The sequence below is a fragment of the Cinclus cinclus genome, chromosome 3, assembly GCF_963662255.1.
Source record: "Cinclus cinclus chromosome 3, bCinCin1.1, whole genome shotgun sequence".
Classification (NCBI taxonomy): Eukaryota; Metazoa; Chordata; class Aves; order Passeriformes; family Cinclidae; genus Cinclus; species Cinclus cinclus.
Window position 1 is genome coordinate 96780465 of NC_085048.1, and position 72089 is coordinate 96852553.

A 72089-nucleotide genomic window follows, 5' to 3' on the forward strand; every position below is an offset into this window, starting at 1 on the left:
TACGCAGCTGGGCCCAGCACTGCGTAGCACCTGTCTTTCAGTCACTCATATTAATCTGTGTCACAGAAACAAGACTGCAAAGTCCCCAAACCATCTTCTCCTGTCATCTCCTCCACACAACTCAAGATTCAGACACCTTGGCTGACAAACCTACCTATGAAATGGATGAAAGCTTCTTTCCTGAAATTCCTATGATTTCCCTTGGCTAATAAACCCAGGTCGGCTCTGAACTGCGTCTGCCTGGGGAACTTGTGGAAATGGGAAAGGCTGAGATGGTGAGGCTGGTTTAAGGCATTGCTTTAGGGAGTTCCAGGGACTGATCCAACACTGCCCTGTTGGCATGAGTGCTGTAGCACTTGGTGATGTGGTGCATCAGTAAATTCTTGGGTTAACTGCAGAAATATCGTATGGATGTGGAGGACGTGGATAACAGAATCACAAAGCAGCTCTGGGCAGGGCCTCCTGTCCAGCTCCTGCTTGGATCCAAGCTGATCTGCAAAGTTGAGTAAGGTAGCCAAGGCCTGGTCCAGGTGAGCTATAAAGTGTTTCCCAGAGCAGAGATCCCACCACCTCCCCAGGTAACAGGTCCAGGGCCCCACTATCCCCATGATGAACATTTTTCTTTCTCTCCAACCAGAACTTCCCTCTGTAATTTGTGCCTGTTGCCTCTTGCTATGTGCCTCCAAGAAGGGTCTGGCCCCACCTTCTCACCAGCCCCCCACAGGAGGTGGATGACAGCTGCCAGAACCCCCCTTTGCTTATTTATCTCCAGATGGGACAAACCCCCCTCCAAAACAATGTCCTCATAGCAATAATACCCATCCAGCTGGTCTCAAGTACAGGAGCTTCAGCAGTGTCCTACATCTATAATTTCTGAAGGATGGCTTTGATCACTTATTTCCCCAGATAACTGAAGAACATTTGTCTTTTCATAGAGGCAAACGGCCTCTTGAGCTCCAGCCCCAATTTGTGTGTACCCACAAATGAAACCATGACTGAGCAGCGCAGCCCCGCGTGTAACAGCAGAGCCTTCAGGAGAAAAGCATGCACTACTTCTATCACATCTTCCCATACAGTCTCCAGGCCACCCCACAAACATACCTGCCTTGTTGACAAAGCCAGGGGGTGCTGGGTCTGGGCATGGTCCCCACCACTGCAGAAATCCTTGAGGAGGAGAGAGAACAGGCCCAGCACACACCCAGCTGGAGATGCTGCAGCTGCTGGGCACTGGCAACATGGCCATCTCCAGCCTGAAAGGACACAGCTCTTCAGAGTGGGGACGGGGCAGCCTGCTGCAGGGTGGAGGGCTGAGCATGATGGCCACAGTGTGGGCAGGAGGGCAGGCAGGGAGCTGGGGCAGCCTGGTCCCCCTGCCTGCCCCTGCCGTGCACAGGAAACCACCAGGCAGCTGCTTGACTCCAAGGAACTGGGGATGTAATGAGCAGTTTCAGGAACGCGCTCAGCTTTGCTGTCTCTGGCACTAATTACTAGATGTTTCCAAAGCTGCTGTCGGTGTGAAACAAGGCCCTTCGTTACATCAGTGCTGCTGTGGGCAGCAGGGCAATACTGCAAGGGTGTCTGCTCAGTCTGGAGGGGGTGTGCATGTCATTCCTACCCTTCTCTCACAGGGAAAGAAAGGATAAGGCCTCCCTCTCATCACTGTATGAGAGGTGTTGTCACTTGCTGTGCCAGGCACCGGGGTGTCCTGCCTCTGCTCTGGGAGGGTGTAAGGCTCTCAGGTGTGGGGAGCAAGGGAATGGGACCTGACTGGCAAAAAAAGAAAGCTGTGGAGTTAGGACAGGGCTGGGTACACATGGGGGCAGCTGTGGAAGAGAAGCTTGGATAGTGCTGGTTGTTCTTATAAAAGAGAAGAGTTGCCATGGGGAATGGCCACCCAAAGGTCAGCCTTTCCCCCTGCCAGCACTCGTCCCCAGCAAAGGCATGGCACATGGGGATGCAGCTGTACCCCCTCTCTGCCAAATGGCCAGCTAGGTTCCCATCCCTTGTCCATTTCCCTGCCTGTAAGAGACAGGGAGAAGTGCTTAACAGCATCCAGGGTGGTGTGAAGCCCTGCTGTGCAGGACCTGTTTTTTCTAAGTGAGACTCCCCAAATCACAGCCCCCTCTAAGCTGCTGGATGGCCACAAGCTCCTGACAATGCGCAGGCAGCCTGGCAGGGTCTCGCTCCCCAGCTGCATACCTTGCTCTCAGGTACAGAAAGGTAAAATCTTTTCCATTGCTCTGGGCTCCTGGAAGGTTTAGCCCTGGTTAAGGAAAGCTCACAAACAAGCAGTTTTACAAGTTGTGCTACCAGTGCAGAGACCCGTGGCTGCATCTGGGCATGAGTGGGGGCCGAGCGCATCCCTGCTGCTGGGCTGCTGCTGGCTGCACTTAAGCAGGGAGGGATTTAGCCCTAAGAGTCTTAGTGACGCATCTTGGGAGACTTAGTCTGAGCCTGGTTTGCAGAGACGTGACCCGTGCTGCATTTCCCGTGGTCACCTGCCAGTCTGCATTATGTGAACTGTCGCCCACTCCCAGACACAACACGTGAGCGCCATGGCACAAGGGCTTGGGAGACAAGGAGGGGGGAAACTGGGCTGATTCCTTACTTGGCCCAGCCTTGCCCCTGCACCAAGGCTGCTGAAACACAATGTGGGGCTGCTCCCAAAGGACAAAACTCAATACTTAAAGCTGCCAGGGAACCAGCAACCAGCAATTCAGTTTGCTGTTGCTTTAACTGGAAGGAGGAGATGCTGAGGGACCTCATGTCTCTGGGTCATCCACAGGAGAGTCCTTCCCACTGCCTTGAGGGGTCAGCATTTAGGATGGGGAAGAGCCAGGATTCTGGTTGCTGAATTCTGAGTCCTGTTTGACCTGTATTCACAAGAATTGCAGTATGAGTCACTGCAAATGAAGCAGCAAAGACCAAGGCACAATTTAATGACATTGTGGTTTATGATAATTCTATCCACAGGTGTATTTTTATAGTTGGAGAAAACGGGGAGAGAAAGTAAAGGTCTTACTTTGACTTGCAGAAAGGCAATTCCAGGGCCAGGACCTGCACTGGGAGAAAGGAGCAACGTGCTGGTTTTCACTGTGAGGACTGGCTTGCATAGAGACCACCCATTCCAAGAACTGACCTGACTTTGATGATCACATTCAGCTGAGATGAAAGTTGAAACAAGGCCAGCTGTAATCCCCAAGAAACCAGGCCACTCTCAGGACTCAGGACAATCAGGTCCCATTAAAAAGCATCTGCCAGACTGATGTCCTGCGGGTTTCATTACCTTCCTGAGCTAGACGTCATTGGTGAAGACTGATCTCCTGTGGCCTGGGGAAGGAGTGCAAAAGCTGCAGGTCAGTTTCAGGTGCAGCAATGTCTCTTTTCAGAATTTCTTGTCTCCCAAAGGCAATGGGAGGGTGCCTTTGGCAAGTAATGTACTCAGCTTCCTCCCTGTTAGACATGGAAACGTAGGAAGAGAAATGTGACAGTCTTGGAAGTGACAGGTGAAATGCTCCAAGTACTCAGTAGTGACAGGGCACAGCTAATAAGCAGCAAAGAGGACACCATGGAAGTGCCTGCTGTTGTTTGCTTTCTTCCTCACCATCCGTTTGTCTTTTGACTATTGCAAAGTCTCCAAGCCACAGTTCAGAGTGAACTTGTTGCAAGAGTTGCCAGATTTAACTGAGCTCCGTTGAAATGAAACCATTTATAACGACATTTTGCAAGGACAAAACATGATGTACTCAGCTCTGGTACAGCCAGGAATATGCTGTCCGGGGAGCTGGGGAGCCCCGCTGCAGCACATAGGGACAAACTCCAATCCCACAGAAATCAGTAGGAATTTTTAAGATCCCTGAAGCAGGAGTCATGGTATGCAGAACTCGGATCTGGCTGAAGGAAATATATTTAGTAGAGAGGAACAAGAGCAAGCTGGTAGGAAAATGATTTTTTAATTTCATGTATCTCATCTTCCAAAGGTAGTGAGATCCCTGTCCCAGTCCCTAACTGGAGTGCATCTAACAGGACCTTGATTTGACTTTTTTAATCAATGAGGAACATTATCTGCCCTGCCTCTTGGCAGGACAGACAAAAATGCTCACATTACAGTAGTGGAAGCATAGAAGGGCAGATCCAGACCTTGGCTCATGTTCTGGACCTCTTGCTCATCCCTGCTCCTGAACAGCTAGACCTGGGTGGCAGCTGGCAGAGGATTTCTTCATGTATTTTTGGAAGAGAAGCCTCCTAGCTGTCTAGAAATCATACACTTGTGTTTCTGCCTGTCTGAGGCAAGAGCACATGATGCCAAAATCACGAGCTGACCCTGGGTGACACTTGGGCATCTCTGGCTGGTATAGGAATAGAGCTTGGGGTCATGGCAAGATCAATCATTTACTCACTAAAAAAAGGTTGGTTTGGACTAAAGGAGAATGTTTGCAAATGTCACCCCAAGTCAGCAGACAGTCACACCAGTGCTTCAGACATTACGGTTAAATCCAAGTTCAAGGAAGCCCTGGCTGGCTTCAGACTTCTTTCAGAGAAGTTCTTTCATTTTGCTGAGCAAACCAAACCACCAGAAATGTTCGCTTCTGACTGATCTAAAATGAGCTCACGTTGACCTTCTTTCTTATCTGATTAACAGGAGGAAAAATTTTGTATTTGTACAGTTTTAATAACAAGCCATCAAGGAGAAGCTGTGAACTGTGGGTGAGCCATGTTGGGAGCCCCCTGGAGAAGGGAAAATTGTCCCAGCCTGACCTGCAGCAGCTGTAGCGCCATGAGCTCAGTGGAGCTCCTCAAGACTCACTAAGGTGCCATCTCCCAGGCCCTGAATGATGCAGCTGGAAGACACCCCTCATGGCTTAGGGGTGCTGCCAAGAATGGCTGCATTTTCAAAAAAGTCCTCGTTGCAGCAGGTTTTACAAGAAAAAGCAGAGTCAGGATGGGGCACTTGTAGTGGGGATAAAAAGAAGAAAGACTTGCAGCATTCTTTTACAAATAAAGTTATTTTAAAATGTTGAAATGTAGCTAAAATAAAAAAGGCCACTATGCAGAACTGGCTCAAGCCAACATGACAATAAAACAGGAACCCCTCTGCCTTGTTTTACGGCCTCCTGCCCTTCACACCTAGCAAACAAAGCCCAGAACCAGAGGACCAGCCTTGTATCTGAAGAAGTTATTACTTGTGAGAACAAATTTGGCAGAAGCTACGTTGCAGAGTAACTTTGAAGAGAAGCAGCTTGCTTGTTCTGTGGACAGGTAGGAAGGGATATTACTAAGGAAAAACTGCCACAACTTTTATCCGTGTGTGTCTAAACCCAAACCTGACTTTACCTGAGGGCTCCAGGTATTGTGTGCCAAGAGCAGACGCTGCTGATGGTTGCTGGCCGTCTCTGACACGCTCTTGTTTTATCCTTCAGCTGGATGGATGGATGGATGGATGGATGGATGGATGGATGGATGGATGGATGAACCCAGCCGGCCGGGGGCGACCCGCGGGGGTTCTTGCAGGGCAGCGATGGCAGCAGCGGTGCGGGGAGCCCGTGCGGCGGTGTTTGCCGACAGCAGAGGGGGATGTTGGGCCGCTTTTCCTGCGCATCCCGTGCCGAGCCCGCCGGCCGAGCCGGAGCTCCGCGGCGCCCCCGAGCCCAGCGCTCCCGCATCCCGGAGGGGCAGCCTCCCATCCCGGAGGGCACCGAGGGGTGCGCGGTGAAACGGAGCTATGGGCGGTCCGCAAGGGCTTCTCGCCCCCTCCTCATCTCCAGGCTCGGGCTGGGAGAGGAGGGGTAGTGTCCTGACTGCCCCTCCCTGGGCAGCGCTCAGGAGCGCAGCTCACGCCCGCAAAGCGGCGCCCGGTGGGAATTCATTCCCACCAGAGAGCTGGGAGTGCTCAGCTCTGTGGGGCGCAGCCTCTGACAGTCACAGGCCCGAGGTAAATTCGTAGAACCGCAGAATGGTTTGGCTGGAGGGAGCCTTGAAGGTCACTTAGTCCCAAACTCCTGCCATGCACAGGGACACCTCCCGCTAGGCTAGGTAGCTGAAAGCTGCATCCAACCTGGCCTTGAACACTTCCAGGGAAGGGACATCCACAGCTTCTCTGGGCATCCTGTGCCAGTGCCTCACCACCCTCTAAACACAGAACTCCTTCCTGACACCTAATCTAAATCACTCCTCTTTTAGTTTACAACCATCACCCCCATGTCCTATCCGAATCTGCCCATTTAAAAAGTCACTCTCCCTTTTAAAATAGGTCCCCTTTAAGTACTTGAAGGTCCTTTAGGGTGTCTTCAGAGACTTCTCTTCTCCAGGCTGAACAGCCCCAGCTCTCTGTATCATCCTCTCTGCATCATCCCCAGCCCCAGCATCTTTCTGGCCTTCCACTGGACCGTGTCTCAGAGGTCTGTGTCTCTCTTCTGTTGGACCCCAGAGGTGGGCACAGAACCCCACGTGGGCTCTCACAAGGGCAGAGTAGAGGGGCAGGATCCTCTCCCTCAACCTATTGACAGTGCTGCTTCTGATGCATGCATGAGAACCCTAAAGTCCTCATCGGGGCTGCTTTCATGGAGTACTTCTCCCTATCTCTGCTGATGTCTGGGATTGTCCTAACCCAGGTGTTGTGGATGGCCTCACTCCGAGCACATCCTGGAGCAGGACAACAGGACCAAGCCCCTCTCTGCTGCCTCGTGCTGGCCAGTCGTGTAGCTGGTCCCCCTGAAATGGTGTATTTCATGGTTAAAGAAGGCCCTGCAGGGGAAGAGTACACCTTTTATACATTGGTTTAGCTCCTGGGGACAAAAGGTATTCTATGAAGTTAAATATTAAAGCAACCCTGGATTATTCATTAAGCATCAATTATCATCATCACATTTACTGTCAAATGTTTCAATGCTGCTATTCTGCTCTGGGAGGGAACATATTTTTAGGCTGGTTTCCGAAGGAAGGATGTTCTTGGGGTCTATTGTGCAGTGTGCTTGTCTGTCTGTCCTCACCGATTCAGTGAGGACATTTCAGCCAAAGTTTTTGTCAGGCTGGAAGTCTCCACACACTGTGTTGCTGCAGGTTAATTAGCCAAGGGGATGGTGGGGAGCCCCCCAGATCCAGCTTGTGATGTGGGTGGAGGAAGAGCAAGCACCTGAGGGGTGCAAGAGAAGCTCCAGGCAGGGCAGCTTTGCCACCAGCACTGGGGAGCTCAGCCATAGGACACAACACTGTGAGAGACTCAGCTTCCCTAACTGCTGCCCACTGAATAATTTACACAAATACCTGCCAGCTTTAAATTAGCTCCTTATTCCAATTCTTTCTGCTACTTCTGCCTCCCCTTGTTTGTGCTTCTATAGCATTACAAAGTTGGAACAAGCTTTGGTTTAACAATAAAGGCAGCCTCATCTGCAAAACAGGATGTTCCAAAATAAGATCTAATTTTCCTCTGTGACAACCTAAGGCAAAAATAAATTGATATCCACTTTAAAGGCAAACACAAACAAGGACATATTACTTATCATTAAAACATCTTAAAAAGGCTCCAGAGCCCTAAAACCAAAAGTTTGATGCTATATAAAAGAATTATGTTTCTGAGATGTATCAGTTCAATAATTAAAACAGCATCTATGAAATATAAATGTGAGATATTAATAAATTAAATTAAATTAAAGCCACTGAAAGCCAATTATCTTGTAAAAGATCTCTGATAGCTAAACTAATGAGATGTAGAAAGATTAATTTAGATCCCCATTTTGGGAGGTGATTATAAATTGCTATAATGCCACATCCAGTTACTAGGTTGTTATTAAAACCTGTGAAATACTTTTGGAAAGGTTTTTAAATATTCAGGATGAAGTCAAAATAAGAAAGGAGTTACAAATAATTAAAAATTAGCTGTCTTGTCATATTGCAGCTTTAATCCTATTATCTCTTCTAGTTTACAAAGCTTCAGATGTCTCTCAAAGCATTAATCTGTGGGGACGGTGGGGTTTATGAGCAGGGATTTATGTGTTTTAATAACTGCTGAACTTCAAATATTTCTCTGGTTTTGCTTATTTGAGGGATTGTTTCTGCACAGAATTATCGCCCTTGCTGCCAGCACTGCCTGATGGATTTATTTGGCCATAGGGCAGGACAGGCCATCACCCATGGTCCCATTGAGCCCCCAGAGGCCCACTGCTTTCCTTGCAGCTCTTGGTCAGAATGCTGAGGACCATCAGTGATGGTCTTTTTTGGTCAGGGTGAAGCACAAGACCTTTGTGCCTCTATTTCTGTGGCTGCTGTAGCAAAACACAGAGCTCTTGGGGAATACAGTAGGGTGATGGTGGTGCAATGCATGCTCATGACCCACAAACTATGCTAGAGGTTGGCTACGAGGTTGGCCATGAGGTTGGCCAACCTTGTTTTGGTCGGGATTTGCCATGCAAGGAGCTTTTGGAGAGCTTTGTCTAAGGACTCAGGGACTCACCCATCAGCGCTCAGTTTTGCTTCCCCTGGTCCAAGGGGTGCCAAAAGGCCTCCAGCAGCATGTCTTGGCTGTATTTTTGCAGAGCAGCAGTAGCACAGCAATCTCTCCCTGAGTCAGGAGGAAAATTGGGTAGGGGAGGGCAGTGGGACCTTGAAACCTTTGGCACAGGGTGATAGTGACAGCCCGGTGCTGTGAGCTACTCCCCCAGGGACAGCTGCTGCAGCCACAGGAACACGGCCTTGGGGCTGGCAAACCCCACTCACGGGCAGCAGGGAGGGCGAGGAGCAGCTCTGCCAGGTGTGCGCAGCTGTGCCTGGAGGATCAGTGCCCGCCAACATCAGCAGATCTCGGGGCAGAGGAGCAGGGCCAGGGGAGCCTTAGGGGTGGCACAGGCAGCCCCGGGTGGGCTCCAGAAGAGGAGGAGGAACAATCCCACCACCAGCAGCACCCTGGAGAGGCAGACAGAGGGGTTCCATCATCAGCACTGCGCTCCTTGGAGGTGAAGGAGTTGTGCCAGGACGCCTGCAGCCATCCTCAGGCAGTGGAGGGGTGAGCACAAACTGGGGAAAGGCATAGCAGTCAAGGGAGGGTGTGGGTTTGATACTGGTAAGGGATTGCTTTTCCCTTTTATATACTTTTTCTCTAATAATCTAGATAATATTATCCAGCACTGTTGGTGGATTGATTAGCACTCTTTGATCAGGCTTTGGAGTTCTAACTCCAAAGCAGTCAAACAGCAGATTCTCCTGTGTCAGGTGTGTTTCTCCAGCCCACGTAAAGGCACAAGCTGTGGTGCACAGAACCGGCGGAGAAGGCAGCAGCCCTCCTCCCTCTGGGGAGCCCTTATGGCATTTTTGTGAGCAGCCCTTCTGAGAGAGCCTTTTTTTGGGTGACATCCTGTGGCAGTCAGAGACTACCAGCAACAAGGCTACCCTGTGTTCACATAACCTCAAGTGTCTTGCTGAAAGCACAGCACTCAGTTTTGGGGGCAACACAGACTAGTTGAAAATATTGAAGTGGGGAATCCAGCAGGTTTGAAAGCCTTCTTCCTTCTGCCTAGGGAAGAGAAATGTTCAAGGGATGCCTCTAACCCTCCTTGGGCAGAGGGATGAAAGCTCTCTGCCTTGCCTGTGAGAAAAGATAAATTAGAAATCCCTGCTTAGGAGATTCCTTGGTTGAGAAAACCTTCTGGAGGGAAGAAGTACACTAGAAAAACAACAGAGAAGCAAGCCCAGATTTGGGTGAGGCTCTGCCATCTTCTCTTAACTTGTTTGAGCTGAAGTTTGTAAACAGATCTTTCTGTAAAGTCTGTAAATACCTTCAGAGAAGACAAAAAGATGTCAGAGCTGGCAAATTGGGTTATTCAGTGGGGAGCAAACCCTTGGGGTCCAAACTCTTGCAGAAGTATGCAGCAGGCTGACCGAGAGTTTGCCAAATTAAAAGAGATGACCAAGTGTAAACTCTTCTCCCAAAAATCCTTAAAATGTGCAGGAGCATGGGCTGTGTGGTTAGTTGCCAAAAGCTTAGCTGAAGAAAAACAGGCAGCCCAGGTAGAAATACAGAGCCTAAGGGAGGAAAACAAGAAACTGAAAGAAGAAATAAAGGCTCAGCAGCTTAAACTAGAGGAGGGAAAAACTCGTGAAGGAGCTGTGGTTGTGGAACAAGTGCAAAGTGTTCTCCAGTATCAAGAGGTGTGTGAAGAAAAAAAGGCCATTTTGAATGAAAATCAGGCATTGAAGGAAAAAGTAGCCATCAGTACAAAAGCTGTAGAGGAAGCACAAGGAACAATCCAATTACTGGTGCAAAAATTACAGACCCTAAAAGAGAGGGGCGCAGACCACCGGGCCTGTGAGGTCGAGATAGAAAAGTTAAAAGCTGCATTAGAGGTGAAGCATGGGACTGTCACAGCCCCTACAAAAACACCCCATCAAAGGGATGATGAGCACTGGGATGGGAAGGAGTGGGTTAATCCAGATGGCAGTCCTTCCACAGAGGAGGGTAAACCTTCGAGCCCACCGCAGGTGGTTTTTGAGAGGCCAGAAAGACTTAAAGCAAATCGTGTTTCACTTACCAGCGCTCCAGTGGCTGGGAAAAGGGAGAGGGGAGTAGCGGAGCCGGGAGGTGCAGGGAGCTGCCAGGTGCAGCCGCAGGCAGAAGGAATTACCACAGAGGGAGCGAGCTCCGCCGGCACAGCTCCTCGCCACTCCAAACCCAGGAGCACCCAGGGAAGGAGAGAGGAACCGGCAGGGAGCGTCTGGGCAAGGGAGGGCAGAGAGGGATCCGGGAGAGGAAGGGGCGGCAGGGGAAGGGAAAACTGCGGGGATGTGCGGGACCCAGAGGCGCCGCAGAGCGCTGCCGTGACCCCCCAGAACCCCTTCGTGGGAACAGGGAGGAAGGGAAGGTGGCAGGGCAAGAGGCAGTGGCAGTACAGTGCAGCCCCCCGGTTTGTGGTACAAAATACCTTGGCCAGGAGGGAGTTAAGCACGATGCGAGTGGACATATGGAGGGAGCTGCGGAGGCGGGGGGAGAACATGGCCCGCTGGGATAACGCTCCCATCAGGGTTTTGTTGGACCGCCTGCTGGAGATGTGCGGGAGAGCAGGGGGAAGCGAGCCCGGGGCTCCTGCCCTCCCTGTCGTAGCCTAGGGCAGACAATCCCCCTCTTCCCCGGGCTCGTGGTCACACCAGAAGCAGACCATTGGGGAAGGCTCCCACATTGGGAGCACTGGGAGATGGGAAGCAGAGCCCTCGAGTATCATCGATGTCACATGTAAAGCTGGGGCACCAGACCGTGTCTGGGACAAATTGAGAAGGCTCCTCCGGTGAGAGAAATGCAGGAGGAGTCAAAGTGTTAAGGAGTTTTGGGTTTGCTTATTTTTACAGGAGAAACACAGAAGGAAAAGTTGGCTTTTCCAGCAGGAGCAAGTCAGAGGCTGCTTGAGCTCTGCCCCAGCCATCCTGGCGCCCACTTTGCTGCACTGATTCTGGGCAGGGGTATCAAATGCTGCTCAGGCCAAGTTAGAAGAAGCAGTTTTGGGGGAAAAAAAAAAAAGAAAGGCTGTTAGGATTGATAAAATACTGGAGCTGTGATATCAGCTGGGCTGCAGCGTTTGTGAGCAGTGATGTGCAGCAGTAGGACTGGGAATGAGCTCCAGGTGTGAAGGGCTGTGCAAGAAAGGTTACAGGAGTCCCAAGCATGGAATAAATGCTTCTTCATCTGAGGGTGGAGCAAGGAGGAAAGAATACCATCTTCTTTCTGGGTCTTCTGTAGGCAATCCAAAAGGGTTTGGATTTACAAAAAGAAAAAAAGCCCACCATTAAAAAAAAAATTAATACCTGCCTGTTGTCAGAGGCAAAGCAGAGAAATCAAGACGTACTAGCAGAGCAAATTCAAGAGGTACCAACCAAATGAAGCAGCTCATGTTTAGCATTAGTATTGTTAAATTCAGTAGTGTGTTCTCACATAAGTGGGTGGATGTACGTGCAGCAAAGAAATTTAGGAGTGGTATAAAAAAAAAGGGGGAAAAGGATGGAAACAGAGGAATATGAACTAATTGCTACCAATGCTTAAAAAGTTACAAGCTGGAACAGTGGCAGATTATGTATGTACCTATAAAGTTTTGAGGGGATGGTTATTAACAATAAAATATTCTAATTGACTTGGGACAGAATTCATTCTGAAAGCAAAAAGTTAAATCTGTGATGTATGGTTGGTGGGTCCACACCAGCATTTTTTTCTTAGAGTGGAGAAAAAGAGAAGTAAAAAAAAATTAAAAAATACCTATCATGGTAAAGTTTACACATTAATATAATATTTTAAAATTAAAATATAAAGTTCTTCTGTTACAGGGATAAGGTGGAACCAGCTGGAGCAATTATGATGGAGGATTGGTAAACAACTGTTTAAAAAGTTAAGCTAGTAAATTGTATAAAAATATGTGAATATGCAGTTTATTTGATCCTTGATATCATCAGAAGTTCTATGGGTGTAAATATTTTCTACCTTGTTTAACTGAGATAATTATTCATAACAATCTTTGCCATTTTGTCTTTCATAGGTAGCACAGAAAAATAATTAATGATTCCAAATTATGAATATTATTAATTGCATGATGCTTAGTGCTTGCTTTCTTGCTTTTATTTTGCTTTATTATCATACGTGCATAGATGTGTGGAAAATAATCCTTATTTTAAAACAGTTGCTATTACTGAAGCTCAAATAAGAAAAAAGAATTAACAAACTGTGGTGACAAGGAAAAAGTTGATCCATTTTAAAGGGGTCACCATCTCCAAATAAGAGAAATCTAGTTTCCCTTGATGAGTATGGACATACCTCCTTTTATTGATAGTGATCCTGATTGATAGAGCACCTGTATAAATAAAGCAGGAAACACATAGCTGAAAAACATAGTATTTTGAAATACTATGAGAAGCAAAGATGAATAAATGAAGTTTAGAAATTTTTAGATGTGTGAGTTATATTTCAAAAATATATACACTTAGTGTAGCTTTGCACAATTTTTAGTTTGATTTAGAGCACAAATGTATAAATTGATGGTGCTGGGATAGGTAGAAAGCTAAAGGTCCCCAGTAATGGGGATATCAAATCACTACATACATGGATGATACATGTAGTGTGTTTGATGAAAAAATTAATTTTGTTATGGAGGGGATGAGGAGGTGACTTTAGACACTGACAGCTGGAGGTTTCCTGAGATGAGGACTGCACAGTGGCCATGTCAAGCAGCCCAGCAAGGTGGAATGCTCCCAGCTGCCTCTCTGGAGGGACACCAGCAAGCAAGAAGTACTTACATGTGCAAATTGCTTACAAGAAGATAATCAGTTTAGAACTGGGTCTAGCCAGAGGTGAACATGAAATATACCCTTTGGTTTCCAGTGGGAATGTAATCACTTATATGGGTTCCAGCTGTGTTTGTGTGTATGTCCAGAATCCAGAAATCATTTCTGCATGTCTAACTTTTCTGGTAATGCATGACTGTTTAATGTAACTTTGATTTAAATGTATGGTTTTAATGACACAATATTTTTAGAAGGGACACTAAAATTGCTAGAAACTTTTAAACTGCATACTGAAGAAAGAAACTTTCAAACTGTGTACATTTGGGCTAGGTTTTGATCAGTTGTTGCAGATTACAGCATCTACCTATAATTTTTGTAGTCTCACAGATACCAAAGCAAGGTTTGCAGTATGTCACAAAAAAAAGAGCACAAAAACTGTTGCTCTTACCACAACAGCAATGAAATATGCTGGCCATCATACTAGGAGTAAATCCTTCCTTTTGGCACTCCCATCACCTACTGAAATTTTTAACTAGGTTGTCAACTCTGGAAGTATAATCCTGGGAATTGCAAGAATTCACCTAGTTGTGTAAACTATTAAACTGGCTATGAAATAAAATATTATGTAAATCCAAGTGGCAGCCATGCACCAAAGTCAAGAGCTACAGGCCACCCTCAGATCCACACGAGGCAAGACCAGGTAGGAAAGAGCAAATGCCTCCAAGAAGATCAACAGCTCGGTCCTGGTGAGGAGCCTTGAGCCACAGGAGGGTTTGCAATGTCCTTGCTGGACTCGTGTGACAGCTCATGCCCAAGGGGTGGCAGAAGGGGTCTGTTTGCCTATAGCCCATGGAACACAGCCTGGCCACTGCCAGAAACATGCCACAGGCCATCTACTAAGGTTGCAAAACCCAAGAGAGAGGTTTGTGAACCTTGCTTTGGTTGGGACATGCAGGGACCCAGCAGTCTCAGCTCTATGAGTTGCTCCCCCCCAGGCAGCCGCTGCATCAGCAGAGGAGCAGACCTTGGGGCTGGGAAACATCACTCACACAGCCAGGAGGGCCAGGATCAGCTCTGCAAGGTGTGCACAACTCTGCCTGGATCAGGGCAATGTGCCCAGCTCTGAGGACCGAGGATCACTGCAAGGAGAACCTTGAAGATGGGGTAAAAGCAGCCCCGGGTGGACACTGGCAGAGGAGGAGGAGGCAGAATCACCATGACCATCCTCGCACTGCAGTCACTGTGCTGCTGGAGCAAAGGACTTGCTGGACCCATTACACTGCAGCCCTGCCCTGTCTCCTGGGGGACAGACAGTGACTCTGAATCTGGTACCCTGGGAGTGGAGGGCTGAACAAAGCCCGGGGAAAGCTGCAGCACCTAAAGTGCTCTTATGTGTTAGTTTTGACCTTTTCTCTCTAATAGTCTAGATAATATTGTTTATCATTTTTAGCATCATTGTAATGGATGTAATTGAGTACTATCTAAGCACACTGGCAAAACTTTTAAGTAAACTAACAACAAATTAAATGTCTTCTCAGCTGTGTTTCTCTAGCCAACATAAATGGCAAAAGTAGTGGTAAAGCAACATTGGCTTCCACAAGGGAAGTATTTTCTAAGCTGAAATAATGATGGAGAGAAAGATGAGCATCCAAAGGTAACTTCAGAGAATTGGGTCTAGTGAAATGCCACACTTCGTTGTCTTTCCAGGCTACACCACCAAGCCCAGGCCTTCCTTGGCTTTTCTCTGCAGTGCTGCCAGTTGCTCAACAAATGATTAAATGATTTCTCTGCTCACAGTGCAGGTAATTCATTGAAATGCCCAATTTCCAAAGCACAGCATCACAGATACTGAAAACCAGTGTGCACAAGCCCCTTCTGTGACACTAGCAGCCTGTGTACAGAGCATAATATCTCAGGTATTTTAGGATGTGTACAATGTTGTTCAAACACAGAGCAAGCTGCTGATTCCTTCATCCCACCAGGGAATAACTGGAGTACAAATCTGGGTCAGGTCAGAAGAGCAGCCATTGATTTACAAAAGCTACGGGAGGGAAACAGGTTCTGCTGCTGTGAGCACTGTTTGCAGAGTGGATAGAAGTTTTACACTCCCTCAGAGATGCTGTGTGAAAAACAAATAGTGAGGTATGAATTATACATATCTGTCATACACACAGGGCTGCCAGACCTCTCATGGCCAGGCTGGATTCTTTCCTCAGCACAGGACCTGGTTTATCACAGAGGTTACACAGTGATTACTGCTGCAGGAGACAGGGTGAAGGTTCAGTCAGGGAGCTACTTACACCCGACTATTTCTACTTCTACAGTCCTCCAGAAGCTCTTCATGGCAATCAACAGTGCAGGGACACTGCCCATTAAATGGAAACACAGAGCTGCTGGCAGCTATGATGGGGGGTTATCCCTCAGGAAGATGGGTGATACAGACTTCACTCTGTGAGACAGCTGCAGCACCACATATCTGACACTCACCTGCATAAATACTTTCAAACAAAATTCCTGACTCCCCACTGTGAGCCAGCTTAGTCCCTGCTGTTGCCACCAGCCCTCAGGAGAGTCACCCTGGAGCACTGCATGGTGCAGCCTGTACAGCACTGAGAGCCACAGCCCACCAGCCATGCCCAGAGACTGTTCATGTCCATCGGGCTACTACTCAGACTCTTGCCTGTCAAGAAGGGGATTTGAAAGGATTTGCTTTACCTTGGCATTGACTTTTACATGTCTTCTCATTCAGGGTCCACAACACAGTTTCCCTGAGCTCTGCATCAGTGGAGTTTCATCACAGGTTAATGTCCCAGGGGTGATGAAGAGGTGAGCCACCAGCCAAGGCTACATACCCTCCTTATGGACACAACAGAATACATTTTGGGGGAAGGGAAGCCAGGAGATTTTAATTCAAAAAATTGCAAAAACAAGAAGAAATTTCCTTCTCACAGGAGCATCTACAAGCACTGCTGTACCTGGACAAGGAACCAAAACTGGCAAGGTCAGTATTTACAAAATCAACTAGTCTGAGAACAGCAAAACCTGATTTTAAGAGCAAGCATGTACCCATACAACTCATTTGTCTCTGTGCTCACTGCACCCCTGCAAACCTGTCCCTAGACTGCACAAGTCAAGCTCTGGAACAGCAGCAGCTAGTTCATGTGACTGTGTGAGCACTGAGTCCAGAGAGCCTGGCACAGTCACACTTGTGCTCAGGAACCACAGTGATGCCCCATCCTCCTTCAAGGCTGCACACAAACCTCTCCTCCTTCTTCTGGGCACTGCATCCCTCAGACAGTGATCTCCTACCAACACTGTAGGCCCTTAATTTCTTTTAAAGGGGGCTTTAAAACTCCTCCTAATTACATCAGTCATCAATTTGTTTAATCATCCAAAACCTTCTGTGTGCCAGGTTGCCTTCCTGGCCTTGGGATTCAGCTTTCTGGCACATCTTAAAAGCACCCCTGCACACCTGACCCTTAAAACATTAACTCTCTTCCTGTCTTCTTGTTCATTATTTAAGGTGGCCTTTGACTACATAATCTGAAGTAATATTGTCCAAATTTCAAATCAACATCAAAGCAATCTGTTAAAGTAATGGTACAATTACAGCATTTTCAGTTAGGTCTGAAATGTAAACCATTTCAGTACTTTCTGCCTAATAACAGTGAAACACATATTGTCCCTTGGGTCTGACATATAAATCGTTTCAGTACCATATGCCTAATTACACTGAACTGGTGACAGTGTGTCTAGAATGAGCAAGGGGAAAAAAGATTATTTACATGCAATGGCAATTCTCCTTTTCTTTGGCAAAAATGATAGATAAAAATATTTTGTATATGCCTCAGCCTTTCCCTTTGTCTTCTTTTTCTTACCCTTTTGACATGTGAATAAAAAGGGAGTAAGGAAAGTTTACATTCATAAAAATAAATGCTGTGAAATTCACAGAACAGATTCTGTGTTGATTGTTCCCCAGCATCTCCCAAGCCTATTAAAGTACTCAGAGGTATTAAAGGGAAAACATTGGAGAAATGTTTTTCTTTAGTAAAAAACAGTTTACCCATCCAAATAACTGTGATGTGTCCAAGGGCAGCTACTGTAGTACAGGCAGGCCTCAAACTGGCCTGTTTTGTTTGTCACATTGCAAAGTTATTCCAAAATATTAGCTGCTAGATCTCAGCTCTTTCAGATATCTCAACTCTTTCTCATAGAGAAGCAATTTTGTCCTTCTAGGACATATTTTTGCAGGTAAAATATCTACTTGTTATTGTGCTCTCACATTTTCAGTCTCCAGATAGTCTCCTCCTCATTCCTAGAATGAGGAGGAATGCAGGGAGGATAGACGTTAGCATAACATAGGACAAAGGCAAAATAGCAACTGGTACACATCTGGAAAAACCCTCAGGTACAGCTCCTACAACTTCCCAGTCCCTACAGAAGTAAGCAGTGGTATAACTCCCCAGCTGCAGGTAATTCCTAGCAGGAGCATCATTATTATTAAGAATCTTAGCAACGAGAGTCTCAACAGTGGTTCCACTTGCTAGGTCACCATTCAACATATCCTGTAAACTCGTCAGTCTAGCTGAAAAAGAGTAGCACCAATAAAAGCAGGGAAACTTTGAGGCATTTGTTGCACTCCTTTGTTCCCGAGCCCCTCCACCCCCAACCCCCTTCATGTGGTAATCCTCTTTTCCTCACCCTATTTTTGTGACTCCTTCAATGTCCTTCAATTCTGGTAGAAAAGTCTACTTTTAGCCTGCACCACAGATGTTTCAAAGGCAGTGACTGACTCAAGTTAGTCTTGTGATGGAAACCGTGCTGTAGCTTTACGTTGCCATGGCTTCTTTAGTTGACAAAATAGTACTTTTGACAGACAACTTCTACATCTTTCACAGCCCTCTAATTTCACACAGAGTGGTGGTAACTTGAAAGACAGAAAGTGAAATGACCATGTAGGGAAAAGGGGGTATAGGGCAAAGCTGGTGGCAGCAGTGGACATAGGCTGGGCCTCTTCATTCCCAAGGCTGTACCACCACCCTCTAGATGCCAGTAGGATTTCTCAGCAAAAAAAATATAGCCCAGCATTAGTAACTGCTGATTCACCCAGGCCATCTGTGAGAGTGTCCTGGATTCAATGAAGATTGACCGTATGTTTTCCTGTGCTCCTCCTCCTTGCTGGTGGGATGACACACAGAGCATCTCCCTCTCCCCACAGTGTAATGCTTATGGTCTGCAAAGATCAGAGAATATGCTGAGTTGGGAGGGACTTGCAAGGATCATCAGCTCCTGACTCTGCATGGGACTCCTAAAAAATCATGTGCCTGAGAATGTTGTCCAAATGTTTCTGGAGCCCTGGCAGGCTTGCTGCTGGATACCAGAACATATCCACACTTCAGTTCAGTGCTTCTGCCTCTACAGTGAAGGTGTTGGCCACCAGCTGTTAACTTCTGCTTGTTCCTCCTCTCCTCCTTTGGGACAGGGGGAGGGGGATCTAGGGAGGCACCAGTGCTTGATGCACCAGTGCTTGATACCGCAGTGCAGCCCCCTGCAGGGTGGGAGGAAATGTCTAGATCAGTTCCTGTCAGATGTAGGCTTTTGGCCACATTCACCCTCTGTGCAGGCTGTACATCCCAACTTCTCCAGCCAGAAGCTGGCCCCCATCTTCCTCTATTCTTCCCCATAAAATCTATTATTAAGGAAAGGGGGTAGAAAGAGACACACAGAGAGAGAGATGTCAAGAAAAAAAGGCAAAAAACCAGTCAAAACATACCAGCTACTGCTTCCCTGTGCATTTGCACCTCAGCCTCATTATGTCACCTGAACAATAGGAATTCTCACGGTCTATTTTAAGGTGGCAGCTTCTTTGGAAAGCTCCAAATCTGACATTCTCTGTGTGGAATCCTCGGGAAGTAAAGTTGCTTCAGATTTCCTATAACTACTTCTTCAACCAACATGAGACAAACAATGTCGGTCCCCAAGTTTGATGTTGCAATAAACAGTGCTGAAACACAGCTTTGGGAAGGACCTGACCCAGGCTTTATTCCAGAAGGAACATGCAAACTTGGGATCTGGCCTGAGAACTTGAAGTGATGCAGACATGTTTTATCCTAAAGATTACAGTCAGGTTACCATATATCCTTCAAGTCATTCACAAACAGTGCTTCCCTTTCAAATCCCACAGATGTTCTAGTTCAGACAGACCAGGATGAGCTAGAATCATAAATCACTTCAATCACAAATTGCAACAGCAGCCTCCTTGGGAAGGTTGACTGAAGTTATTCCATGAGGACAAATCAAAGTGTCTTTGTTAGCAGTTTTCACCGATAAGGAAAATAAAATGAGAATTTTGCAGGAAAAGCTTTTAAGGCCCAGGTACACTCCCCAGAGAAAGGCTCTCCCCACAAAGGACCGGGGGTCCCAACCCTCTCTAGGCAGAGGGGGTCTGGCAAAGGCCAAGGAAGCAGGCAGGACTTTATCTCCAGGCCACAGTGATTCAATGGAAGTCCAGCCTACACTTCTTTGGCTCCTAGGTAATAAATAATTTGCAGGCTGCCAAGTTCTGCTTCAGGTTTCACTCCCCAACATTCCTAGATATTGAAACTCCCACAGTCTCTCTTGTGCTGTCAGAAAATAGCTGTTCATTAAAATACAGGCTTGCTAAAGTACAGTATGTGGTATATCCCCAGCCATTAATGTTTCTGAAACACAGACCTTGACTGTTAGAATGGGCACATCTCACTGCAGAGCTGGTGATGGGAGAAGGGACATGCAGATGTCCCCAGGAGGTGAGCTGGCACTGAACTGGATTCATACCATGCCATGAGGGTCAGCTCCCAGATGCTTTTGGAAGGGAGTGCAACAAGGTTTTTTTAACAGCAGAAATATTTAAAATAAAATACTGCTGATGTGTGGAACACCGATGCTTTGCAGAGAAGCTGGATTTATCCACACACACATGAAGCAAGATGTGTAGTAGACATTTGACTGCCAGAGTGGCTGGCATTCATCTCTGAGGTCTAGTCACAAGAAATATCAGAGGAGCACAAAATACCCCTCTGTAAAAAGAAATATTGAAAGGAGTATGCAAGGCAATATCCACTGTCTATGGATACACACTGCAGTGCCCAGCTGCAGCATTCTCTTTTGTTTCCTTGGCTGAGGGAGGGAAATAATGGTATCACTATTCAGGGGTCCCTGTCGCTGCTTGCTTCACCTCTGTGGAAATTAGTTTTGTCACCTCTATCACATTCTGCCAGCTGCAGCCAGGGCAGCTTGGGATTTCACTGAAGGTGAGCTGGGGATGGTTATCAGATATAATCAAAGCAGCCTAGTCAGAAGTACTGCATTTGTTGAGGGAACCATGAAAAGGACCCTACATTAATCTTAAAAACTTCCAGGATCAGTTTCGAAATAGAATGTCTGTAGAGGACTCTTGTTTGAGTCTCTAGAAAAACAAGGAGTCAGCAAGGGCTCTGAACCCTACTTGATCTAGCAAGAAATAACATTAATTTGGTAAGGTAGGAAGAGGATACAGAGAACAGCCAAAGCCAAGAAAATTCACCAACAGATAACAGCCAAAGCGAAGAAAATAAAGTATGTTATGGGTTTGGTGAAGGTCAGAAAGGGTGGCAAAACAGTGAGCAAAAGTTCCTCAAGAAAAATGATGGTAGTTTGAAAGGATGTCAAAGTAAGAAGTGTTCAGCTTGTGATGAACAGATGGAGACAAAAGACAGAAGCAAAGTCATGGAAGAAATTAAGATGGCAGACCACCAAATTCATTTATCTAAGAGGACTTAAAAGGAATCCTTTGGAAAGGTGACTGAAAAATTATACCATTTCATTGCTTTTTAATTCAGCACCAGTCTAAGCCTTGTTATGAAGCTCAACTGAGTTAATATTTGGAACTGTACTGCCTAAAAAACTGAAATAAAATATTTAATTTTTTTTATAACGAGTTTTTTGTTCTGATCTTCTCTCTGATGGAGACAGCAAAATTTACAACAGCAAAGTCACACAGCACTCTAAAGAATATTTGCAGGTGTAAAGAAGGTATTATTTAGGGAATAGGTGCTTACAAGTATACTTCAGGAGACTGGTAATCTCAGCACATGTACACAAGATCAATTGAAACCAAAACCCACCAGGTACTAGGATTTCATTCCTATTCTACATAATTCCACTCTATAGATATATACATATTCATATATATATATATATATATGTGTATGAATATATATATATTTCTACTCATAGCAAACCTTCAGGGAGTTAGCTGCTTCATTAGCTCCAGTGAAATAAGCTGATGTCAAGAGAAAAAAAGTGTAAAGGAGAAAAGAATCAGGTACAGAGTCTTTCAAACACGGATTGTTTGGCAGCTAATCAGTGCTTGAAAAGATCACTGAACTAAGGCGATTCTAAGGCAATACTGCGAACAACTTTACAATGTTAAAAGATGGACAAAAGTATATGCCTCTGACAGATTTTATAAAACTACCTATTGAAGACAAGAAAAACCAGATGTATGTATGCATCCTGAAAGGACATCTCAAAGTATAGTAAATGAAAGAAAAAATGTTTTCCACTCCCTTGTCCAAACCAATACACTTGTTGGCAGTTGGACTCCCTTTTCTGTTGAGCTGAATGTCTGTGCAAAAAATGATTCCTAAATTAAGGCTCCTTGGCATTTGCCAGCACACAGCTCTTTTCAGCTGGCTATGATTTTGCTTACAAAGCATTATACAGTTGAAATTTTCCATGCTGGAGGTCTTTGTCAGGATAGGTTACTATATTCTAAAATAGTTCCTGCAGAAGCAGGCATTTCGGAAAACCAGGCTCAGGGGATTTACATGATTCTGGCCTTTTAAAACAAAGTGTTTAACAAATTACTTTGCTAAAACGTTGTGACACAACACTTTGGAGCTGAGCCTTGAAATTAGGTAGGGTTGTCACTACAGTAGATGCCTTTTGCCATTACCTGTGTGTCTGCAGAGGGGTGTGCAGTGTTCATCTCACTCCTTGGACACCCTGGGTGCTAGCCCCATGCAGCAGAGATGAGCAGAGCCTTCTGCAGAGCTGTCTGTCTGTCTGTGCGAAGCATCAGTGCCAGCAGGGCAGGAGCAGAGAGCAGCAGGACCATTTCACATGTGTGTGTGTCTGTGTGTGTGTTTATGTGCGTGTTTGTGCATTTGTGTGTGTGTGTTTGTGCATTTGTGTGTTTGTGTGTGTGTGTGTGAATTTGTGTGTTTGTGTGTGTATGTGTGTGTTTATGTGTATATGTGTTTGTGTGTGTGTTTATGTGTATGTGTGTTTGTGTGTGTGTGTTTGTGTGTTTGTGTGTGTGTATGTATGTGTTTGTGTGTGTTTGTGTGTGTGTGTTTGTGTGTTTGTGTGTGTGTATGTATGTGTTTGTGTGTGTTTATGTGTATGTGTGTTTGTGTGTGTGTGTGTGTTTCTGTTTGTGTGTGTTTATGTGTGTGCATGTGTGTGCACACACATTGTGTGTGTGGGGGTGTTTAGGTGTGTGTATGTGTGTGTTTGTGTGCGTTTGTGTGTTTAGGTGTGTGTATGTGTTTGTGTGTGTGTGCGTGTTTGTGTGCATTTGTGTGTTTGTTCTTCACGCCTCCCTGGCAGCACACAGCAGCAGGGATGAAAGCCTGCTCTCTGCTGCATTGCCACTTTGTCTCAGCCCCAGCAGTGTGCTGAAAATCCAGCAGGGATGTAAGGAGCAGGGCAGGAAGGAGAGAGTGGAGCCAGTGGCAGTGTGGGGAGGTGACAAGTGGCAAAAGCACAGACTGCAGGAGGAATCAAAGCACACTGGGGCTGCAGAGAGCAAGGAGAGAAGGGATCAAAAAGGAGACAGGTAAAGGAGCCAGTGATGAGCATCACCCTCCCCAAGGCACCTGGAGCCAATATCTAAGCACCAACATTGTGAGCAAGTAGCAGCAGAACCTCTGGCAGAGCATCCTTCTCTACTTTTGCTTCCCCCTCACTTCCTGGGGCAATCATCCCCCTCCATCTCCTTCAACCAACCTTTGTGACATAAAAACACCAATGCTGCTGAGGTAAGTTTTATGGGGGGATAGGCTTTGTGTCTTTTTTTTTTAGGAATAACACTAGAATTTTACACCCTAAAATTGCACTGGACTGAGTGTTGAAAGCTGTTGTTTTTCTGTGCCTCTGGTTTGTTTTGACAGACAGCCAAAGCTTCCAGAAGCCCTGAGGTTACCTGCAGCTTGATAGAGCAAATGAAGCAGGGTGAGATACAAAGCTGCCTCCCACCTCTCCTCCCTTTCCCAGGAATGCAACACTTGAATCATGGTGCTGCTCTCTCCTTGACAGGGAGCATGCATGTAGCAGGAGCCTTCCCAAGCTCAGGAAGCAAGAGTCAGTTCAGCAGCCTGGATAGGAAATACAGCATAATTTTCATCTTCCCATTTCTTCCTGCTAAGTCCTATACGGAGCAGGAAGTTCACCAACACCATATATGAGAAGGGGAAAAATACAAACCCCAACCTAAACCAAAAAACTCCAACTGCCTCAACCAAAGTAGAACTAGCATACAAACTGAAAATAAAATCCCTTGTCCCATACTGAAACTCGACATCAATAGTCATCTGTCATCTTCAGCTTTTTTCACAGAAAAGCTTCCTCCACCTGTTGGTTAAGCAGCAGTCAGCCCTGGAGCTTTTAAGTAGTGGTGATTACTGCACCAAAGGTGGTTCCCAGTTCAAATCCCAGTCATGAAGAAGCCAGCAATTACAAATACTTAATCTCATTTTCTTTTAGTTTTTTTTTTCTTTTAGTTTTGCCACTTAAATGCACATCAGAAAGTTCACTTTCAAATTGCCTTTAGAAACAAAATTAATAAGAAGTCTAGCAGTCCATAGTTAGGAATGGTGGGATGGAGGCTGTAGCTCCCAGTTCAACGCACACCATATAAAAGGGTGATGATGGTGCCATCCTTGCTCTTGTGATCACATGCCACTTTCATCCCCAAGCTGTATATATGCAGGGACAGGACAAGCATGTGCTACCCAATCCATTGGAAATCTGGCATTTTTCAGGTGTTCTACTTCTGTGACCTAAATCGTATCTCTCTGATGTACTTTGGGTTACAATAAGAAATCCTGCTGAGGAACTTCATCCCAGGAATGCACTCTCATTGAGTACATCACTAAGCTAATCCCCCCTCAGCAGGGAGATATTGAATAGACAATTCATGGATCCCTCTGAGCTGCAACAATTAATCCGTTGTACTGATATAGTACAGGATAGTACAAGTGACCATCTAATAGTTCCAAAGTAGGCACTTCCCCAAGCCCTTAACCTGCACTAATTCTACCAGGAAGGTGCAACAATCACTAAAGGCCAGACTAAAGACAATAAAAAATTGGTAGAACCAGGGAAAAGATCTGCTGGCCAAATACCAACAGGAGCATAACCACAGAGACTCTCTCTGCACTCTGTCCATGGGATGTACTTGAGTTCTCACTACCAAATTCAGAGCATCCCTCCTTTTTGACCATGTGCCAAGATCTACCCCTGAAAATAAAATATGTCCTCTTCATTTTATACTCACCGTATACCTGTGCCTGGAATATTAGTTTTCAAACTCTTCCAGGGACAGAGGATTGTTGTCTCTAAAGACAGCTGAAAGCCTCCAGGCAGTTCTTTGGTTAAGCAGTCTCGTATGAGCCATTCTGCTTTGTGTTCCCCTCGTAGAAAAGGGATCTCCCTACTGCACTAACTACATCTATTGCAACATCTGCCATTAGTGTGCAAACAACCATGGTGTGCAGTCTGTTCCAGTAAACTTACTGTTTCAAACACCTGTAAATGTTTACAGAAGTCAAATCAAATGCTTTCAAAAGGACAAAGCAAAATCCCATATCTAAACATCCCCAAGTCCCAGAGAGAAACAGCACTGGATCTTGATGTCAGGCAAACACACATTTCTCTCCTGGGCAGAGTCAAAATACAAGATCTGAACATCCTTTTCTCTCCCATTTATCTCTCATGCTTTAGAAAACCCAAATTATTACCATAGCCTTGTGTTCTTTCTCCTACTTTCACTTCTACACAAATCCAAGTTCCTGACAGTAATAAATGCTTCAGTTAATGAAAACAAAAACAGTCTACTTCAAAGGACAAATACCTTCCAGCTGCCTTCATCCAAACACAATACAGAGCCTGTACCAAAGTTAACCCTGGTGCTGCACTCCCCACTCCTCTGCTCATCAGGGGACCTTAGATCCTTGGCAATGTCCAAGTGATTAACACTTTCCCTGAATTCACAGAAGGCAAAAAGAAAAGGTGCAAGCTTACCTCTAGAATTTCTTCCACCTCTGGCTGCTTTGAGTGACCAGTTTATTTGACATGAATAACACACACACACACACACACACACATACACAGACACTTTCACCTGTGTTTCTCCTTCATATCCGAACTCACATTGCAGGGAGATTTTTGCCATATCTTAGACAAGCACTGGAGTTCATTTTTGCAGGAAAAATTCACACAGGAACACAGCCACCCCTTCCGACTGAGCAGCACACAGAGATCTCTGTACCAAATTATAAGTATTTAAAGTCCTTCAGAAGGAAATGCTGTATTTAAGAGGCACAGACTGCTGTCTTAGTCACCTCCTTTTTAAAAAGAGGACTTGCAAGGCAAACTTAAGCAAATCACACTTAAAATAGCATGAGAAGGAAAGGGATGCAGCACAGCAATGGAAGTATCCCATGAATTCAGGTCTTCCTTCAAATCACCTCTACCCAGAGCACTATGTTCAGTCAAGCATCACTCCCAAACAACTTCTGCCTAGACTTGGGGATGAGAGATGATAAAGTCACTAATATTCAGTCAGAAGGGCCTTTAAGTAAAAATGCAGCAGCAGCCGGGCAGCAGTTTTACTGAGATCATAGAAATCCATTCAAGTAAGAGCAACACTATCAGTAAACAAAAGGCTATAAGGCAAATATGAGATTTCTCTCCTTACACTTTCCTATATGTACCGGAAATTCTTACATGAGAGAGAGGTAGGGAAGGAAGTAACTACGAGACCAGGAAGAGCTCCACACTTGCAGAAACCAGGTTCCTCAGCAGCTGTTGAAGGCCTTTGCCACACAACACGTTAACAAGACAGACAGGAGCTCACTTTCTTTGGCTATATTTCAGATTTCCTACAGGAAGAAAAAAAGCTTGCACAGGAACATTATCAACCAGGTCATACTCCTCCTCACCTCTCAAAACAATCTTTTGAAGTTTTTGGGTAATTTTAACTCCAGGTTATGAAGAAAGGAGCCTCAAAATTGCTTAGTTCAAGTCCTGCAAAACCAGGATTTGACAGTAATTCTTATCAGTGCCCCAAGCAAAATAAAAAGATAGAAGTATTTCATCTTTGTCAGGCATCAGGGAGTCTGCAAAGCCCTTGAGATCCACAGGAAAGCAAGCTTCACTGGATTTTTAGAATTTATTCTTGTTCTAAGTCAAGGCAGGCCCAAGAGGAAACACAATACACTCTTTCTGGCTTCTGCAGAATGATACTGCAGGATCATAGCTTGTGTTTCTTGTCCAACATAGGGCTGATCAATCAGCTAACCTCTTCCCACATCACTGTCAGAGCCTTCCCACCCACCTCATCCTTGCACCTGGCAATTGTGTCCTCAACTGCAGCTTCACCTGTTCCTTACCTGCTCATCTACTGATGATCTGCTGCCTTTTTGCCTAAAGCTCTGACCCAAATCTGCAGAGGCAAGCTTGCCCCATAAGAACAAGGCTGTGACAGTGACCACAGCCAACCCCGGAGACCCACGTAAGGCCACTTTTTCTAACAGGGCCACGAGACACGTATGTCATTTCAGAGGTTCTTCTAGCATCCCTGGAGAACAGAAGTAAAACGCTTTTACATTCCACAAACACACCGTCCAACCTTTTACACTTCCCAAAGCTATGTTTTGCTGAAACAGTAGCAAGGAAGTATTTCATTTAGGAGTACACCCACAGGATGAGATCACAGCATGGGTGACGCGAACTCTAAGCCAGCTCATGTCATGCAAATGTCACAGCACCACTGCTGGCCCAAGCTGCAGACTATGAGCACAGATTCTGAGGTCTCCAGGAATGCACAGTGCAATCTGTTGTGCACTGCAATTTCCTTGCTCCCTTCTTCACCTCAGGCCCCACCACAGGCCAGGCAAATGATCACTGTAGTGGCACATTTTCCTGTGCCAGCCAGCCCTTGTTTGAGAATCCCAGGCTACTGCACTACTACAAAACTGCAGCTGATGCCAAATAGAAATGTCTCCTCTGTCTCTAGATGTGCTGTAACCAATGGCCTTGTTCCCCACAGATAAGTTATCTGTGTTCACACACCAAGTGTCTCAAGGAGGAGCAGCCAAAATATAAGAAGCTAAACTCTCTCAGAGCCATCAAAAATGATACAGGAGGGAACAGCACGCAAGCTAAAATAGCTAGCCAAAGTCTACTGTTTGAAAGCTGCAGAAGACTTGCTTAAGTCTCATGGAATTTTTAAGAATTCACCTCATACGTGTTTTTCAAATTAAAGGCTTTGTGAAAAGTAATTTTTAGCATCTCACACCAACATTTACCAAATGGTAGTAATGGAAGTTAGAATAAGAGCCCCAATCTTCATCACACCAACCAAATGATCCTCTCATCTCAGTTCTTCAGCTACAGCTTTAGAAGTTGACCAGCTGCTAGCAGTTTTCTGCCTAACATTTGAACACAAAAGTCACAAAGTCCAGAAATATAATAGCCAATTCATTAATTCCCAAGGCATTTCAGAAGCCAAAATCTCAAGTTTCTTGCAGAAGGTGGATTTTTGCTTAGCTTGCTGTCTTTTCAAAGTCATGGAAAGACATTTGGCACCCAGAATTCCATTAAATGAGACATTTCTCATTTTCTCTTTAACAGGAGGCTTAACTGAAGGCTTTCAAGTGTCCAAGTAGTATGCACGAAGCTCTAATTAGCATCTTCCAAAATCAACAGATCTCTTTTGCCACCTATACAGAGAGAGATGCTCGTCAACAGCTTGTCACTGTGCTGCAGAAACTTAACACAAGGAATGAAAGATGGGTGACGCGATTTGGCTGACAGACTCTGTGACAATAACTCTAAAAGGACAGCAAAAATCAGTTCAGGACAAAACATACTTTATTGTACTGTATTGTCAGAAGTACAAGAAAAGTACTGCAGAGAACCATGCTAACGGCGCTTCCAGGCTGGGCTCTGTGAAGGACAGAAGTACAAGATAATGGGGTACTACTGTACTCAGTGCAAAAACTGATTCATTTGAGGCACAAGTACACTATTGTTTAAGCAGCTTGATTCAAGCACAGCTCTGGTATGTGATCTACTCTGTTTTCTTTTTATTTGACATTTCTAGAACAAAGCTACCTTTACATGAAAGAGGCAGTAGATTCAAGTCAGGGGTGTCCAACTTGCCACTTGGCAACCAAAAAAAATTAAGAAAAATACTCTGCATAGTCACCTTCCATATCTTAGTTTCACATATGGAGCTGTGGCTAGAGAAGTTATTCTGAAAGGTCAGAAGCCAGATCTGTTTGGCTGGATGGGGTTCCCCCCCTTTTCCTACATCTGCGGGTTAACTTACTTCACACTGACCACAATTTATCCAATAAGAAAAAAAAACCCACAACCAACTCATATCTTAGGTAAGAAATCATACATATCTAACATTCAAATAAATTTCAGCCCTTGAGATCCTAATTTATGGCTTAAGACACAATGAAAATGTTTGGGCACCCTTGAGTTAAGTTAATGAAGAGCATTTTAGCTAAAAAAGGCAAGCAAGATCACTGTTTTAAACAGAGCTGACCTCCACAAGAACAAAGCAGGAATCCAAGTCACTAGTTACTACTAGGCTGACATGTACTGCTGCCCAGAAAGATAAAACGTAACATCACAATGAAAAGGTTCAACAAAGTTGAAAGACAAAGGTTTCAAACCAGAAGCAGCATTTGAAAACAAGCTGTTTAAGTTCATTTTTTCAAGAGATGCAGATTGCATAACTCTATGCATGAACAAACATGCTGGCAATCTTCTCCTTTTACAAAGCAGCTGTGTTTAACATAGGAAGTTCTGGGTTTAAAGAAAGCTACTTGAAGAAGAATTAAGATTTGCAATTCCCTGTCTAACTTAATGAGATTAGTAGAGAAACGAAAAAAATAAGACTACTGAAACTGTAGTTTCTCAGTGGATCCCTATCATTACAAACACAGCTGGATTTGTAAGCAATGCAAGACTAAACAGACAGCTATTACTTTATATTATTACTATGCTCATAAGTTACATCTGTTAAAGTTTAAAAAAGCCAAGCAGTTTTGCCCTATTTCAAGGATAGTTTCCAATCAACACCAGTTTATGGGTGAATGGGACTTCATGAATAAACAAGGAATGGTGACATCTTTGGGTCAAAAATGACAAGAAATAATGGGCTCTGTGCTACCAATCAACCTCAACAAGAATATGGCACATGGGCCAGCCCAAGCTGTACCAACACTGAACCTTTAGCACTCAGCACAAATTCGGATCACTTCACTTTAGCTAGCAAACCAGGTGAAAAGGCTGGGTTAAAAAAGCCCAAAAAACCTAACTAAAAACTTAAGTCCAAAGTTGGAATATACTTTAAAAAAAAATCTGTAGTTCTAAAATAACTTGATACTGACATCAGTTTGTGCAAACTAAAAAAAAAAACAGAAAAAAACAAAAAAAAAGCAAAAAAACCCCACCTCATTGAATTTCTCTCCAACAAAAGACAAATCCTGCAAATATTTTCCTTTTAGCCCACTGTACCTGAAGATACAATCCCAAATCTAACAGATGTAAATGAAAGAGACAAAAAGTTACAGCATCTGCACAATATTCTTCCTACAAACAGCTGCTGGAGGGAAAGTAAAATATAAAAGGAATAAAGAAAGGAAGGTTCCATCTGAAATATTGTCACAATCTTTCCCACTTTGTAGTCCATGAATCCGACTCTGATGCTAAGGTGACAGTGTATGTAAGCAGATTTTTTTGTTGATTTTATTATGTTTGAGTTTCAATTGAAGAGAACCTGAGAAGAGACTGGAGCCTCTTCAGGAATTGTCGGATGGAACATGCTCCTCGAAGCCTTCGCTCTCCCGGACCAAGGCTCTCTCCAGGATAACTCGGCCTTCCTTGTAGCGCTGGCTGTCTTCAGTGGCAAACTCATAGATCCAGCCCAGTTTGCTGTTGCAGTTCTTGCAGCTCACATCCCGGACCATGTGGCGGCCAGTGAGCATGACCCGGTCCTGAACTTCACTGTACTGCAGATTTACCACCTGGGACAAACACACAGCACACAGGGAACACAAAGGATTAGTCTGCCTAAGGAAACCTGGTAAAAGACTGTCAGCATGTTAGAAGGAAAGGGATTGTGGCACTGCACACGAACTGAAAACTGCAGTGCAAAAAATCTCCTTCATGAAAAACACCTGAAAGATGTGCTTCACAATGGTGTAAAACCCTCACATTCTGAGAGACATGGATTGCTATCACAAAATATGTAAAAGTGCCGTGTTCAACTCTGGGTGAGAAACTCCCAGTGAATGGCTTGTAAATTTATATTAATCCAGTTGTAATGTCTGTAACCCATTTCTAGCAGCTGACAGGCTCATCAAGTCCCAGAACTCACAAACAAAATATTAAGAGTACTTCTTTAAAAATCTTGTGGTGGTTTTGAAATAATTACCTAAGAAAAAGCCAGGGTCAGTGGCTGAGAACATAGATATGAAACATGTATCTTTTTGTGTGCTATACCACCAGTTTAAAATATACTTTTAACTTCTTTTGCAGCAGCACCACCACAAAACTAGAACGCTTAATTCTTTGGAAAGTTGATGTCAGAACTGTACCCAAACTGTTGATATTCAGATTCTAAAAGATGGGACTGCAGTACTTTCTCAGCTTTGCACCTGACTGCTTCAAATGTACAGCTTCTGACTGCAGAAATGCAAAAACTCAAACTGCTGTAATTAAACTCCATTACTGAACATTAAAAAAATCTGAACTCCAGGATCCGGAGCTTATTGGATGAGGAAGAAACCTCTTGCTACTGGCAAGATTCAGGATAGCAGAAATCCCAGAGAAAAACATGGTTAAGACACTATTGAAGCCTCTATCAACTCTGTCCATGGCCAAATGGCTTCTAAGAAAAACAAAACTAAAATACAAAAGGCATTATATGACCAGGAACTTTGCAAGAAAACTAGAGACAATCACAATAGTTTCAAATTAATCTAATGGACAAGTTTTTATGCAAGGTTAATAAATAATCCTACAATTCACTCAAAAATCATGACTTCTGTATTTCAATCTATTGAATCTGATCAATTAAAAACCCTTAAACTAAATTAGAGTATTATTGTACATAAAAATGATTGTGATTGATTGTGGCAGCTTAAATTGCCAGACTACTGATAACTTAAATGCATTTCAGGAATTAAACAAAATATTATCTAGACTTTTTTTTTTTAACTGCATAAAAGTGAAAACACCTTTGGTTCACCTTTGACAGACACCAGATACTCCCAGAGTGAACCTGAGGTTCATACTACAGAAGTCTCTGAAGTTAAAACTACATAAATTTTGGCCTGATGCCTCTATATATAGTCTTCTTTATAGTCTTTCAGTATTGCAGACAAAATTACTTCCCATCAATATTAAAAGTCAAATTTGACTTCAAAGATGGCAGAACGAAATAAAAATAAAAGTTAAAATAGTAATTATGCAACACTTTAGCCAAGTTTTTTTTATCTCATAACAGATTCATATCCCACAAACTCATTTTCCAAAAGGAAATAGCAGTTCCTCCACCAGCTTCTTACCAACCTTGTTAAAAAGAAAGGCCCTTCCTGTGGCCCCTGTAAAGCGAGTGGAGATGAGCTCGGAGCGGTTGGTCAGGATTGTGTCACAGTTTGCACAGGAGAACAGGCGAGTGCCACCAATATGATCCAAAAAAATTCTTCCCATTTTTAGAACTTAGGTAGGTTTATACTCAAGACCTGAAAACAGAAATAAACATCATGTAAAAAAACCCAAAACATTATAGCAAAAAAATTTAAGCCCCCCCCCAGACATCCCATATGTATGGCAGAATATTCTTCAAACCAATTCAGCTAATGATTGCTCAAAGTTATTCCTCTGTTGGTGAATTACTGAACTTACAGTCTGCTTTCACCCTCTCAAGACAAGTTCTTTCCCAAGGTGACCATTTTACCAGTAAGATGACTTCAATGCAAACTAATTTCATTAAATGAGAAAAACAAAACCCAAAACCTTAAAAATACAGTTCAGACTTTTGCAAACCCCCTACTGGCCCCTACAGTTAAACTCAGAAGCTTCCACTTCCTTCAACATAATACTGAAATTCTATTTCAGTACATTCCCAACAACTCACTCATCTTAGTCAGCACTAAGAAATGAAGCACTGAGAATTACACTGAGTCACAAAGACAATTATAGCTTAATTTTCCCAGGTCACCCCCACTTTTTATAATACATATTTATAATGTCACTTCCCCATAGCTTTGCACAATTTATGACACATGATCACACACCACCACCACCAAGTATGTTGGTATAGCACCCTGGCTGCTGTATTTGACTTGACACTTCTTTGTTTCATATACACACCAGCACAGGAAAAGTTTGGATGCTATTTCACATAATAAACAATCCACCCAGTCTGTACACCAGACAGTTTTATATACGAATGTTTTAAGTTGTCTAATCCAAATACAAAATAGTGTGTTATTTATCCAAGATATCACCAAAGCCTCATCACTAAAATACCTCAGCAACTCCAATGAGAAAAAAACCCAGAGCTTAAAAACTTTATAGCAGATGACCTGTGTGCCTGATAAATCAGCCTCTTCACTGCTTAGGAAAATTAAAGTGTCTCACCAACTTCACACCAACTAACATAAATTACTCAAAGTTAACTAGTGAGTAGGCACAGAACGTACAGCCAAAAACTTAAATCACGAAGGATGATATAACATGACAAAGAAATTGAATTATAATGTTATTTCCCATTCAACTGCATAAGTTTTACTACTAAACTTCTATAGTTAAACAAGTTAAATGTACATCTATTTATGCTTCAGATGTGGAATCATAAAAATGTATTGTCTCTGCTTTTGTCATGCAGAGCAATACAAAGTAAATCTGACACACTGCAATATTAGAATTGTGTGGGTTTTACTTTTCAGAATAGGAAACTGTGCTGTTCATAGAGAAGTCAATCAAATGTTGTGCACATCTAATTGAATATTCTAAGTCAAACACCATTAAGAAACACAAATATCTAATTTAAACTCATTTCAAGTTTTAGGGGATCAGTTTTTTAAGCCTACTCTTGACACACACAAATCAAATGGAATAAAACTTGCACCTGCACACACAGAGCTTAACACACCATTTTTACATCTAAAAATCAGAAGTCACTGACATAATGATTTTTTTCCAACTGCTTTATTTCACACTTTATTTTCTTACAATGTGAGGCAACAAAAAGGGTGCCTAATATTGAACAGAGTGATTTTAGCTCAGATTCCTTACCTTCAGATTTTTCAAATCACTATTAATCTTCTGTATCCCATCTGAAGGATATATAAAAATTAAAAACAATGTCATGACTCTTCCTTTTACAGGTGATACAGTACTCATTTCTCTTCTTCAAAGGATAAATAAAGCAAGTCTGAGTACTAGAGGTGTGACTCCACTCAAAATACAGAAGGCATTTTCATTTAGATTTCTCTAAGCTTTATACCTTTCTAATATGCCTTATCTTTCCCAGCAAGCAAAAGCAAAATAAAAAAAAAAAGTGAATAGTGACAGAATTAAGGAAAGCCAACAGCAAATAAGTGTGAATAAATAAGTATCAGTAAAGTCTCCAGCCAGAAGAAGCCACAAATACAAACAATTAAGGGAACTGTAACAGATATGCCCATAAGGCACTTGGCCTAGGTCCATGTGCCCTCCTTCCTAATTTTGGGTGTTATATTTGTGCTGATTGCATTGTAGATTCAAAACAATTAACTGATCGTAAGTTACAGTAAATGTGGAATCAGCATCCAAAGGGGTATTTCTTTCAGAGTAAACACAATGCCCACTGTCAGTATTTTTAGAACATAACATAAATCCAAACCCATCCCTGTCTCACCAACAGCAACACAAACACAGAGCTTGGTGTCCAGAACAGATCCTTTACACAGACTGACCCTGCACAGCATGGCATTTTGGAAAATGCACCTGAACACTTCAAGTGCAAGTATATCACCTGCCTAAAATCATAACTCATGTCAGTGCCCTCAGAAAAGCAGCAGCCGAGAGATTCTAAAAATGGAAATTAAACACTTCACAAGGGAGCACAAGCACAATTCAAACAAGCACGTTAGAAGTCACAACAACATACATACTTATTACTTCTGGATATGGCATTATGGCATGGACTGAAGTCCTGAGTCCAAAAGACCTCAAACATTAAAATAAATGCATAAATAAATATAATCAAAGACGTAAGGCTGAAAAATCTGCCTACTAACACAAGGACTAAAATCCTACTTATTTATGTCACCTTACAGAGCTGAAAGTAACCTAAAGTCACAGCAGAATCTAACATATCAACTGGTAACAGAAAACATTTTTTCAGAATACAAAGCGTAAGGAAATGTATATTCTTGCAATGATACACATTAAAAAATTTAGAAAATTAAATTCTACAGTCAGTACTGTAACAGTCAAAACAATGTAGATTTTGTGTATGCTTTCTTAAGAAACTACTAAGATACTGTAAGGTTACTAGAGTGTCTAACACTTTCAAAGTAACCACTACACTTAACTACCACCTGGTAGACTTCGGCCAAAATACCTAGCAGGCTACAGCTACCTCTGACCTCAGTTTTGATTGCTGAATTCAATGAATTTGTAAGGGCCTATCTGAAGCATTACAAAACTAGTCACCTTGCATTAAACTTTATGTTACTGTTCACAGTAGTAAAAGCTAGGAAAAAAATTACAAAATGACTGCTAGCAAGACAGACTTAAAATGCCACACATTATCATGAATTTTCTAAAAATCCTAACACAAAAATTTTGCTTTTTCCTATCCTGCAAAACAGATAAACTAATTTCAACTTGGAATCATTTCATGCTCTCCCTTTCCTTTTTCTTCCTCCAAGCTAAAAACATAACATTTACTTACAAGACCAAATCAGAAGGTACTTGCTGTGGATAAAGACTCTTCTCTCCTTATTGTAGGGACTCTGAATCCTGTAGGGTATACTTACTGCACACAGGAAAAAAACAGAAGCACAACAGAACAATGGGAAAGCAATTTTCCATTGCTCTTAGGCTCCTGCCCCTTACAAACAGTGGTGTGTACAAAGTCACCCAAGTTAACAGTGAAGATTTTTTTTCCTATGGTTCCACTATCAATCTAAAAGGTGTGGCTGTCTGTTTATATTCACACATGCATAAATTATCTGAAAAAGCCACTTATAGGCAGCTTTGGTAGGCAGTGGGTGGGCTCTCTTAAATGAGGAGAAGCCAAAGAATTGTAAAACATAAAAGCATTTCTAAAGCTTAAGATCCTCCAAATAAAGGGAAGAAAATACAGTAAGTGCACTTGGTCATTCATTCACTATTTACACTTAAAAACACAGAAAATAACTTCCACCGGTCCAGAGAACCAGTCAGGATCCTTAGTGCTACTTACAGCTCCAGAAAGTGACACTACTGAATCCCACCAATTCCATCATGCTACCCGCAGAATTTTCAGAAGTAGTAGACAGGGATCTTGGTTATTCACAAAACCAAATGCTGAGGAAAGAACAAACTTTTTTGGCCCATGATTTCACTTTTAAAATCAGCAAAGCATTCTCTACTGGGTATGTATCAGTGATACATATCAGTGAAATTCGATTGTTCCTGCCTTCATGCAAATTAGCAAACACAAGTCATTATTAAATGAATGGCTGCAATATAAGAAAGGCAGAATTATTTACTTTCCTTAATGGGCTATAAAGCATCCGTTGCATGTCAAATCCCCCCAGTTCCTAGAGAGGGGCACTTTCATGAATTGAGAGATGATGACACCGACATTACTCAGCAGCAGGCCACCTTCCTGAGAGAACCTTTAGGAGAGCAATCAATGATAGCTCCTATTACCTAGTAGGTCAGGCTTGCTGACAGCGCATGATTTTGACAGTACATTATTCTAGCATAAACCTTGTTACCACTTCTCAATCATACTTCCTCCCTGCATGCTTCTCCAAGTGAGTACATGGACAGACAGGAAACACAAGCACTGTGGCTGAGTGCTATAGTGTGTATTCCCAGAGCAGTAGCTCCCAGATTTCCCAAACACTTTCAAGTGTTGATTTCAGCAACACTGAGCAACAACCATATCAAAGGGCTGACATTCAATAGCTTAAATTTGACCACTGTCTGCGCACACACACCCTGAAGCACCACTTGGCTGGTATTTGTACTACCTCACCTGCCCACCTTCACCATCAATAAAGAATGAAAAAGTAACACAAAGAATTATTTATTAACATATTTAAAACTAACAGTCACTGTTTTCTTGTCCTGGAATGCATCACTTGAAGACACAGGACCATCAACACTTGGGAGAGCCAGCAAGCACTTTCTCTATACACACTGGACTGTGGGTATTTCACAGGAGGAGCCTCAGTGTTGCTTCAGCACCATCTACTGCATTCACATCTACAACAGAGAACAGCTGCTAGTTAAAGGACAAAAAACTGTGACCGCCTCTCTTTCACCATTTTATCACCCAAAAACATTTTCCTTTGTGAGCAAATAAGCATTCTCTACCATCTGAGAAAGGGCTATGCATTCCCCTAAGCACACTGAAACACTCTCAAGATGTACTTACCCTGGAACCAGGCTGAAACTTCATCATGGCATCTAAGGAACTGGGCTTCAACTTCCTCTTCTCGTCTTAGAGATGGACCAAAAGAGGAAAAAGAATTCTTAGCACAGCTGCACAAGACCACACGTTACAGAATCATAAAGGAAAAAATAAAACTTGCTCCTCACCTTCTCAGTTTCCCTGCCCACAGGAGAGGGCGCATCCGAAGATAAATACGAGGTCACTCTCTTAGGAGGTCAGAAATTCAACGTCTGCCACCAACTTCTGCAACTGTCCAAGTAAACAGGGCCTGGCCTCTGCCTACATGCAGAATTGAAACCACCACATGTAGCCAAGTGTGGAGAGAAACTGAACTCGAACAGCATACTGTGCTCTTCAGAACCATCTAGCTACTGTAGTGAACTGTGAAAGGAACTTAATACAGTCCAATGACAGAAGAGGTTTTGGCAAAGCAATGGAAGCTGCGCCCAGATGCAGGGGACAGCACGCACCAACAAGAGGCTGCCTTGCAGGACGAAAACACCCTTGTGCAAGTTGCAGCTGTGTAATTTTGTATTGCAGGTTGCAGTAGTATCATTTCCTATTGCAAACTGGAATTTTTCCTAGGTAAGGCCAGCACTGGGATACTGGTATTTAAATTTGTTTATGTCACATGCGTGCACTCAAACACTAATCCAGGGTACTTTGTTTCATGTTTACAGAGAGCAGAGACACACAGATGGGTGGCTGTTTCTCACACAGCCCCCCTATCTATCTCAACATCTCCCACAGTGTAACTTAAACCCTCACAATACTCTTGCCAGATAACATATAAAAGTATTAGTTTACAAACGGTATCAGACTCAGATTAATTTTCTTTTCCACCACTACACAGAGTTCAAAATCAGCAACTAGACCTGTCACCCTGCTTCTTTTTCCCTTCATTTTCCTCCTTTCCCCTTCCAAATTACTCCACTATTTTTTTAAGAAAGCTGTATTTCCTTGTTTTGTAATAAATTTATTCTTATACTACTTAAGCAGCTGAGACTTCTGTCTATGAACCCATTCTACAACCTTCTGAAAGCTAAGCTACACATTTTCTGTTTTCATTAATTGTAGTGCTGAAGTGATACAGAACTTCATCCAAAGACATCCCTGATTTCATGAGTCATTAAAAATGAAATACAATTAACAGCCTTTTAAGAAGTTGTGTAAAGACAATCATCATCCAAAACAGCGACGTCCAGCTGGCAGAAAGGGTGCTTACGCACTAAGTGCACAAAACCAAGAAATTTTTATATTAACTAGAAAGGCCCTCAATGTAGGTGAAGGCTCCAAAATTAGAGATCACCTTGCTAACAAGCATCCACAGTGTACAGGCATTTTATCTACACATTTAGCAAGTAATTTTTAAGTTAAATCTTGCTTAAGGGAATTACATATTTCAGTGGGAGCTGAGTGACCCAAGATTTCAACACAGGTCAAATGTTAGTAAACAAACATGAACCAATGACCTGACTTGGACAACATTCATCCAAGCTTGTGATGATTACCATGTTAAATACAGATATATAAATATGTGTACAGCCCTCCGTCTGTGACAACAAATCCAGCCTCTTCTTGTCATCTTCTTTCTTGTCATCTTCTCTGCTGGGCTTTGAGATTCAGTTTCATTTGTCCTCACACACTTGGCAACCACACTTGAAACTCACTTGTCATTACTAAAATCTATATACAAACAATAAGTTCTGCATCTCTAAGTATTGCCATAAGAATGGAAGTGAAAGTAGCAGATGACAGAAGCCTCCAAATAGTATTTTTCAAGACTGCTTTAGAAAAAGAGAGCAGCGCTTAAAAACTGACAGCTTGTCACACACACGACTTGAATTCAGCCATCCAGAATGAGGGTCCATAAAGAAAAAAAAAAAAATATACAGGATTATCTACAGTCACGTGAGGGAATGTTTACAACTGGGGAGCAAGTTCCCTCCCTTTCAGCCATCAGTCATAAACATTAGTTAAACTAATGGTTAATCTAGAGCCATTAGTTGCTGACATCAAGAGCTGTTCTGTGATACCATGTTCGAAAGAGCCCTGCCCTGTTTCTCTCTCATCAAACCGTGCATACTTTTTAATCCCTCAATCTAACCCTAACCCCGTGTTTGTCGTTTAAAGAAACCAAAGACAAATTTATTAAATTTTACGGCAATATCAGTCCAAAACACGGCCTTTATTCTTAAACAAACAAGCTGGATTAATCTAATCTACATCAGCTTGCACAATACAGCTGAGGGCTGTGCACAGAGTAACAAACGAAGCAGACAGACAACAGTTCTCACATTAATTTTTGCTTCGACTTAGAACCTTTCCCAGAGCGGAAAAGCGCCGGCAGAATATTTCAGCTCCATGGGAATCCGTACTTCCACGGGGAAACCCCCAACCAAAGCGCTAGCAGGCGGACGTGCCTGGCTGCTGAGCGAGCCGCGAGCACCCCCACAAAGCAAACAAACACGGCGGCTGGATCCGTGACAGCATCCCCGCGGGAGGCACCTGTCCGCCGGGGACACGGGGCCGGCGGCGCCGCCGGCAGGCGCTCAGCAAGCGGCACCTTCGCCCGGCAGAGCGGGGCGACGCGTCAGGCGGAGCCGCCACCCCCCGTGCGCCCAGGGCAGGGCGGTTCAACCAAGCCCTGCGTAACCCCCGCGGCCGGGCCCGCGGGTGGAGCTGCGGTCGGTGTCGGTCCCGGTGTCGGTCCCGGTGCCGCGCACACACAAAGCCGCGCGCGCGCGCGCGCGCGCGGGGGGGCGGTGCCCGGCCCGGCCCGGCCCGCGCGCCGTCACGGGGCCGCGCGCGCAGCCAACCGGGGCCGGCCCGGCTCATCCCGTCCCCCCCGCCGCCGCCGGGCGCTGCCGGGAGCGCAGCGCAGGAGCCCTGACAACAAACAGCAGGAAACAGCTGACGGGGAGGCACCGCCACCGCCTCCGCCGCGCCGAGGGGCCGAGCCCAGGGCCCACCGCCGCCCCCCACCACCGAACCGCTCTCGCTCCCGCACCGGGCCCGGACGCGGCCCCGCGCCCACCCGCCCGGGGCACCGCATAAGAACCGGCCCGAAAAGTTGCCCAGTGCGGGGCCGGGGAAGGAAGTTGTGTTGGCGTCGAGGGAGGGGACGCTCTGTACCGGCCCCCGCCGAGAAGGCTGGGTGGCGCTGGGAGACGGCGACGGAGAAGGGGACGAGGTGGCGGAAGGCCGGTGCTTTGTGGTGACGCCGGGAAACGCACCGGGTCAGGAAGGGTCGGCCGCTGCCCCTCTCCGCGCCCGCCGCCGGACCGGACCGGAGCGGCTCGCCTGGGGCTCCGCCGCGGCCCGACAGACACAGCGCCGCGGCGCGGAGCGGCGGTAGCCACCTCCCTCCCCAGCCGCCCCGGCCTCCCCGGGCAGCGCGGTGCGGGCGCAGCCCCCGCCCGGTTACCTGGCGCCGGGGAGCGGCGGTGGTGGCGGCTCCGTACCCGGTGTCTCCCCCACCCTCCACGGCCCCGGCGCTCCCGATCGGCCGCGCAGCTCCGCCCCGCCGTGGCCCCGCCCCACCTGTCAATCAGCGAGGTGAGGCTCCGCCCTGGCCCCGCCCCCTCGCTGCAGCGAGGCTCCGCCCCGCCCCGGGTCGCCTCCCGGCCGCGCCCGACGGGTCACGCCGGGTCACGGAGTCACAGAATTACAGACTCGCAGAATTATAGTTATAGAATTACAGAATCAGAGAATCATCAAGGCTGGAAGAAACCTTTAAGATTATCTAGTCTGATGGCCCACTCAGCGATACCACGGTATCCTCTAAATCACTACACCACACTGCCCAGCACCATGTCCAGAACACCTTCTGGGATGGTGACCTCCCTGGACAACCTATTCCAGTGCCTCACCACCCTAAAAATGACAGGTTTTTTTCTGTCTGATCTGTATCTCTCAGTGTTTTAAGGCCATTTCCTCTGGTCCTGTCACTGCAGACACGGCAGAGAAGACTGGCCCCCACCTCCATACAGCATCCTCTTAGGTAACTGGAGGGCAATGGGCTCTCCTCCAGGCTGAACAACCCCAGCTCCCTCAGCCACTGCTCACAAGATGTGTTTTCTAGACCCTTCATGAACCTTGTTGCCCTTTGCCGGCCACACTCCAGCACCTCAATGTCCTTTCTGAAGTGAGAGGCTCAGAACTGAGCACAGTACTAGCGCTGAGGACGGCGATCAGGGCAGCGCCCAGTGCTGCAGGTGTTGAGGGGACTGGAGTCAGGTCCAGGCTTGGAGATGGAGCCAGGCCTGGGGCTGGTGTCACAGCCAAAGCTGGAGCTTTATAGTAGCGCTCAGGCCTTCCCCACCTGCCAAGTTCCACTTCCCAGGCACTTGTCAGCCGCTGCCCTGAGCCTGGTGCCCTCCACTCCCCCTCTACAGCCTACAAGACCCCCTTGCCTCCCTCACAGCCTGGCAGAAATTCCCACTCTTAGGGGAGCTGAATGCCAGAGCCAGCCAACACCTCCCTGCACCCTTAGAGCACATTGCCATAGGCCTCATTGGGAGGAAGGGGAATCCTGAATGCAGGCACCTGCATTCCCAGGGATTTGGCCTACCCTGGCTTCGAGCTTCACCACACTATGGGGCCCTGTGAGAGTTGGAGGTGTAGAAAGGCACAGAGATGACTTTTGGCAACATCCCCACATCAGTGAAGCTGTGACTCATGCTGCTTGCAGACTTGCAGGCCGTTTTCACATTGAAATCTTTGTGGGATATCTTAAACACTGCCCACTGTGGAGATGGAAGATCAGAGGAGAATGAGGCAAAGTGTGGTCCTTGGCCACTGTTTGCAAAACCTATCAATTCCCTGCCAGTTTTAAGTGCTCACAAACTGCCTCCTTGGCAAATAGTGGTCTTGGACAAAATACAATGAAAAAAATCCTTTTGAGTTGTTGCTTATGAAAAAGAGATGCAAAACCACGTTGGTTCCTTCTATGGGGGAAGCCATGCAATTTTAAGGATTTCTGTTCTAGAGAAAGTATTTTCATTCCAGGGTCTATCCATGTGGTATCAACAGAGGAGCTGCAGTAATGCCAAGAAGGAATGAATCAGCAGGATTCTCCTGTCATTTCACAGAGAGGTGAAGGGGCATCTCTGTGAATGTACAGCACACAGGACATGCTTACATACCCAGTTCTTCAGCCTGTGTCCTTTGCATGGATTCTTTCATAAAAAGAAATTATGAGGTAGAAGAGAACACAACAGCCTGTGTGAGGGTAGATAGGGACAGGTCAACAACAATGTGCTAAGAGCTACTGTTTGCTTTGGACAGACCTCTAGAAGATCAGATCTCTTCAGTATGGTCAACTCTGGCCTGATCCTGAGCAGACCTGAGCACTGACATTTCTCACTGGCCTCTCATCAGCCTCTCTTTAGATCATGGAAAGGAAGTGAAAGATGTTAGAGCAGTCTATCAGTCAGCAATCACCACTTGGTTAATGGCACAGAGACAGCAGAAGTACAGAGAATATTAGAAGGAAGCCATGAAACCCTGCCTGGGGCCCCATTTACCACCAGCAAATGGAGGAAACAATTGGTCTAACATGCCCCCTTTGTTAACAGGCTGACCTGATCTGCTGCTGATCCTTGCTGGGTAACCACGAGCTGTGTCCCTGATGGATCTGCTCCCTCTCATCACAGGAGCTATACAAAGGTCCATGCCTTACTCATCTCTGCACAGCTCCCATGGAGATCACCATAAACAAAACCAAAACAGAGCAGAAAGAGAGACAAAGCACTGCTGCTTTAGTCAGCACTGGTGGCTGGGTCTTGTCTGGGACCCTGTGAGCTCACTTCTCTGCTGCTGAAGCACCCGCACATCCCAGGGCAAGCTGGTTCTTCCTGCCTCATTTTCCCTCTGCACAAGGGGCAGGGCGATGCTCCCTGCCTTACTGGGAGATTTTAGGTTTGCTTAAGTACCCTTCTCCAGTCTGGGCATATGGAGGGGTTGTATGTCTGAATATTGCAATCATCACAATAATATTACCATGAACAAAGCAAAGCCCAAACCTATGAATAGAATTAAATTCTCAGGAATAAGGAAGGTAGCTGTAAGCAATCAGAGAGAAACCAAATTGACCATGAGACAAGCAGAGAATGGATTAGCCTGTGCTTGACAGATGGTGCCAGGGACTGATGTTTTTATTTCCCTCGCAGAGGAGCTTAGAGGAAGGGGGGGGGGGAGGGGAGGGTGAGGTACGGCACGTTTAATAGAACAAAGCAGCAGGCTGTAGCAGCTCTGCTGAAAAACACTAAAAATACCAAAAGCAATTTCCAATTAGCTTGTAAGGGACATGCTACGTGTCAGCTACAGAGTGAAAAACAGGATCAGTGGTATTGTGCCACATGGCACTTTTAATTTTCAAAGCAGCCTGAAAACATTACTTAATTCTCCTCTGACACAGGGAAATGCAGTGCAGTCAGCAGTTTGTTCCTTCACTTCTTATGCCAGGTTTTGGGAAGACCCTGGCCCTTTTCCACAGCTAATTCATATCACAATAGCTTGAATTACTCTGGAGGAGCCAGTCTTCTCTGCAGCACTACTGAGCAAAAAAACGGCTGTGTTAGATCGGGAACTTAATGAACCAGAGAAAGGGGAGATGCCCACACCCAACTGCCTTAGTGAGACCCACCTTTAATATTTGTCCCATGCACATCTTCTTCCTTTAAAAACTCACAGCTCAGTGGTTTTTGCTCCTGCTCTGTCTCCAGAACCACTAATCATGTTTTGGTACACTTGTGGATTCCTGCATGGCAAAGTTAAGCCTACCAAACCAGGCATGCCTGAGGTGGAACAATGATGCAGTGGGATTTTCCATTGCTGTTCCTTCCATGCCCAGGATTTCTGGCAGCAGAGACGAGGCAGCTGAAATACAGAGCCAGGCTTACAGGCTGGGATCTCTCTGGGAGACAGCGTGACTCCTCACTGCCCCCTCTGTGCCTTCTCAGCTTTGCCTCGCGTCAAAGGCTAGGTTCATCCCACGAGCTGCTCTTGTTGTTTGGCAGTGGCTACTGATAGCCTGTGTTTTTCAGAGGAGATGGTACAGCCTGCAGCTTCATTCTCATAAGGTAAGCCTACTGACACACACAAAAAAGTAATTATCTTTCATTTGATATCACAAGCAGACACTTACTGCTTTCTCACCTGAAAGCTGACACAGGCACAAGTGCTTCTTACAGATACTTTTTCAGATGGTTGTAATTTTTTGCCAGGGAAATTATTTGTACAGTTAATCTCAACATCAAAAGATGAAGGTCAGTGATGAAGAAGTCCCTCCACACCCTCTCCATAATGACAGAGCTGGTCTTGTTACCCTGTCATCGCACCTAGTAGCTGTTGGCTGGATTTTAAAAGGTGTTAAAAGTGTAAAACCCCAAAAGACCCAGGAGCCTTATCAGAGAAAATACTTAATGTTCGAAGAGGGACTTTGAATTACCGTGCCATTATTAAGAATCAGGACTGGAGCCAGTAAGCAGGCCTGGTGCCAGGGAATGCAGAACGGTGTCCTGCAGAAAGGAGGAGGCATCGCTGTACACCCAGCAGTTCACGGAGGTGGCAGATGGACACAGAGCCCCCTGGAGCCAGGCACTGTTGCAGCAAGCCTCACTGCCATGCCCTAGCAAAGAAAGCATGGTTGCTAAGTAGGATGGATGGTGATGCAAACATACCACAGTGGGGCAAGGATCTTGCAGGGTTTTTCATTGCTAAGCCTTCTCTTTTTGGTCCTCCGCAGTGAAAGGCAGTTTGTGAAATAAGGAGAACTTTCAGGTTTAAATCTGCAAGTCCTGTCTCCCAAATCCTGTCCAGTGGCGATGTTCTGCAAGATCACATATGTTATCACTTTCCTTTGTGGGAGATCGTCAGATGTGCAGCTCATAGATGACAGCCATCTGATTATGCCACTTCCTCCACGCAAAGGCTTGGTTTGATGCACATGTGTTTGAGTGGAGAGAAGATGCCAAGGGGTGATGCCCCACTGACCCAGCTGATGCAATGGGCCAGGGTGCCAACTCCTCTCTATTTTATAGAAGGTGATTTCAAGGGAGTTTTTATCCTCAGCTAGGAAGGTAAAGCTGAAATAATTCCTTTGGCACAGAAAAGCATCACAACAGAGCTGTCTACCCGGAGATAAACAGTTCGGGGGAGAGCAGTTACTCCAACGCACGTGGACTTCATCAGAAAGTCTGGGCTGTCCCTATTGTTTGTGAGCACTGGGTGAGAACAAAGACAGATTGGGCTAGAAAGGGCCCCATGCAGAGACATTCAGAGCCTGTACAGAACAGGACACTTTAATGTCTGCACTGGATTGCTGGGGATTTTTATATAATCAGACGAGTCTACTAACTTGGGAACATATATAAATGTACACACACCTGAGGACCAGATGAATTCCCTTAACTGTGTCGTTTTTTGGTTGCACTTACCAAGAGATGAAACTGGTTTGTTACAACTGTCACTTCACAGTCAGGGGAGTGAGAAGAAATCTTTGTAGTATTGCCAGTCTTTTCCATTTGCTGTTCTTGGAGCTCTGGGTGGAGTTTCCCAGCCTCAGCCAACACAGCATTTCCTCAGAGGTCTTGAAGCTCATTCAGTATTGCTTTCAGTCTTTTAACAGTACCACCCCCTGCTTAGGAGGCACACTTCTGAGTGTCAAAGGTGAGCCTGTTAAAAGGAAAACAGCCAGCCCCACTCTAGGCTTACTGCTCTCTTTTGTTAACAGATATCTACCCAAAGACATTTATCAAAGATGCTAAATTAAGAGGGAGCAGAGTGAAAAACCCAAGCAGAGCCTGGGGGAAGAAACAGGTGGCCCACATAAAAAGGGGGGACCAGAGATGCAAGGGAAGGGAACAGGACATGGAAATCTACCCAATAAACAGCTTCATCCATACCACTGAAATGCTGGAGGAGAGGCTTGTTTTGTGCTCCTTTTGGCATAATCAGGATTCATAATCCTCGGTCATTGTCAAACAGTCAAGGTACAATGCATGTGAGACCAGGTGGTGTTGGAGTGTGTAAAGCAGAACTCTCAGAATGCAGGGTTTGAATTAAAACTTTTAGAGAAATTAATGTATATTAAGCCACACAGACATGAAATAGAAGTGTAAGCTTTAGTTTTAAGTAAGTAGAAATATTACTAAGTCACATAGATATGAAGTAGAAGTTTAACTTTTAAGTAATTAAGAATATGCTTTAATGAATAGTAAGAATATGCCTTAAAGATGCAAAAGCCTTAAAATCTAGTGTAAAGTGTAAGCCTCGGTAAAAGTTCAGAAACTTAGCTCTACATGTAATGAAAACATAGTAAGAACATTGCTTACATTTTTGAGATAGAACAGATACAACTATTTGCATGAATAGATAGAGCTATATGCGTAAATTATATGTAAGAATTAATACCACTTCCATACTATAGAACTAGAATTCTAATAGGTTTAGAAGGAACGTTTTAGGTTCATGTTTTTAGCTCATTGGGGAATTAAAAAATAAAAATCTGTGCATCAGGGTGAGAGCTCTCTCCCTCACTCTTTTCCTCCATCATCATCATCATCATCATCATCATCATCATCATCATCACCACCACCTAGGAGGAGAAGAAGAAGAAGTATAAGAAGAACAACAACAACAACAAGAACAAGAAGAACAAGAAGAAGAACAAGAACAGAAGAAGAAAAAGAAACACCAGGGAGCTGCTGCCTCTGCTCAGGACTCTATACCAGAGAACTGCTGCTCCTGCCTCTGCTCGGGACTTTATACCAGACTGCAGCTCATACTTCTAATTAGAACTCCTTGTCTCAGCACGGACTTTAATGCTTGGGACTCTGTCTCTGAGACTGATGTGCTTCTGCAATAAACAATTTTACAGCAACCAACAACTAACTGCTCTTGCCTCTTTGAAGACCTAAACCCTAAACCCTCAACAAGGAGGAGAACTCAGCAGATGTCTATCTGTGTTTAACACCAGCCTCCAGGATGGAAAAACCTTGAGAAGGGAGACTTCACATCTGGATTCTGTCCAGCAGCCATGACACGTGGGTGGCACCACTCCCTGCTGGCACAGTGTGTTTCAGCCAGTGAAGCCTGTGAGAGGAGCCCACACCTGAGGAAGTAGAAAACGCCAAGCTCCCCTTCTTCAAGTGCTTCAGAGATCTGCAAGGGGGCTGAGCCCAGCTGCACGGCTGAGTAAACAGTAACGTGTTTGCCTCTGCGCCAGCCTAGGAGAGACGATCTATGACTTATTCCAGGGCATTTCTGAGACCTCCAAGGAAATGAGAAAGGATTTCTTTCTTTCCCAGGTACAATAGTAACAAAAAGGAGGAAGCTCTCTGCAGGTCTTGGATCAGAACACACAGTATCATGCACATGAAGATTTTCAAGTAGTTTGCTATGCTGAGTAAGCAATGCAGTTCTTGCTGCAGAGATTAGAAATTAGGAGTACAAGAGAGTACAAGCAAATGATATGAAGCCCCTTGTCCTGCCAAAGGGGGACTGGCAGGGTTAGACCAGGAGCACAAGGAAAAGAATCTTCCATTCCAGGCTCCATTTTGGATGAGAGCCCTAAGGAAGGGTGCTCGAGGGTTTTCATGTGGCCAGTTGCTTATATGGTGAGCAATGTAATTATTCAGCACATGTGACTGACCTGGCACAGGGCAGGCTCTGAGTTACACTACCAAGGAACTTTTAGTAAGAGCAGCCTGAGTCACTCATAAGTCAGTGAAACAGGTGAGAACAAGAAGAATAAGAATTACTACAGGTGGACTCACAAAACTGCAGCACAGGACTCATGTGAGCAACCCACAATATGCATGATTCAGTTCTGTTATTTCACTGGGACTCCACATGCAGATTGCTCACGTTTGACAGAGGAGAGCAAGGTCCTTTCCTAGGTTTGCAGGATGTGATGTGAGTGGGATATTTGCCTTCACACGCGATTATGTGTCAACAATTGTAACACAGGCAGGCAACAGAGCATCAACAGTGTAGGGAGCTGAGCTGCAGCAGCGACCACTTGATATGTACACTCCATCACAGGATGGAGGGCATGGTAGGCTAGGCCCTTGAAGAAGAAGTCTTTAGGGGAAGAGATGGACACTCCATGCATTTTGAGGGGGCAGAAAGCATGAACAAAGCAAAAAAGCACCCCAGTAACTTGCCAATAAAGCATGAAAAAGTATTTCATCATGCTGTTGTTGCATAGTTATTAGTCAAGCTTCTAGGCACCTGCTAATGTGACAGCTATTTATTATTATAACAGTGTTTAGACAGATTTCCAAAAGGCGTCATGTAGGTGCCTCACTCCCATTCATTTCAGAGAGACTTGGGCAATAGGGACTTAGCTCATAATGCAGCCTCAGCCTGGAATGTGGGAGGCTACATGGAGGGATCACTCCTTCATGAGCCTCTAAAACAAAAAAGCAAAAAACAAATGGACTTTCATCCATATCCTATTAAAATCTAGACCAATCAATCTAGTTTGGAAAGACTCCTTAGACTGAACCAATTAACCACTGTTAGCCCTTGAAAGACACATGGTGGAAAACAGCCTCCAGAGTATTTGCCAGGGCACAGCAATGGCCTGCTGTTCTAAGAGGGCAGGCAAGCCAGCAGCTGGAGGTAGAGCCAGCACAGGCAGAGCTGGTGAGGCCAGTCAGTGCAATTAAGGTTTTTGAGTGCCCTCAGAACCATGACTATATTTTAGAGATACAATGGCACAAGGAAATGGATGATCAGAACTGATTCATTTGAATTTCTTGTAGTACAGCACTTACGTTGGCATTTCCTAATTCTTGCTTTTCAAAAACTCAACTATTATAATTTAATGTGGCTTTTCTCCACGGAAAAGTGCTGACCTCAGTCTGGTGGAATCTGAGCTCCAAACCTGATCAGTTAGCAAGAGAAACACATCTGATCTTATTCCAATCCCTTTCAGATTTTTGCCCAAAACCCATGCAGACACTTGGCAGCTTCTAACTCGCTTTGGGAAGATCCAATTTTAGATAGTTGAGAACAAACTGATTCAAGACAAAGCACATCACAAGGACTGGGATGCTTTTAAATCTGATGCTCAACTGACTTGTGTTTTTCTCTTTCCTTGTTTCCCAGTATTAATTCAGTAGTGATCCCATAGAGCCCTTCCATGCTTCTCCTTCCCTGACAGATAAAATCTGGTAGTCAAACCTGCTTGGGACTGTGGCTTTGTCTGGGGGTTGTTGTTTTTTTCGTCCCTTGCTGCCTTAAGCTGAGAAGCAAACCCAGGTGCTCACAGAATGCAGACAGAGTAACTGCCTGTGGGCAAAGGGAGCTGGTTCCTCCCATGTCGAGTAAGTCATGAGCAAATATGTTTCTGTTTGGAACACTTGTTGTGAGTAGCTCCGCAAGGAATAGACCAGTGCAGTACGCCCTCCCTCAAAATAGTGAGCAAACAAGAGAAACCCAGTGACACTTAACACATGAAAAACTAGGAGCTGATTAAACACCAGGAACATCTCAGAACTAGGGGCAGGAAAGCAAAATGACAGCCAATAAATGGATTTAAAAAAAAATAAATTGGTCAAATCAGTTTGAAACTCCAGGAAAAGCTTTCTTTCTCTGGCAAATTCACTTGAGCAATTGTAAATAACTTCAAGGAGAGCTGAACCATGTGTCAGGTAGGTGAGTTTTCTGTGGTTGTTGATTATCCCTGGTTTCTGAAGGCGATGTTAGTGGCTATTGATAGCTTGTGACACATCACTCCTGCCCACATCCCTAACTTCGGGGACAGTGAGGCACACATGAGCCACATTAGGTTGCCACACAGCCCTCCAGGGGCAGCCCACATAGTGGCATCTGTGCTGGTTCACTGTCACTAATCCTTGTCATTTGCTGCTGCAAAAGGAACACGGTGGCTCTCGGGGCAGGGGTGGGTGTTCGTGTGCAGTGACTCACTACGTTCCCCTCCTGGCCCTTTCCCTGTGCTCAAACACAACTGGGACAGAACAAGAGATGGTTGTTAAGTGGTTGATTTAAGTTAATCAAGACTTCATTAATCATGTGTTTTTATCATGGGTGACCTGTGAGATTTTCTTGTGTGTGGCATAGTTCTGTCTACAATTGACTCATCACACTTGAGGGCAGATGATACTTAGCCCAGTCCTAGCTATTAAATTACTGTTCTGCAGCTTGTTAATGTGTTCCCTGCTTCTTTGGCCCAAATCCACCATCTAATCTTTCATTTGCATGTAGGCAGGGACAAGCTCCAGCTCGGAGTCAGCTGTTCAACACAACAGTCTGGGTAGTGCTGGGACAAAGCTGAGAAACACAGAATAAGTCAGAACCCAGATATATTTATCTTGTCACCACTGTTTAAAGGAAGCAAACTGAGCAGTGAGCTGAAATAACTGTGTATAGAAACCACTTGAAAATAGCCTGAGGTGCTTTGTTAAGGCAGGAGACCACCTTACAAATGAGACCTTTTATACATATCACACTGTAATATCATAACTGAATGATTTTCTTGCCTTAATCAAATCAGCATTTGGGACTTTTCTGACAGGCTGTTTGTCCTTGCTGTGCACAGCTTGATTCACCATTACTTTGCTTTTTGTAGAGTCATTTAAGCCTGGGCAAAGTTATGCAATCCCTCCCCTCTGGGAGAGTGTTGTAGAATTATAAATACTCAACATGAGACAGGACAGTTTATAAATCAATTTTTGGCTCGTGATACCAGCTCTCAAACTGAGAATCATAGCATCGAGGAATTTTTTCCTGCCAGCTGAGCAGGAAACTTTCCAACTAACACTGGTGTTTTTCCTCATTTCTAGAAATCAGCCTATGTCAAGTGGAAAAGCAAATATAGGAAATAATTTCCTGACATTGCTCTCTTGGTTGTTTTATGTATAACTGTTGGAGCCGTAGCAAGACTGAGCTGTGGCTTGGGAGGCAAGAGGAGGCCATCTGTGCTATGGTGAGCAGGAGAGGAGGTCTCAACATGGCACTTAAATGAATCTATGCCAAGAAAAAGGGTGCCAAAATACAAGGACTTTGCTGTTAGTCCTACAAGCAAATCACTTTTAGTGCTCTGTGTGATGGTAGAAACACATCTCCACTGTTTTTTTCTATAGAAACTCATGTATTAAAGTAGAAGGGAAGTAAAGGAATTGGTTACATCCAGGCAAAGAAATCAGGCATAAACAGCCCTTCAAAGTACAGAAGCAGCATGCACAGAGATGTGGTGAATAGGTGCAGGTTCCTTCTGTGCCCTGCTCTTGCTGTGACTGCGAGCTCTGGAGACCTACCCTGCATACACTTGCAAGCTACCTTACATTCTCTCAGACATCAAGGAAATCAATCCCAAGCTTTGTTCACAGACGTTTTCCATATCTTTCCTATTTTAAGCCTTGCTTCTGCCCTCTGAGGCCCTCATTGGGACCTGGGAGCTGAAAGGGAAACATACCAGGTTGCGGTTGTGAATGGTTGTGAATACTCCTGGATGTAACTTTTAGAGCAGTTCGGATGCTTGAGAGAAAGGGGTTAATCTGTTCCCAATTGGGAGTAGTCTGCAGCCAGGAATTTGCCAGGCAGTAGGGGCTGTACCAGATGTGAGGGCAGTGATTAACTCACTGCCTGGATCACACAGGAGCTGTTCGTAATTGGCACCTTATTTTAGTGGTTTTTAGGATCCAGTCTATAATTAAGAGTTTAGATTAAATTCACCCTAGTTTGAAAGAGAGAAGCTGAGAAAACAGGGATTGTCTGGGACCATAATGGCCTGGGCCTTACCCCTTCTTGGAGGGGAGGGAGGAAAAGCCTTAGGAATCCAGCCATTTCTGTCACAGTTGCTCTGATTTTGTTAGAATGAAACTGAAGCTTTTACTACTCAAGACAATATGAATTCTCATAAGTGCTTATTTTTAAAAGGAACGATTCATAGATGCTTATTTTTATTTAAAGATGAATTGTTTTCTGGGGCATTTAAATCTTTGTTGACAGTGTTTGTAACTTGACATGCCACAAAGCAGGGCTGTCACATAGCAATTGGAGGAAATACTGAGGAGGAACTGGCAATTCTCGTTGGGCTGTCTGGATAGGAAGGAGCTGCTAACAGTGAGCAAACAGAGCCATGAAACGCTGCTAGAAGCAACCTCAAGAGGTCACCTCTGTTGCTAGGCAGAATCCGCTAACACAAGCAAGGAAAGGAAAATTAACCTCAGAAAATAATTTCAGCTTTAATAATTCAGGCTGGCGCTGACACTTAGGAATGGATTTGATCTTTAGTTGGAGATTTTTTTAGTTAATGTAACCTTCCCCCTTTATTTTTCTTTCCCATCCCAGGTCACTTTGAGTGGCAAGTGATTCTCAGCCCAAGCTCATGATTGATTTTGTCTGGAGTTGACATTTCTGCTGGTTGCCCCCATTGTGATACCACCAGTGGAACTAAACCACCTGGAAAATTTGGGCCAGGAGACCTTGTGTGGACAGCCCTCTTGGGAGGGACAGCACTTTTTAATTAATTGGCAGAAACCACTGGTGGGGAATGATTGCCAGTTCCATCTGAGGGGAGCAATCCCAGCTGCAGGCTGTAATTCCTGTTACCTGTACAGCGGAAAAATCTCCCGGCATTATCCCCTTTTTACTCTCAGAGGAGCTAAAAACATGCTCTTTGAAAACAGAGTGATACTGGTTTGAAATGGGAGAGGGAAGAAGAAGAATATATCTGGGACCTATGCGGAGGTCACACTTACAAATTTCTGAAGCGTTTTCAGGGACGGCAGTTCACAGGGAGTATTTGGTTCTGAAAATCATTGTCAACTGTCCCACAACTAATTTTATGAGTGGATTAGTCACTGCTGGCTTTGGCAGGGCTTTTCACTTAATTTCCAAAAAAGAGGCTGCAGTTTCAGTCCTATCTCACCTGCTTGCGGCACACTGGCCAAGAAGGTGTTGTCCGTGAAGACAACAGAGCACTTGTCTGGGCAAGGGAGAGGAAAAATATTGAATGGCATTTTGGGGGGGCAAAAGGAGAACTCTCTGTTCATATTAGTTTTGTACTGTTTGATTTAGTTTTTTATATATTCTGTACAGTTGAAAGCTCATGGGATCATGTTAAAAGGTGAAAATAAGAAATTTCAAAAAAGTACAAAACACTTCTGGCTCTTTTAAGTTATAGACTCCTGATATCAAACCAAGGTGGATTTAGTATCATTGGGTTAATGAGGTGGATCGTACACTGCCAGCTCAAATATTCTTGCTGCAGAGCAGGACTGGTGCCTGCCCAGCAGGAAAATGTGAGGCTTCTGACTTGAGCCAGCTCAAGAGCTGCACCAAGGCCATCTGAGCCATCTCACCATCCAGGCAGCCTGGGCAGTGGGGTTTGGTAACCTCCTCAGTCGTGCTGGTGAAAATCATCTCACAAATCATCTCACCATCCATTGAGAAGCTTGAAGCAATAGCAGCAGCAATATCTGAGGGAGAGGGCTTGGAGTCTAGGAGAGTCTGAACGTAAAGCTTGGGAAACCCTGAAGAACTCCTGCACTCAGGTATAGATGTGGTGGCTCTCATTCACATTTCCAGCAGATGTTTATCCAAATGCCATCAACTGCTGTTAAAGGTATTAAAGGGTACAGGAGTCACTGGGGTATCTCTTACCTAGATTTGGGTTTAACCATTTCAAATATAATTGCAGTTTCCACCTTAAACTGCTCTTGGTTACCTACTTACTTTTTCATGCTTCCACTTTTTGAAGGATCTGCAGATCCTCCAAATGCAATGAAAAATACTGGAACATTTAATCAGTGTTGATTCCCTGAAGAAAACACTGGGAAACAGCATTTAGAGACAAGAGCTGAGTATGCTGGGTTTGCCAGCTGTATATTGGCATATTTTCCTTCATACTGGGCCACTCCAGTAGCTTGTATTTACAGGCTTAGAATTGGAAACAACACAGATTGGGAGTAAACAGCATTCAAAAATCATGTTAAGATATAGCATTCTATATTTCAGAGAAGGAAGCACAAGGAAGGAAAAAACAGAAAACGAGGTAAGGGCAGCTCACATCAGAGGCTGCTGGGTGAACCACAGTTCTCACTGGCATCCCAGAAGAGTTAAAAGGCATGATTTGAAGGAGTGTGATTTGCAGATGTTTATAAGGAAGATGAAATGATGATGGCTGTAAGAAGGATACACCCCATGGAACTGGCTGGTTGCCAAATCCCACCATCAAGTGACTTCTGATGAATAATATAGGCCAAGGTTGTCCCAGATATGCTTCCACATGTGCACTTCCACATGCACAGAGGAGAGAAAGAATGGACCAAGCTGCCTTATCCCTTCAGCAGATCACAGGACTGCTCCTGTTTTGATGAACCTCTCACTGCTCCACACTGGCTCCTCACCTCCTCTGGGCCCATGAAACTTGCTCTGCCCCATACTGGAAGGCAGCTGTGCTGGGGACAGGGAAGACTATGGACATGCCAGGACAAGTACATGCGTAAGTCACTGTAGGGATGAGGTAGCCAGGATACTGCTTACAGTGAACCAGAAAAGCAGCTGTTTTCAAGGACTCTCTTAAGACCTGAACTCCGTGGTGTAACACAAGTTGTGCAGAAATGCACAGCTCTTAAGCCTAGTTTTTTTTGAAGGGGAGCCCCATCAACTGGCTCCAAAATGTGCTTCCCTGCTTGTCTTGACTGCCTCTCTCTTCCAGCATCTGCCACCTGCAGAAAGACCCCTCACCCCTTTCCTCTCTCACAGAGCCCGCCTCACCTTAGAAACTGCTATGAACTGGGGACTTTGTCTGCATACAGTCCTTGTTTTACTGACCAACTAGCTCTGCTCCAAAGGCTGGATTCTTTTGGTGAATCACCATGGGACTGACAGGAGCTGGCACACAGAGGGAAGCCCAAGCTGCTTTGGGTCAATGAGATACTAATCTAGATTCTGCCCTTTAAAGTACTTTGCTGCTGTAGCTAAGAGTGGTGGATATGGCAATATTTCATGGGGCTTCCATGGCTTTGTAGCCAGGAGAGACAAGAAGCTGTAGCAAAAGCAGTTGCTGTGTACATGGGAGGCTGTATTTGCTATTCTAAACCAAGAGGGACATTTTAGCCTGGCTTTCTAAGGAAACAAAACTTATGTTTTGTTTTCATGCTGCTTTTCCATCTGTTTCCCCTTTGTTCCTCAGCAAATCTGGAGCCCATTGGCCAGTGTCAGCCAAATTTGACCATGGAACAATGTGCACTTCTCTCTGTGGGGAGACAGGTGGCTTCTCCTGCAGGAGAAGGCAGGAATAACCCTGCTCTTTAACTGGGAAAAGCCAGAGCCAACTGGACCATAGTGCCAGCTTGGCCTGTCAGCTCATGCTTGGCTCTGGGTCCACCACAGTTGTGCCCAGCCACACAGGATGGGTAAGACCTTGGCTACGATAGCTAGTAACTGTGCCTGGTGGGGAGAGTTTCCTCCCTAACCATTGTGCTAATCAGCTTAACCCTGCAAGATGACATCTGGTAAACTTAGGCTCTCTAAGAAAATATCTGGTAGCTATGTTGTGTTTGAGTGAGTCAAAGTATCGGGATAGGAGATGATACATTATTAAACTCCTAATTTTCTCAAGAATTTGTATTTTGACCTGACAATATTTTGAGGAAACAGTTTGTGGGATGTCTTTTTGCAGAGCACTCACAATTGTTACTGTAAACACATGCCCCTATCAGTCCCTGTGTCTGACCTCGCACCATCAGATAAGCGGGCTTAACCTTCACATGTCCATAGGGATTACTTAATATCTATCCATAGCAGTGACTGGGATAAAGTGATGTTTTCTGCAAATGTAGTTCAGCTTGAGGAAGTTACTGCTTACTCATGTGTTAACCTCAGCCTCTGAGCAGGTGACCAAAGACAGCAGACTGCAACCTGCCTGTGCTAGTGAGCTATAAATAAAGAGGAGCCTGCAGCTACAGCTGCCTGTGCTCTGCTGCAGGTAAATATTTGTCCAGGGAAGCTTGGTGAGGGCAGCTTGAATTTGAATGGCTGACCACATCAGAGCCCATCAGAGGCCATTCAGCAGAGCAGTCTGTTGGGGCATACTTGACAGAGAGTAGGGACCACTTGGGTGAGACACTGCAAAAGCAGAGAGGGCAGAGAGCAGAGGGAAAAAGGGGTCACCCCAACACCCCAGCACCATCATCACTCCCTGGCACTGCTTTGCCAAACTCCTCTGTCAGCAGCACCAACCCCAAATTTCTCACCCTTGCCCCTTTAAAGGCCTTTTTGGCCTCTTTTCATGTAGTTCAAGTGTCTCAGTTTAGCAAAGCAGAACATTCTCATTGTTAAGGTGTTTATTCCACACTGCACCACACAGCAAAGGTGGCCCTCTGTTTAAACACCATGACATCACCTTCAAGGTCATCCTATAAATTCCTTCCTAAAATTATTTGTCACAAGCTCTGTGGAAAACTCAGTGAGAATGAGACTGATGGCATGCATTAAATACACTGCCAAGCACGGACCTCTTCTCTGAACCTCGACTTCGAGCTTGGCTGACCTGTGAGGAGCATTTCTGTTGTGTTATATCTCACACTGGGCTGGGTTGCTGGCACATGGGCCACCTTTCTCTTTTATCTTTGCACAATGGGCATCCTAGTACAAAACTGGAGCCCTAAGCTGAGAAACAGTTAATAAGCAAGTTGATCACAGCAAAATGGAGAATGAGTATCAGTCTTTGTAATGTCAGAACAGTCTCAAAGCTTTGCTAATACAATTCCAGTATTATTCTTTATGAAACAATCCTGTTTAACGAAGATGACCAGCCTTTTCCCCTGTCTAATTTTAATGTGGTTTTATAAAATGGATACATTTGGCATGTCATCTGGAAACATTAACCAGGGAGGTTAAGAGGTGAGGCTCTTGGGTTTAAAGCATCCATTTAGTAGATGGATAAATGAATTGACGAAGTACTATCCCATTTGTCTTAGGGCTATTATACCTGATTTTTTTTTTCTGGGCTAGTTATAAGCTATTGGTTAATGGTGTAGAATTAGATTTTTACAGAACTCCGTGCAGATAATTTTCTTGGAAAATATTTTGAAGAGCCTGCCTGTCCAGAATATGAGAGGTGATGTTCCACTGCTGCCTGATGGATTGATCCTCCAACAGCAGGACTGCAGCTGCAAGTGGTAGCCTGTGGCTCCTCCATTAGAGTTTCTGCACTAGCACAGGAGAGCTGTAATAAAGAGAAATGACATGTTAATGTGGAAGTAATTCAAAGCCCTCAGATCTGAGCATCATGGGACATTAAGGAAATTTAACATTTGATCTAGAGCAGGGCTACTTGGCCTGGGGAGCCTCAGGTCCAAAGTTATCACATCTTAAACTTCTGTGCAGACTGTTTAGCTTGTGCTCATCTGTCTTCATGAGATTAATCCAAATAAAGAATAATACAAATGTAACTTCCTCACAACAGGATCCCAGAGCAAAGAAGAGTCATCCCAAACAATATAAATACTAGGTAATGTAAAACCTGGCTAGATAAAACACTGTTTATTAAATAAAACAAAAGTTATCCTCTACCAGTGGGGGTAGAAGTAGGGGCAGATTTCCCATTTTCCCTGTATTTTCCATTAATATTTTCCTCTGAAAATCTCCCTGCTTTTCCCATATTCTGACATCTCAGTCAGGCTGAGGAAGGTACAAAGGAAAAGCCCTGGGACATTCCAGGGTTAAGAAGTATTTAATCTCCAGGACACCCTTATCTGAAGTTGGATACTTCAGACAGAAATAGGTCCCATCCTAACACAGAGTAAGGGCAACAGAGGATATTTTCTAGTGGATAATTGACAGGATAGGGCTCTGCATAAGATGTGGGGCAATTCCCTATACACTCAGCAGAGCTTATGTGCCCCAACAAGAGGTCTAGAAGAGGATGTTGTTATTGCTTCAGTACATATCTCCTTTGATGCTGTCTTATTTTATCAAGCAACAATGATCTTCTCTTTCCACAGTATATCCTTGACCTTACATATGTTCATTCCCAAGCTCTTCATATCATTCTGTTTTGCTCTTTCTTCCTCCCTTGATATACTTTCCTTAGCAAACAGTCTCATGATGCAATCTGTGGCTGGGAAAAACTCCCTTAGCACAACCTCAGATCTCACTTGCTGTTCTCTGTTAAAATCTTACTCTGGAAACCCAAATGCCTGAACAAAAGCTGTGGGCATGTAGGCTCATGGGCTGCTCTCATGTTTACTTTTCCCCCAGCCATGCTGGGGCTCAGGCTTTTTCTCTGCCTTGAAAACTGTTTGGGAGCATCTTGGCCATTTTGCTCTGGGTCTGTGTCTCAGACAGCTTAGAGGATTGGATACACTGATTGGTACCCCTGTGTTTTATGAGCAAAATGTTAATATTGTGAATAGTGAGCTGCTTTAGGACCACAGCTTGACAAGTTCAGTCATGCAGAACTGAAAGTGGACTTGCGGTTGAGGTCCAAAACGGCCTGTGAATGCCTCACCAGGGAGGCTGGGATGACAGGCATCCAGCTTCCTAGCAGATGCTCATTTCTTTCACATGGAGCTACTGTTGGAGGTCAGGGCCTCTTTATTGGAACACGATGTGACTGCATCACTTCTGTTACAGTACAAAGAAGAGTCATCCCAGTAAGACTGAGAATGGGCCTTTCAGTGAGGTGAATAAATAACAGACTCTTTCACTAGAAACCTGTAATGGTGTCAGTACAAATCACGGGATAACAAGAAAGAGGTGCACTCAGCTACCCAGATATATGATCTCTCTCTAGATTTTGTATCAGAAAGCCCCCATCACCTTTTTGGGGGGGTCCTGCAAAATGCAAGTGTTCAGTTTTGAAACCGATGCTCATCATGTCATGGAAATATTGGCTGAAAGTCCCCTCTGCAGGTCTCCTAGTGCAAATGTCTTCCCTAAAGTCCAGCCTGGCTCTCCCAAATAGCAAACCTTAAGTATCATCCCCTCTATTGTCCACTGGTCCTGAAAAGTATCTGTTGTTTGTATCTCTCTGCTGAGTGGTTGTGGCCACCTCCAGCTCACCTCTCAGACACCTCTCCCCAGCCTGAGCAAGCCCAGCTCCCTCCAGCTCTCTGAGGGGCTACAAACTGCAGTCCCCTGAACACATGGCAGCTCCACTGGGCCCTGCCAGTTTTCCCACATCCCCCTTGGCCTGGGAAGAGAAACCAAGGCTGGACTAAACCCAGGTACAACCTCCCTGCCAATGCCACCAAGCAGTCTGAAATAAGTAACTTCTCTCAGAGCTGGCTGTCTTCCTCCTCAGGAAGACACACAGGCTTTCTGAGTCAGAGTTGCTGTAAAAGGCACTCTTGGGTACTTTTTACCCATGATGTTGTCCAGCTGCTTTTTGAACCTCTGTAAAGGTTTGAATCTAAAATCTCCTCCAGCAAGGAGTTTTACAGATTTCTTGCACAGTGTGTGAAGGACCACTTCCTCCTGCTTGTGGAGAGCTTGCTAATTGCTAGTTTAATTTCTTGTTCTCATACAAGAAAGCACAATTAACCATTTATCATTCCCCGCCCCCCCCTTCCTGATTTTATAGATCTCTATAGAAGTGATAACAGTAGAGGACAAAAATACATGAGGAAGACAAATGCTATATTCTGCTTTTCTCTCCCCTTATTTCATGAAACATGTGACTCCTCACACTTCATTTGAGCATCACCTCTGGAGATTGTCTCCCATTGTTTCCTTCTCATTTGTGTTTTTTTTTCACTCCACCAGTGAACAGCAACTAGGAGTAACTGAGGCCATAAACAACTATTTTCTTGCTCATTTACCTGTGTTGTTCTGGCAATTGCTTAATGGTAAACACATGACTTACTGACACAGTTTAAACCACAACGTTAACAAGTTTAATTCCTTGCCTTTGAAGGACAGGCTAATACAATTTTCCTCTGCATTCCCCCAGGCCATAGAGTCAAGAACAGTCACAGGCAGAGGTGCTTTCAAGACCCCCAGCTGCATTATAATCTGAATTTCATTAGGCTTCTGAATAGTACGCTGATGAAGTTGACTGGGAAAAAAACAACTTAATCTGTTATAGAGCTGCAAAAAAAGCTGTAATTCTTTCTGAAAGATTGTTTTAGCTTCTTGCTCTGCTTATCTGTTGCTTGTGTTTATGAGGACAGTCAGTATTCATCCTTAAGCAACAATTTTAATGCCTGCTCAACATACCCTGTTTACATGATTTCAAAGTCACTAATCTTGCAGGCAGTTTGACATTCAGCATAGAACAAGGCCTAAAGGGAAGGAGATAGCCTGCAGGTTAGGAACAACCAGCTGAACCCTACAGAAACTAACCCCAGTCTCCAGAACAACTTTGCTAGAGCAAGGGGTTTAGGCGGGGGCTGAGACACTTCTAAGCTGCTCCTCTGAATCTGACACAGGCAGGAAGCCTCCAAGTCCTCAAAATGTTCTGTTCATCCAAGGCTTGCTGGAAAATAAGCTGGCCATCTCCATGAAGTGGGAAAACTGGCATGGAGTATAGCTGGTGATGTCCTGCTAATACCAAAACAAGGGGCTCCCACTCTTCACTCTATCTAGACTAGACTCTATCTAGACTCTGTCTGTCTAGACTATCCTGAGTCTATCACCAAGGGAGGACAGTGTGTGTCCTGTGAGTGGGAGATGATGATGTAGGAAGAACAAGCAGGCTCTGTATGGGAATGGGAATTATCAGTAGGGCTGACAGTAACTCTTGCCAGGGACTTTCCCTGTGCTTATTAACCATCAAAGCAAACTGAGCTGCTTAGTCTGGGGCCATGAGGTTAAAGGAGGTCTCTGTTTAACACAAAGATGTGTTAACAGAGAGGCAGTCTGGACTGTGAGTTCTTTTATGCCGCAGAGCCACCCCATGTAGAGGAAAGTTCCTAGGGCTGTATGCAGAGGTGGACACGACCCTGCAACTGGGAAGAGGCTGAAGGAGACACAAAGCAGCAGCCAGAATCCTTAATATGATCCTTTGGATTGACTGAGTGCAAGCTGCTGTTTGGGTGATGCTTGGTCTACGCTTTAGAGACCAGAGTTTCTTGTGCAATAGGTCGTAATTCTTAAGGGGAGCTAGATCTTGTTTTTTCCTCTCCAATACCTCGGTGGTGGCTCTTCTCCTAAAATTATTGAATGGCACCACCTTGTGGGTGCTAGGAGGTGAGGAGAGTTTTCCATCTTTATTGCACGCGCGGACCCTGCAGGGGTACGCTTGAATAGCGAGGCATATAAAGGGTGATTAATTTTCACGCTGCTTTTCAAAGACTGGGCACTCATCAAGAAATGCTTTTTTGCTTGTTTGCTGCCAGCTGACAGAAACAGATTTTAGTGCTTAGCGGTTGATTTTCAGAGCTTAACTGATTTGCCTTTGCTAGAGGTTGCATTGGAAAACTGTAAACAGATAAAATAATTGACACTTTCCAATTTTAGAGAAAGTGCAGAGAAAAAACACTGAAATACACATTAAAGATTATCTGCCCAGGATGCCACTTACCTTTTTCCAAGGTGTGAAATCCATGTGTCAGCTGCTCCATGCATCACACAATTCCCTAAACTCCTGAAAGCAAGGTGTAGTGGAAGAATTTACCACGTGTACTCTCGAGTTTGCCTTTAGGGATTACCCTGGCAATGACACACAGCACATGTCCTAAATTGCAGTTTCTGGGAAGCATCAGACATATGTTTGTGAAAGGAACAGCCTGTGTACAATAATTCCAAGACTTTCCAGAAAGCACTGGCTGTATGTTGTATATTTTATACAGCATTAGGATTCATGTCATCATGGATATGCAGGAACCCCTAAACAGCAGCTATGGGACAGTGTGAGTGTACATGTATGGAGTACCAGGATTTTTGTTCTAGTGGGATTATCATGTATAAATCCAAGAAGCTCCATGAAATCTACCCAGATAAGATTTTGCAGAGTGAATACGATGATGTCCTACAAAACTAGATATATTGTAGCCTAAACTACATTGAGAAAATGGAACAGAATCCTAAGCAGAATATAGACAGGTGAGCAGACACATTCATACACTTCTATTGTCCATGGGGAGAAACTCAATAAAAACATAAATAAATACAAATTATTAAACTGTCAGTTAAATTTTTCAAGCCTGTCCCTCAAACTCAGTTTCAATTTTGGAAAGAGCATTTTCTTTTTACAGTGTTGCTGCCCCCCCCCCCCCCTCCCGCACCGCCCCCATCCACGTGGCCCACACAATTTTTTTCTAGGCAAAGTTACAAATGGCTGGGTGCAAAGTTGTGCCAGAGATGTGCTGAGACACCATGGGCAGAACAGCATGGTCAAAGCAATATGGTCCACAAAGTGAGGGGAGTGACAAGAAAACGAATGAGGAAAGTTTGCCAGGGGATTAGAGAGATTTCTGAGGGCAGGCATTGGGATAGGAGGGGGAAGGCACCAGGCCAGTGAAAGCAAGGCTCTGCAAGGGGCAGTTTGCTCTGTGTTCCCAATAACCTGAGGCATCTACCAGGATAACCCTATCTTAGGTGTTGCATGAGCACAGAGTGAATGACAGTCCTGTCCCCAGAGCACATACAGCCTGACAATAGCCCCAGATGTGCTGAGAGCCAAGCGTGTGCTGTGAGAGCAGGTGGGTGATGTGAGAGGCAGAAATGGTGGCACATCAGCAGCCAGCACTCTGGGGGTGCTTTTTCCAGCCATTACAGTGAAATGCAGTTTAAATCAGGGACCTGGAAGAGGAAAATGAGCCAGTCTTAGAGACAGTGATGGGGATTTCCTCTTCATTGACCTGAACACACTGCCTGTGTGGGAGAAAAGATGAAGATGCTTACTTGGAAATTCAGAAAACTGATGACAGCAGTGACCTCTGGGATAAATCAGAGACTGCTATCAATATCCACTATCCATATCTGCTATCAATATCCAGTTATTGAAGAGCAATGGTAAGAAGGAAGGGAATTTACATGCTGAACAGCAATGAATGTTTGCAAAAGGGATTAAAGGAAGTGAGGGAGCCCCTCTAGTGGGAGAATCCAAGAAAGGCAATCTCAGCCTTTCGATCTCAGCTGGGAAAATTATTCTAATGCAGCATCCAGGATGGCTGCAAATGTGAATCAAGATTGTCCCAAAATGCACAGTGTGGCATAATTTACACTGTGTAAGGCAAAACCTCCTTGAAACAGAAGAAAATATCCAATGCTTTCTACCAGCTGATTACAAGAAAACTTTTTCCTGACTTGATATCTGATGAGGGAGTAAAGCCTGAACATGTGAGCAGAACGCCCCTATGATGCACACACATTTTAAATAATGTAGAAACAGTAGCATATTTCATAGTCTTTTAGCCTGGACTCCAGAATTCCCTATTCATTCACCAGGTGCTAGGGAAGGTCACAGAGACACTAAAATGCTCAAATTAAATATTGGTCCCACCTCTTGTGTGAATCTGAGGTAGCCAGAAAGACTTGCAGCATGTCAAAAACCATAATACATTGGGAAGGGAAAAAACACTGTCTGCAACTACTACTGGGGGAAATCACTAACTCTGTGTCCACCTCAGTTTCCAATTTGTAAAATAGTGCGAAGAGCAGTTCTTCACTCTTACAAAAAGTTACATGCCAAAAATCATGAAGGCTCTGAAATACCAACATACTCAGCAGAGGGAAGCAGCCTGGTATCTGGGCCTGAAATATAGTGGCACCAACTTTTTACAGCTTGCAGATTCTGTTTTAGTGCTGAGCTGCCAAACAGAACAGCAGACCAGCAGGGCTGTGTTGGGAGAGGACAGCTCCAGCTGCAGAGCAGGCTCACTTATGACAGCCACCTTCTGCTCCAGGAGCCGTGGCTGTCAGGAGGACAATGCCTCTGCCTAATGAAGAGGATGAGGAAGATAACATCCAGTAGACACTTGTAATAGTTTAACACTTGGATTTCATCATGAAGCAATGCATTCAATATTTCCACCTATTTATGTAGTATTTTGTGGCTGCATTTGACAGGCTTTAATGTAAACATGGTATTGCTGGCACACTGACAGCTTTTTTGGCATTGCTTTTACAGAGTCTTTACACAGAATGAATTGATGTGTGACTCATGTAAATTCAGATTTTTTTATTTTTTTTATTTTTTTTTACTTTAAGCAGATGTGGTCCCTCAGTGTGAGCTCTAGAACATTTAGGGTGTTGCTGGGATTTATTTACAAACCTCCAAGCAAGCAGTTTCAAATCTGGGTTAAAGTTAGATGCCTGTTTCCATGACAGATGGTCTTATTTTGAGAAGGAGTGACTCTTGACAACTGGAGCTGGCTGGGAGAGTGAATTTCTGTTTCATAAAGATGATTCTATTTTCAGGGTATTTTCAGATCCCGGATCAAGATTTAAATCTCCAAATTCAAATATCGTTTAGGGATGAATAACATTTCATCTTGCCAGCATCAAGGCTCCTGCTGATTGCTAGCTGCTGCCAGTGTTTATCCAGGCTGCTGGAAGAACGAGGAGTCCTTGGCTCTGTTGTCACCTGCCTGACAGATCTGTGGGGTGTCAGGAGCAAAGGCTGGCTGGGAATCTTTCTCAGGGGGTTGTGCACTTCCCAAGGGCTCTGATGGTCAGGGAACAAGCCTGAGCCCATGGACTGTCCCTGTGACTTGGCACAGCAGGATTGTGGTAAGGGGTCCTTGGGCTCCACAGCAGCCCTGGAGGTAAAAGGACAAGTGAGAGGTTGTGATAGAAACCCTGATTGTTCTTTAGCCCTGACAGGATCAGATCTCATCAGAGGTTTCTCTGGAGCAACTCAGAGGAGAAGTATTTCTGTAAAAATGTTCTAGTCCTTCCACTGAAGACTCCAGTTGCATTGAACAAGCAGTGCCTGTTGTTGATCCAGCCTTCAGGAGATGAGGTGTGGGCACAGCACAGTGCCACCCTCCCCTCCTGAGGCAACAGCTCTGACATGGTGGAGGAGTCCCCACTCTTGTCACACAGGGTGGCTGCTGAAGCATGTGAACTCACAGGAGGCATCTGACATTGGTATTAAGGAGCTCCAGGTTATTTTCCCTGGCCTCCAGCTACTTCTGTGAAAAGTTAACGAGCTTCACCAGCTCCTTCTAGCAGCTCTGTGCAGGTGTCTCATATCCTTATCCCATCTCAAATGGCGCAAGATGTTACATTTCATGGCAGCAGTCCCCTGTGAATTGTTTGTCTTTGTCAACCTCGCTGGCAGGTAAAGCAAAGGGAGAGCACCTCCTGTATCTGGTGAATTTCACCATGATCCTTGTCAGGGAAAGCAGCATTCCTCCAGTCTGACTCCTGGCTCCCAGAGCCTGGATTTTTATTCACTGACCACAGCTTGGTGCACAAAGGCAAATCCTGAGACCAAGAGGAAGAGGGCAGAAACCACACTCAGTGTGCTACAGACAAGACAACTACAGCATGTGCTGCTGAACAGAGGGGAGCTTGCAATCCCAGAACATGGATATAGGTCATGGCCCTTCATTAGCCTGCATTATTATTAGGGTGGTACCCAGAGGAATTTTGCTGCCAGTGGTATAACTCTTCTTCAAATTATCTCATATACCATTAAGAAGAGGGCCAGACTCACTTTTTTCTTTAATTTCAGTATCTTGCTGTTGACATCGTGAAGGAGTGTTTGCAAAGGCAGTCTGACATGTCACCCAAAACACTGCCTCTGTAAACATGAGTTTGTGCAGACTACATGCTAGGGAGGGAAAGAGCTTCTACATCTTAAGTTTTCACCTAAAGAAAACAAAAACAATAAAACAAAACAAAAAACACCTGAAAGAAAACCAGCATTCAACTCACACATATATTAAAAATTTAAGCCAGCCTTCTAAATTTCAGTGACCTGAAAGTTCAGCTGATTTCTTTCTGCCTTTCACTTTTGGTTACTTTGCAGTAAAAGTAACTTCATCACCAGGTACCAACTTTATTAAAAGGGGACAGCTTTGCTCATGGTGGGCAGAAGACTTTATAAACAAAATATAGGTGTCATTAACTTAAATCCTGCATTATGCCAAGCAGTCCAACATCCTTTGGAACATAACTGATAAATATTTCATTCTCTTTAATTAGTCACAAATACAATTTCTTTTTCTGTACTGAATCAACCAAATATATGAGCCAGAGGCTTCAGTCAGCAAAAGGGAAGATCTTTAAATTTCCTGTTCAATTTAGCAGCTGTTGGCTGAGATGTCATTAAGGGCTGTTGGGTACTAGCAGCTGGTTCAGGGTTTCTGGTATTGATTGTATTTGTATGGTCACACAGCTCAGAGGTATCCAGGATGGTATTTCCCTGGGTGCTGATGAAGGAACACTGAGACAACTCTCCCACAGGAATGTCATACTCCAAGCAAACACTGTACCTCAATGGACTTGATGGGAACTGAAAAGTGCTCAGAGAATGCTCCTCTTTTAAGCAGCCTTACAGAATTTCCTGCTTTCATTTTGCTAGTAATCCATCTGATCTTGAGTGAATTCTCAGTGGCCGACTTCACATATACATCAAACCATAAAGATGGAGGAAAATGTTAACCAGCTGCAGGTTAGTAAGGATCTGAACTCATATGTGATAGTAGAAAGAATTTGTCACTGAGTCATCAGGGGAATTCACTCTTCCAGTACAATTATTTTAACAAAGCATTAGTGATAAAAAAGTCCAGAATAAACTTAGTGGACAAATACAATTTTCAGGTAGTTCTGAATAGCTTATTATTGATCAGATTGTGCACTTCTCCCAGATTAAAAATCCTTTTCAGATAAAACCACTGGAAAGTGTGGAGAACAGTGTTGAGTGGTTATCTTTGGCTCTGGATGAAGTATTTTGCCTGTGAGACAATAAAATGCAGGGCATAGGAATTGGCACTCTTGATGACTGAATTAACTTTGAAAGATCTTTCATTTTCTGAGACCTCAGAAGATACTGCAATAACTTTCCTGAAAAATAATTTTTTAATTTCACTGGAGCTAAAGATTGCTTTCAGTGCCCTACATCTCGTAAGTTGGAGACTATGGGGTTTTACAGAGCTACACACAGCCTGGCTTTTTCTTTTGTAGTGGATTCAATAAAAATAACTTAAAAATATGTTCATGCCTTTTTGGACCATGAGTTTTGTTGACAGATGCAATGAAACTGATACATCCTGCAGAGAAGCTCAGTCTCATGGCACTGACATTTCCCCCACAAAAATACCCAGAAGTTAACTTTCTGAGCAACTCTTGTTTGAAATAACAATACAGCACAAAAGCAACTGCAAAGGTTCAGACAAATTTGTCATTATTTTGTTAGTAGTGGCACAGCTGTAGTATTTAATTTATTTGCCCATTTGCATGGTGGCAGGACCTTGAATCTGCAGTTTTGGTATAGTGTCAGCTCCTGCATATGCACAGAACAAAGACTTTAATTTACAGGAAGAAACCCAAAAACTTACTTTGGAGACTATCAAATATTTAGCCTCTCTGATTATCATGTAGCAGTGAATTCTGCAGGTTAATTATGGCTGGTGTAAAAAAGAATTACTTTTTGTCAGTATTGGAAACTAAATGTATTCATGCCTTCCTGAGTGCTTTCTCAGCAGTTGACAGCCTTGACATTTACACAGTGGTGTGGTGAAACAGGGCACCGACACCCGTAATCATCACAAGGAAGGAAAGCATCCAATGATATAAAACTGTTTCACAGTCTCTGCTCTTCCCTGGAAAAACAGCATCTGTCTCAACCTATCTGTAGGCACTGACTGTCTGCAAGGGCTTTTTTTGTTCTTTAAACAGAATGCAGCTGACAGGTTACTTTCTAGAAGAGTCATGGTAGTCTGTCCATTTATGTACTGCCTTTGAGAGACATAGCCTCCAGTTAGGCTAGGAATTGGGACCTGAAACAAATGGGTTTACAGAAATGGGAGACACTGGGATTCTTGGTGTACAGGCTCTGTGTAATCATGTCTCAAAAACATTTTCAAAAAATGGAATAAAAAGAGCCTTGTTTTTATAGCTGATTAAACTGAGCTGACATCTCATCCTCCAGACATGAACATACTGCTTGATCTAACCCATATTTGAAGATGTCTGTGTTGTTCAGTAAGCATTGGAAGCTTCATTATCCATCTTGTGGAGTTATCCCAGTGTTTACTGAATGTCCACCTTTGGAAGTGGACAATCTCTCCCCGGGAGCTGCCAGAGGAAAAGCATTTGATTCCTGGTGGTCAGGATTCTGCCCTGACCAGTCTGCAGTACTTGACAATCTTTAGGCTCTGGCAATCCCACTGGCTTTGGGAGTTTGCCTGAAAATGGAGAGCTCAGTAGGCCAAATAGTTTATTTGGGCACTGGATCTCATATCCATGAGACCCCTGTTCAGAACACTGGTTGCACCTCATTGCTCTGTGTTTTCTCCAGTGCTCTGATGAAGTTCACTCCTCAGTTCTGCCATTTCCTCTGGGTCCTGCTCCTGACCCAGCTCACTCTTTGTCCTAAGCCCAGTCCAATTTGAGACCTCAGCATCCATCGCTCTTGTTTGCTCAAACCCCAAACTGAGGGGTTGCTGAAGCTTAGGAGGAAGATAGCTTTTGGGAAGACTCAATATCCCCACATCCCTCATCTGAAGGTAAGGGAGGTTGTCAGGGGCCACAGCTGTTATTGTGCCACAGGTCTCTCCACTCAGATCACATAGTGACAACCAGACAGCTGTGGCATACCTTTGCAGCTGGTTAGTGCCATGCAGTGACACAAACCGGGATTATGTGCACCTAGAGAGATGAGAGTGGCTCCAGAAAAAAGCAATCAGCTTTCACCCAGGGTAGAGATAGGCACCTGCCAGGCATTCTATAAATTAAGCTGTCTCTATAAGTTATCTTATTGTTGCAGCAGATTTGTCATTAGAAATGAGCCAAGACACTCATTTAACAATGTGAAAAGGGTCCCAGTTTATTATTCTTCACAGCTTTGCTATCCTGACTCTGCTACAGGAAGCTCCTACTGTAGGGTCCAACTGCAGCCTCTGACTGCTGGTTATTTCCTGCTGGACTGTGACTGCAAGTATTGGTTTGCAGACTCTGAATGCAGGTTTTACCGAACTCCATCAGGCCCAGACTGACCTCATAGGAGAGCTTTTACTACTGCAACTCTCTCCCTGGTTTCATTGTTCTTTGGGTCCCTAGAGTATCCTTCCTCCTCAGGGCTTCTCAAGGCCCTCTTTCTCCTGGTCCTGATCCTCAAGGGTCAGATCTTCTAACTAGCCAATCCACCCCTTTTATTACACTTACCTTTACACAGCTGCACCCCATTAAGGGCAAGGCTGTTCCTCTTGTTTGTAATTAGTACAACTGCAATTTATCAGGGGCGAGGTAGCCTGTAATCCCTTTTTCTACGCCTACATCCTGCGATACTGGAGACACAGAAGATTCTGTTTGAAGATCTATCCTCAGTCTTACACTTCCCTGCTTTCACAGCTGTGGAGATGCTCTCACATTTGCAGCAGGCTCTGCTTTGCCATGAAACAGGGCAGCTCACTGTCCGGCATTGCTGTCACCATGCTTGTGCTGCACTGACTGCTCTTGGTGGCCAACACTCTATCATGTTGCTTCTAAAAGGTTTAGTTCCTGTCAACACCCAGATATGCTGGAAATGTTTCCTATATCAGGGGTTCTGTCCATACACTGAGTTTAAAAGTGGACAGAGGAGGAGGCACACTCATATCTGTGCAGGCTGTTTGGGGCCTGTTGCCACTGAGCTCCAGACTAACCATGCTTGGGAAGGGAGGTTCTGGAGGGAACTGGGACACAACAAGCCAAGCTGTTCACCGGTGGGGTAAACAAAAACTTGCAGGAAAACACTGTATTGCCCCGGCTTCCCCCAATGTTTGTAAGTACTCCAGGTCTTGGAACAATGTCCAGCTGAGCATCTGGGTGTATCAATATAAGCAGGACACATGTCTGGATTACAACAGTGGTCAACCAGCAGCATGGACATCACCTGAAAATCCTCCATTTGTCTCCAAATAAGTTCCTTTTGCATATATTGCATATCTGTTGCATGTGAGTTAGTCATCTTTACTTCTAAAGTTCTACAGGTAAATAACCGTTTGGTGTTTGATTTGTTCTGCATGCAGCACATCAGCTGGTCTTATTGCAAGTAATTCAAAGGCTTTCCAAAGTGCTAAATCTCCACTTATTTTCATTTCCTGCCTCTAGCAACGTAGTAAGAGATTGTCTCATTTGCTGTTTGAATCCTGCAAGCAGAAGTAAAATATTCTGTCGTCCAGGACAGCTCAGACTATAGATTTTTTCCACCATCCCAAAGCCTAGTTTAGTCAGCTGGATGAATTAGAGCTGGTAAGTGTGTAGCAGGGCATAAGAAAACTCCTTCATGCTCTCTAAAAGCAGCCTTGAGGTGCAGTAGGGCTCTGCACAAGGGTTGACTAATCAAGTGTGACTTCATCAAGCGCTACTAATTCATCACACAGCGTGTCCCCAAGCCGCACTGCACAACCCAGGCTGGACATAGAAAGCAGGACACAGCAAGCATTTCCTAGAGCCTCACTGTGGCTGAAGGGTTATCATCCATCCCCAACAGATCAGTTTTTCTTTCCCAAGGAGAGGAAAAAGACCAGCAGACACAATCCTGAAAAACAGCGTGCCTCTGAAGAAAGATGTCCTCTTGCTTTGTGTTCAGGCATGTGATATCTGGCAACTGTTTTTCTTCTTTGTATGTCCTGGCTGGGTCATCCTGTGTCCCTCGTGTACAAAAGGAACAGAAGAATTTAAATCAGTTCTGCCTGGAAACACATGTCAATTAACATCTCTGGAGAAGGGGAGAAAGGAACAAGAAACAGCTCATTGGAGTTGTTGACACAGGTAGAATGCTGGAGATGGTCCCAATCTTTCACAAAGCCTTTTGTTCTCTTTCCCAAGCTGCTTCTTCCCTGAAGGGTGTGTGCAGGCAAAAACATGGTGGAAAGAGCTGGCCTGAGCTCACATGGATCCCATATCTACTGCAGCTTGTGGCAAGGCTGCTCTTACCTTAAAGGAGAGAACTGTCATGCTCCCACCAGGCAGTGGAATGACAAATGCAAAAGACCCACTTCCAATTTATTCCCAGTCCCAATGACCAAAAGCTGCTGTTGGTTTTGTCTTTTTCTAGAAGGTGTCTTCACTCACTCTTGTCCCCGCAGTTCTTCTCATTGCTCCCTGTAACTTTGTACAGAGGGACAGGAGGAAAAAATGAAAAGGAAAGGTTGCTAAGCCTAAGCCCCACTCTCTCAGCATGCAGTACACAAAGCCTCTCTTCTTTTACTTATTCCAGAAACAGGATCTATCCTCTGTCCCTGCAGCACAGTTTGGCCACTGCTACCAACAGGCTGCAGGTTCTGTACTGTGTTTGCAAAGGCTCAGGACCGAGGCCTGCCAAACTTGCTTTTCCTGGACTACTGTAGAGTAGCTGCTGTTTTGTTTCAGTTTGGTTTAGCTGTAGGAACCCTTTCCTCTTTCTAGCCAGGTGTCTACGGCTGATTTGGTTTACTTTAACTAGCACTGCATGGTAGAACCAGGGTTTTATACCAGCTCTTCTGGGCACTATGAGGTGTTCACAGCTCCAATTTCATACACTGGAGCTAACAGAGGTCATGGTGGGCTTGGTGTGACAGCAGAGGTCCTGTGAAGTGGAAGCACAGGGTGCAGTGCGGGGGGTTGCAGGGCCAATGGGATGGGAAGAGATGGGGCACAGGCCTGATTCTGGAGCATTCACAGCTACAAACCTACAGACAGCTAAAAATGCAGATTCAGAGCTGGATGAGAATGGTTTCAGGGGTAGAAAAGAGGATAAATAAAAAATATCTTACATGTATAT

At 44.6% G+C, this 72089-nt stretch overlaps 1 protein-coding gene across 8 annotated transcripts; it reads right to left on the reverse strand.

Moving 5' to 3' along the window:
• Positions 1-28406: 28406 nt before the first annotated feature.
• YPEL5 (yippee like 5) lies at positions 28407-40769 on the reverse strand. Of its 8 annotated transcripts, none has more exons than XM_062490495.1 (8): positions 40668-40766; positions 37387-37519; positions 37223-37287; positions 36895-37050; positions 36038-36141; positions 33880-35608; positions 32149-32321; positions 28407-30599 (listed from the first exon to the last, which is right to left on the reverse strand). In XM_062490495.1, the coding sequence occupies exons 7-8, from the start codon at positions 32287-32289 to the stop codon at positions 30375-30377; spliced, it is 366 nt and encodes a 121-aa protein (XP_062346479.1). In that variant the 5' UTR covers positions 32290-32321; positions 33880-35608; positions 36038-36141; positions 36895-37050; positions 37223-37287; positions 37387-37519; positions 40668-40766; the 3' UTR covers positions 28407-30374. The 8 variants fall into 8 exon arrangements, 7 of the variants coding, with proteins under 7 accessions (XP_062346479.1, XP_062346478.1, XP_062346480.1 ...); XM_062490494.1 differs by lacking the exon at positions 40668-40766 and having other exon boundaries at positions 33880-33920; positions 34740-35608; positions 37387-39187; XM_062490496.1 differs by lacking the exon at positions 40668-40766 and having other exon boundaries at positions 33880-33920; positions 37387-39187.
• Positions 40770-72089: the final 31320 nt, after the last annotated feature.

Coding starts and splice junctions, on each gene's coding strand:
- YPEL5 (XM_062490500.1), bottom strand. CDS start 32,289: ATGGGAAGAATTTTTTTGGATCATATTGGTGGCACTCGCCTGTTCTCC. Junction 30,600..32,148: donor GGGCCTTTCTTTTTAACAAG/GTTGGTAAGAAG, acceptor TGTTTGTCCCAG/GTGGTAAATCTGCAGTACAG.